The 72,089-nt window shown below is 41.1% G+C and overlaps 1 pseudogene; it reads right to left on the minus strand.

Moving 5' to 3' along the window:
- Positions 1-5,477: 5,477 nt before the first annotated feature.
- Positions 5,478-40,581, minus strand: LOC120930452 (annotated as a pseudogene).
- Between the last annotated feature and the right edge of the window lie 31,508 nt (positions 40,582-72,089).

The raw sequence follows: 72,089 nt of genomic DNA on the forward strand, positions 1-72,089 counted from the left end.
AACCCTGGACAGAGGCGTGGCTGTGGACGTGATATATTTGGATTTTGCAAAAGCGTTCGATACAGTTCCGCACACACGGCTCATGTGTAAGGTAAGGTCTACAGGATTGGATATATCAGTTTGTAAATGGATAGAAAACTGGCTGAAAGACAGAATTCAGAGAGTCGTGGTTAATGATTCTTACTCTGAATGGTCCAATGTTATGAGTGGTGTACCCCAAGGTTCAGTGCTGGGACCCTTACTTTGCAATATATTTATAAATGATATTGGGTCTGAGATCAAAAGTAACATTTCTGTCTTTGCAGATGACACCAAGCTATGCAGTGGAATAACGTCCTTACAGGATGTCTCCAATTTACAAGCCGACCTCAATGCTCTGTCTGATTGGGCGACTAAGTGGCAGATGAGGTTTAATGTAGATAAATGTAAAGTTATGCACTTGGGGGCTAAGAATATGCATGCATCATACATACTAGGGGGAGTACAACTGGGGGGGTCTGTAGTGGAGAAGGATCTGGGGGTTTTAGTTGATCATAAGCTCAATAATGGCATGCAATGCCAAGCTGCGGTTTCCAAAGCGAGCAAAGTCCTTTCTTGTATTAAGAGAGGTATGGACTCCAGAGACAGAGATATAATTTTGCCCCTGTACAAATCATTAGTAAGACCTCATCTGGAATATGCAGTTCAGTTTTGGGCACCAGTTCTCAAAAAGGATATAGGAGAACTGGAGAAAGTGCAGAGAAGAGCAACCAAACTGATAAGAGGCATGGAGGAGCTCAGCTATGAGGAAAGATTAGAGGAACTAAATGTATTCACTCTTGAGAAGAGGAGAATAAGGGGGGATATGATCAACATGTACAAATATATAAGAGGTCCATACAGTGAACTTGGTGTTGAGTTATGCACTTTACGGTCATCACTGAGGACAAGGGGGCACTCTTTACGTCTAGAGGAAAAGAGATTTCACCTCCAAATACGGAAAGGTTTTTTCACAGTAAGAGCTGTGAAAATGTGGAACAGACTCCCTCCAGAGGTGGTTCTGGCCAGCTCAGTAGATTGCTTTAAGAAAGGTCTGGATTCTTTCCTAAATGTACATAATATAACTGAGTACTAAGATTTGTAGGTATAGTTGATCCAGGGTAAATCCGATTGCCTCTCGGGGGATCAGGAAGGAATTTTTTCCCCTGCTGTAGCAAATTGCATCATGCTCCGCTGGGGTTTTTTGCCTTCCTCTGGATCAACTGTGGGTATGGAGTTGGGTGTGTAGGATTTTACTGTGTTTTTTTATTTTGTTTTTTGTGGTTGAACTGGATGGACTTGTGTCTTTTTTCAACCTGACTAACTATGTAACTATGTAACTATGTAACTATAAATCAGGTACTACCACAGACTGCGGTTTCTGGATGACCAGCTTGAAGCTAGGGAATCACTTTCCTGCAGCCTTCCCTCCACTCCAGCTGAGGCTTCCAAGGACCAACCTGAGCCTTCCATCCTGGAAGAAGTGGATGAGCCCAGCTTGAGCCAAGTATAGTATTTTTTAACCATATTTATTGTCCTATAATTATTGATGTTAACTAGATGTTATTATTGATAACAAATTAATGATTTAACAAAATGTGTCTGACATATCAATAGACAGTTGTGGCCAAAAATGATTGGGACAAGAATGAAAAAATGCTTGGGTCAGAATGATAGTCTTTTCTATTTATTAACATTCAATTTGCAACAGTCATGAGCTGAAAATTGTGTGTGATTGATGAACCAAAAACTAAAACTATGTCCCTTTTTAATACACAGGAAGACCTCAGCCAGGATGAGGGTCTGGAAAGTGGCAGGCAGGAGGAGGAGGCAGGGTAAGTGTCAGCCAGGAGGTAACCAGGCCCAGTGGCAGCCAGGAGGTGGCCGGGCCCAGTGGCCTCACCCAATCCCAGGTGCCTCCCCTCCGCCTTCCAACAAAAAGGCCCTGGAAGGGGAGGAACGTGGATGAGGCAGCACTGGGCCTCATTAAGGAGGCTAGTGAGGCCCTCAGAACCTCCCGATGCTGAAGAGGCCTATGGCTGCTATCTAGCTACTAGATTGCAAAAATTGGAGGAGGGACAATGCCTCCTCTGTGAGGGAATTTTTGCTCAGGCCCTTCAGAGGGGGTTGAGGGGCCAGCTGACTGAGCTCGCTCATCCTCCTCCTCCTCTTTCTGCCACAAGTTCACCACCAGAGCCACAGCCTCCAAGGAAGAATGCAGTGAAGCGTGGAGGGAACACTGCAGGGAAGGGTGCAGGGAAGACTGCAAGGAAGACAAGAAAGTGATGGCCTTGGTTCAGTCTGGTCTGACAGAAGACTACAGCTGTTGTAGTACCACAGACTGGGGAAAAATATGTCATCTGCTGCTGTTCCTGATCTCTGGGAGTTCTGGACAAGATTGTGCTCCCTATTTTATGGACTTCTCAAGCTACCAATTTTCTTTTCCACAGAGTTATGTCTGCCCTGGGGTCCAAAGGCTTTGCAAATTCCAGAAGTTTCTCCAGCATTGCCTTCCTTTTTATTTTGATATGACGGATAATATTTTTTTTTTTCTGAAAATACTTGCCTATCTGTTTTTCTTAAAAAAGGACAGTTTGTTTGACATTGTATTTTTTAAATATACCTGCCTACTTACAAATTAACAAGGGACACCAACCAACCAAAAATAATGTTGTTGTGGTAACTTGACATAAATAAAATAAAAAATATGGAGATCACTAGAAAAAAAAAAGAGATCTTGATTAAAACAAACCAAAAAAAATAGATGACTATAACAAATAATTCTAAACAATATTATGGAGATCTGGCTTAAAAAAATTAAATACAAAAATGTCATGAGATCACAAGAAAAAATAAAGAAATACGTTTGTCTGAACTCTGTGTGAATATCAGCAGTAAAACAACTTCATTATTCTAGCATTATAAAGAACAAAAGAATGTGCTGCATTAAAAGATCCCAGAATTTGCAGTGTGACAAATGTGCTATGTCTATTTCAAACGATAGTTTTACCAGACCGACCGCTCTCGTCTCGTACTTGATTCTGAGCATGTGTGGTTTTTAGTGTGTTGGAATTCCATACAGATGATCAGATTTTCGGATAGGAATTTTTTTCCGTCGGAAATATAGAGAAACTGCTCTCTATCTAAAGCCCTGTACACACGATTGTTTTTTCTGATGAAAACAGACCATTTTCATCAGACAAACCAATCGTGTGTGGGCCCCATCGTTTTTTTTCCCACCGGTGTAAAAAAATAGAACCTTTTTAAAATGTTTCCTATGGTTAAAAAAACAATAGAAAAAACGATCTTCGTAAATTTTCATGTAAATATAAAGTATATAAAACTTTAAAGGCACTGACATCAAGCCTGCTAACTCCACCTATGTTCTGTGTTTACCCAATGAGCTAAACACTGATTTCATTTGGGATAATGGAAACAAAATCACAGGAATTCATAGGAATTCAATATCATTTTACAATCCCCTGCCATATTTTGATGAATTTGGAATTCAGGGATATTCCCTGGAAAGATTAGAAAACATGCCAGGTGTCAGCTGACATATTCCTACAGTATATGAAGGCATACTGAACGGTTTTAAGTGAAGAGTAGAGATGGTCTGCCGGTTCGCCTTGCGGTCGTTTCGCGGCAAACTTTGCTCGTTCGCGGTCCGCCAAACTGGCGGACATCTGGCGATGTTCGCGGCAGTCCGCAATGTTACATGGGTAAGAACTTTGACCTATGACACATCCATCAGGTGGTGCAGGACATCCAATTGAGACATTTCAGCACATGGACATACCCCCTACCTTATAAATAGACCTGATCTGGCGGCCATCTTACATTCTGCTTTTTGTCAGTGTAGGGAGAGGGTGCTGTTTGGAGCAGAGATAGGCTGTATTCAATCAAATAGCTATCTAAAAGGTCCACAAAAGTCCTTTTAAGCACTGGTATAGGTGTGCTACTTGCTGTGCAGTATATAGGTGTCTAATACATTCATATACTTTTTGTCAGTGTAGGGAAAGGTTGGCGTTTCCAGCAGGGACAGACTTTAGCGACACATATCGCTACCTAACAGGTCCACAAAGTCCTTTCAAGCACTGGTGTAGGTGTGCTACTTGCACTGCAGTACATAGGTGTGTAATACATTCATATACTTTTTGTCAGTGTAGGGCGAGGTTGGCGTTTCCAGCAGGGACAGACTTTAGTGACACAAATTGCTACCTAACAGGTCCACAAAAGTCCTTTCAAGCACTTGTATAGGTGTGCTACTTGCTCTGCAGTATATAGGTGTAATATACACTTTTAATATACTTTCGAATATAGAAAGCATATTATAGTGGATTTGTGTTGTGCAGCATTGTGACTGGCGGTGTATTTGGTTACTGCTGAATTTTTGCCTCTTTCACTGCATTACCTCTGCTACACACATTAAAAAAAAAAAATCCTTTGGGGGCGTGGCCGGGATGGTGGACTGAGCAGACGTGTTCCCTGTGCTCTCCTGTAGTGCGATCCGATAATTATCCTTTATCTCTTGATCGGACCTGTTTCGGGGTCCTTAACTTTCCTGAATGCCCTCTAGAACCAGGGGGAGTCAATCGAGGGGCAAGAGATTGAAATTCCCGCAGCACATCCCGGAGGACGAGGTTTGATCTGCTGACCCCCTGCCTTACACTGCGCACCTTTGCAATATGGCGTCGCAGACTGAACACGTGGAGGAGATGGCTGGAGCTCCCCCGGGAATACCTGAAGTCATGTCGGCTATCTCTTCATGCCAAGCGGCCCTAACCACTAAGATCGAGGAGGTCCAGCTGGATGTCAGCCTTATCCGCCAGGACTTTGATAAAATCTGATCGAGGGTCACGGAGGCTGAGCGGCGGCTGGGCGATGCAGAGGATATGATCGTGGATCACGACTCCTCTATCCGGGCCCTGCAGTCCAAGGTCCGGGCCCTGGAATACCGTGCGGAGGACATCAACATCCGACGCATCTTCCTCAACCTGGCTACCTCCCATGATAACGGGGGTACTAGAGTCATTACCTCGCTTGACGCCGAGAAGGCTTTCGATTCTGTGGAATGGGAATATCTTTGGGAGGTGTTGCGCCGGTTTGGGGTGGGACCTAAGTTTCTCGGTTGGCTGGGTATGCTGTATAGGGCCCCTAAGGCCAGGATCAGGGTGAACAATTTTCTCTCTGATTTTTTTCTGCTCCAGAGGGGGACCAGACAGGGTTGCCCCCTATCGCCAAGTCTGTTTGCCCTGGCCTTGGAGCCCCTTGCGGTCTTGGTCAGGGACTCGAGCCGTGTCGTTGGGCTTCGGGCCGCCCCCCTGGAGGAAAAAATGTCGTTATACGCGGACAACACTCTACTGTACCTTCATGATGCTGGGGACTCATTGGCGGCTGCCCTTGAATTATTTGATGTCTTCGGTAAGTTCTCTGGGATATGCATAAACTGGGCTAAGTCATCCCTGTTTCCCTTGGACGCTGGAGCTGGGGAGTCTGCTCCCCAGACCCAGCTGCAGTGGGTTGAGAAGTTCACCTACTTGGGGGTCAGGATCTCCAGAGACCTTCACTCCTTTCATCGCCTTAACTTGAAACCGGTCTTCGAGCGCCTTAAAGATCATTGTGCCCGTTGGTCCACTCTTCCGCTTAATCTGCTGGGACGCATTAACGTGTTAAAAATGATATATTTGCCAAAATTCACGTACATATTAGAAATTGCCCAGTTTGGATCTCCCCCTCATTTTTTAGGGAATTGGATAGCTGCATTGGCTCTTTTCTGTGGAAAGGGTCGACCCCTCGATTGGCTAAATCGACTCTCCAGTTGCCTCTGGGCTCTGGGGGACTGGCTCTTCCTAATTTCCTTGTGTACTATTGGGCGGCTATTCTGGTTACTGTGCGCTGGTGGTTCCAGCAGTCTAGGGCCAATGCAGCTGTTTGCCTTGAGGCGGCTATAGTGGGATCCCTCACTGAACTCAGTAATCTGGCGTACAGAGGGGCATCAGCGTACCCCTCGTTGCCAGCCCCCTCCAAAACTACACTACGGGTGTGGGGGACGGCCAGGCGCCGGTTCATGTCTCCGGACCGTTGGTCTCCCCACACTCCGTTGTGGGGTAACCCTTCCCTGGGGCAGTTTAGAACTATCCCCGATCCACATCTTTGGGCTAGGTATGGAGTTAAGCTGCTGAGGGACATTGTCTCCGGGGGAGCTCTGCTCCCCTTTAGGGAGATGGCGAGCAGGTATGGCCTGCCGGGCTGGATGCTCTTCCGCTACTTCCAACTGGGGCATGCTTTCAGGGCCCAGTTTGGGGCTCCTATTGTCTTGGGTTTGGATGTGGTGGAGGATCTCTTGGCCCAGAGTACCCTGGCTAAGCCCCTTTTGGAGCTGTACGCAACTCTCTTGCGTAAGGACTCCCGAAGATGGAGTCGTTGTGGAGAAAGTGGGAGGGGGATATCCCGTCCCTGTATAGGGAATCCTGGGATGACTGCTTTGAAGATAGCTATAGATTAGTGATATCATCCAGAGACAGGCTGATACAGACGAAGTTCCTCCATAGGGTATACTATACGCCTCAGAGGCTGCATGGAATATTTCCCCAAAGATCTCCTAACTGCCCGCGATGCCAATCTCCTGAAGCCGACTACATCCATATGTATCAGGACCTGTACTCACCGAGACCGAGATGCTGAGGGCGGCTCACCTTTGCGACCCTGTGCAGACCACTCCCTGGAGTTGGGACAGAGGAGGGACGGCACAAGGAGGCACCGGTGCCGGGAGCTGGTAGGCAGACCTGGTGCAGCTGACAGAAGCAGGGCAGGTGCAGAAGACTGGAGACAAGCGTTGGTCAGGCAGGAACAGGTAGGTAAGTCTGGAAGGGTCCACAGGAAACAGAGGCAAATCCGAGTCACAGGCCGAGGGTCAAGAGCAGGAGAGTTCAGAGGGAGTCCGTGAGAGCAAGCCAAGGTCAAGGGGCAGGAGACAACAGCAATCCGGGTCACGTTAGCCAAAGGGTCAGAGGTTCCAGGTGAGAGGAGAGTTGTCAGGAATTCCGGGTCAAAACAGGCAGGTACGGCAACAGGTAAACACATAGGAGCTGAAGACAAGCCAGCAACCTGTTCAGGGGATGAGGCCAGTTTAAATAGGAGAGTCAGTCCTCTGATTGGCCACAGAGCTGTCACGTGCACGCTCGTGCGCGCGTCCACGCACACGGCGCGCCGCTGTACCGCGCATGCGCGTGCGCATGCGCGCGCACATATTGCGCCCGGACGTGCGCCAGTGCCCAGTTGCCCCGCGCATGCGCGGGAGCTCAATGGAGCCGGGAATGGATCCCTGACAATATGTTCTGGGCCTGCCCCAAGCTCTCGGACTTCTGATCCGCCGTCTTTGACTTTATTAAGGTTCGTATGCAGCTGGATGTTCCAGTGGAGCCGGCCTTGGGCCTCTTGGGGATACAGGATGATGACCAGAGGCCCCGATTTACTAAGACCCTGTTATCAATGTTGCTCTTTTATGCAAAAAAGGTAATTCTGTTTAAATGGAACACTAGGGCGCCCCCCACTGTGGGAGCGTGGATGGACTTAATTAATGCTGCCTTGCCTCTCTACAAAATTACATACATTAATAGAGGTTGCCCGTTAAAATACGAGCGGGTTTGGGGCCCTTGGATTAACCCCTTGTAGATTGTAATCAGGTGTCGCTGCTCCACTGTGTGTTGGTGGCCGTGGGCTTCCTCCCTCCAGTCCTCCCCTTCCCCTTGTCTCCCTCCCCCAAGCATGGCTCACTCATTTGAATTACTTCTGTTTTGATGTTGATGCCTACCTTGTTTTATATACCCTGCAAACTATTATCACAGGGCTTGCCCCCTATCGCATGTTCTGTATGGACGATGTACCCTGCCTTTTTGCTTGATGTTTGTGATGTGCCTTGTACCTTCATTGACTCAATAAAGACCAACCTTGTTTGTTAAAAAAAATCCTAAAAAAAAGTTTTATAACTGGTGCGATAAACCAGTGACCCCCCAAAACAACAGATGTTGTTATATACCTTCTGCAACATATACTGCGCTTCTATAGAGACTTTTGTTGTCACAGGGTCATTTAAAAAATGACAGGCAGAGGAAGAGGCAGGCCCTTCCGCAGGGGTGGTAGGGGTAGGGCAGGAGCACCAGCTCGGAGCCAAAGTGGGAAGTGGCACAATGTTCGCTCAATTACGCAGCCATTCTTGGCATTGGATCAGGAAGAGGAGGTAGCAACAGCCGGCACTCAGCAGTCTGACGACAGTACTCAGATCAGCCCAAAGAGGTTGGTGCCCGCTGTTGTTTCCTACTCCGAGATCTCTATTGTTAGTGATGGGGAAGGTGACGTCGATGATGACGTGTCTACAGACATCACGTGGGTGCCCACAAGAGAGAAAGAGGAGGGGAGTTCAGAGGGAGAGATGGACCAGCAGAGGAGAAGCAGGCTGAACTTACATTGCACAGGAGGGACAAACCAGACTCCTAATGTATCAGGAGCGAGCCATCAACCATGTACCAGATGAGGTCACATCTGGCGCTCCCAGGATGCTGGCCCATGGCTCCGCAGTTTGGGCTTTTTTTAACGTGTCCGCTGCAGACAATAGTGTTGCCATTTGCAGCCTTTGCATAAGTCGCGGTAAGCCCAACACTCATCTAGGGACGACCGCCTTAAGAAGGCACCTGGCCTCCCATCACCGAGCCCAGTGGGAGCAATGCCATCAGAAGCCACAAAGCCACACTCCAGGCTCTTACCGTCCAGCCTCTTCTCCTTCTCCTTCCCCTTCTATGCTCACAATTGTCCTCCACTCCACCTTCCATCATGCCTTCCTCACGTTTTTCCCTGCAAAAAGGCAGGCTTCCGTGGCCCAAATGTTCGATCATAAAAAAACAATGACGCCGGATAACCCTCTTGCCCAACGGTTGACCGCTGGCTTGTCTGAACTGATAGCCCGCCAACTACTGCCATATAAACTTGTGGAGGCCTTTCAAATTTTTTGGGCAATTGGAACACCACAATGGAAGATCCCAGGAAGGATTTTTTTTTCACAGAAGGGCATCCCAGAGCTATATGGCCATGTTCAGCGGCAAGTGAATGTATCTCTGGCACACAGTATCGGTGCCAAGATACATCTGACCTAAGACACTTGGTCTAGCAAACACGGGCAGAGAAGGTATATAACTTTCACTGCCCACTGGGTGAACCTTCTGATGGCCGTCAAGCATGTAACCCATGGCACCCATGTAGATTTGGTTTTACCGCCACGGATTACATGCAGGCCTGCCTCTTCTTCTCCTCCTCCTCCTCCTACTCCATCCTCCCTCTTCTCCTCGGCTGACTCCTCATTTTCCGATGCTACCGTCTCTTCCGCTGCGCCGCCCAAGATCCCCAGAACCTATTCGACAAGGTGAGTAGTTCACTGGTGGTTAAATGGAACACATACAATCACCAGCAGCTCCTCTGTAGGTTTGAAAATACCTCATGAGCATATAAAACAATAAGAAAGGGCGCCAGGTAAGTATGAGGTAAAAGAAACAAACAATTTATTCCAAGTCCACTTATTTTAAAACTTGTATATGCTTTAAAGGGGTTGTAAAGGTTTATTTTTTATTTTCTTACTTTAAGTTAGGGGATTGTGGGTTCGCTTACCCTCTCCTTCAATTTCCCTTCTCTATTTTTTTTTTTTTCAACTCCACCAAAAAAAAGGACACAAGACTTGCTCACGTTTTGCTTGCTTATATCGTCTCTGCTATGGTTTCACATCATTTGTGGTTATCCTTTAATTCCCTTTAGCTTTCTTTTTTTTTCCTCTTCTTCTCCTTCCTTCCATTCATAGATTTTCTAGTATATAAAAATCGAAAATATGTCCACTTACAAACATTTAAAGAAGAAAATAACAAATAAGCTACTCCCTATTTCATCCCTCAACCCTCCCCCCTCCCACCCCTCCCACCCCTCCCACCCCCTACTACCTCCCCGTTACTACACTTACCACCATATTTTATTATTCCTTCCTATGTTGGCCCCTATCAAATCTTGACCCTTAAGTTTTCCGCATACCTCCACGATTTCTTGAATTCCTTCCAATGTTCCCATTTCTCTTTTTGAGCTATTTTACTCTATTCCTTAGACCTTCCATGTTATACATCTCTTCTACCGAATCGATCCACTCCAATATAGATGGACTTTCTACCTCCTGACAATTTTTTGGAATCAGCCTTTTGGCTGCATTTAGCAGATGTGGTACCAGAGATTCTTTATAGGAATTTCCCTTCCAAATGTTTTTTTTCTTTGTTTTCTTTGTCTGAATTTCTCACTTCCTGTTCTTTGACTTTCCACCGCTCAGATGATGGTGGAAAGCTTACTGAGGAGAAACAGGAAGTGAGAAATTCAAACAAAGAAAAAAAACATTTAGAAGGGAAATCGAAGGAAAAGGTAAGTGAACCAACAATGCACTAGCTTAAAGGAACCTATTTAGAAAATAAAAGATGAACCTTTACAACCCCTTTAAGGTCTAGACAGCTTGCAGCCTTCAAGTCTACTATACATTCCGAATCATATAAAAGTACTTGATGAGAATGTGAGGCCATATGTCCAAAAGTTGAAGCTGAGCTTTTCAACACAATAATGATCTGAAGCACACTAGCAAATCCGCCAAAGAATGGCTCAAAAAAGTATAAATAAGGACTTATGGACTGCCATAATCAAAGTTTCAATATGACCTATTTCATTTTTCCCAGGATATTTTAAACAGAAAGGTCATGAAAATTAACACGCAAACATCTTGCAACCAAAGGAATTTTGCGTGGTGAAGTGACCAAAAATGTTGATCAATATCCGTAACTGGTGGACAGTTATAAAAAATTCCTACAAGAAGTAACTTCTACTAAAGGGGCAATGCAACTTATGATTCCAAGCGTGTATTTACTTTTTCCACAGTGCACCATTACATTCATTGATTTTTTTAGTGCATAAATGATTGAAAAGTAATTTGTTTGTGTGCTCCGATTTATGTATGCCATTTTTTTATGAATAGGCACTATTTAAAAAAAGATCTAATGTTTGTTTGTTTAAATATATTGAAAACGTTTACAATTTCCATGGGGTATAGTTAATATTGCACATGACTGTATGTAACCATGTAATCATATATGTCCTTACTGTGGCCTCTGTGGAATGGACTTGGAAAACAATAAATTAAACATATGCATACCAATTTTGCAGTATTCTACACATGACAAACTGTCATTATGAATACTCTTTCATGCTTCATTGGTGTGTTTTTCACACAGTGTTAAAACAATTAACTAACATTAAACAGCCATGAAGATGATTTGAACTAGATTGACGCATTACACAGTGAGCTGTCATGAGGGTTAATAGCAAATGTTAATCAATGTACATGGAATATCAGCCTCCAATACAGCCATTTCTCTTTCTAGGCACCCATATTACATCTGTTGAAGGCTTTTGACTGACATATCTAAAAAGCACTTTAGCCTTTTGTAGACAGATTGTCTGTAAATTCTAAAATTGTACATAATAAGGTAATAATAATATTTATAGGACACAAAAAAAATCTTCACAGGATGCAGGGCAATTTTAGTCATAGATCCATTGAAATTAGTAGGAAATGAAGCATAGCTGGTCTTTATAATTAGAATTTCCACAAAACGACCTAATATATCCTCACATGGGTATAAAATAGACTCTGTCATGCTGTCACTTTAATTAGATATTGAATAAATGATACAGTTTAATCAATGTTACTGTGATTGTTCCAAAAGCACGTAAATATTAACCCTTTCCTATCAGTGAAAAATATATACATTTACCCCCATATGCTCCATTCCAAAGTGGCATTAAAAAAGTACTCTGCTCCCGGGGATAGGAGGGGTGAGAGTGGGAGATGAAGAACACAAGGTGGCGGCGTATGCAGACGACATACTCCTATATCTGGCCAAACCTAGAGTCTCTCTCCCTAACGTTATAAAGGAAATAAAAAGATACGGTGAACTTTCAAACTTTAAAATAAACCCGATAAAAACAGTAATTTTGAATCTGGGGATAGAAAAAAAAGAAGCAGAAGAACTACAGAAAGAGTTTCCATTTACATGGGAAAAAGAAGCTATAACGTACTTGGGTATAAAAATTACACCTACAGTTGAAAAACTCTACTCGGCCAATTTTGTCCCCCTAATCAACGACATTAACCAAGACTTGAAAAATCTGGCAAAAAAACATATTTCCTGGATAGGTAAGATTAACGCGTTTAAAATGATGATATTACCGAAGATAACATACAAACTTCAAATGCTCCCAATAAAAATACCGCAAAGCTTCTTTAAAGTAATTAAAACAGTAATTTTGAAATATATATGGGCAGGTAAAAAGGCTAGATTAAGCTACTCATTGCTGAGCATGAAAAAAAAAGGAGGGGGGTTGGGGCTCCCCGATATAAAAAGATATTATTTTGCTGTAAACTTAGCCAGGCTGGTAGAATGGACAAACGCACACACAAAAAAAAATGGGTACGTATGGAAGAAATATTAAGTAGGACACAATTAAATAGAAATGTATGGATACCACCGAAAATGAGGGAATTGAGCACGAACACACATAACATAACTAGGAACGTATTTAGAATATGGGACACAATATTTAGACGGGAAAAATGGGAGTATAACTCCCCATTAATCCCACTAGCAGGCACAAATTTTTTTCCACCAGGCAATGGAACACGTTTTGGAAAGCACCTAGGGGAGAAAAAATTAAAAGATATTGTAACACAGGGAAAAATTAAATTAAGACAAGAGATAAAAATAGGGGAAGGGGAACAAAGCATAAGTGAATGGGAGTATCTGCAGTTAAAACACTTTGTGAGTACACTACCACAACCAATTAGGGAAGATAAGACACTATACCCAATAGAAAAAATATGCAGCACGGATGAGCCCCTGACACACGGTATATCAAAGGCATATGGGATATTAACAGAACTTGAGACTCAGGAAGCACTGCCCTTTTTAGAAAAATGGGAAAACGATATCGGTAAAAAAATTGATAAAACACAAATGATAGGTGCAGTATATAATCATGCCGCGGACATTACCACCATAGAAGCAAATTACAAATTAATGGTGCGATGGCACCTGACCCCATCAAGAATGAGTAAGATTCACCCAAGAAATTCAGAGCTATGCTGGAGAAACTGTAAACAAAAAGGAACAACTCTACATATATGGTGGGACTGCCCGAGAGTGCAGGAATATTGGAAAGACATTTTGAAATATATTTCAGAAATAACAGGGGAGACGATTCTATGCAGCCCGCTGCCCTGTTTGTTTCACGGAACTGAAAAAACAAAAAAACAATATGGAATAACTCTGATACCAGTTTTGTTAAATGCAGCTAAGGCTCTGATCCCAAAAAATTGGCTACACCCAAAGAGGCCATCAATTAAAGAGTGGATAGAAAGGGTGGAATACATAGAAGAGATGGAGTATCTTGACAGCAGAGAGACAGGAGAAGAGGACAAATACAGTTTGGGAAAAATGGAAAGTGTTCAAATCCTCAGAAAAGTTTGTCCAGGGAAAGACAGAAGCAGATAGTTGAGAAACCATAAAGAAGATTGAATGACACACAGATCCGGGAGGGGGGGGGGGGGGGGGGGGGGGGGGAGGGGAAAAAAAAAAAAAGGGGGGGAATTAAATTAGGGTATACTAGTAAGGAATATAGTCAGATTTGTTAAGCGGGAAAAGATCAATTAATAACTTAAAAATGTCAAATCTGTAATGCTTAAAAAAAAAAAAAAGAACTTAAACACACGAAAAGGAAAAAACCCACGAATGATGTGAAGCCGCAAGAGAGACGCTAAGGGCGGGCGAACCGTGAGCTAGCCTCTCGGCCATATGTGAGCAGAGTCTGACGTGAAAAAAATAAAAAAGTACTCTGCAAATATAGATTAAGTATAACATTTACCTAACACAGTATAACCCCAAAAAAGATTAATGTTCCCCAGTGTATTGGTTGGCTTACTTTTCCTTATTAAAGGAATGTGAGAGATAAGAGAAAGGGGAGCAAATGGCAGATTTAATTTCCCTATTAACTAAAATAACAACATAGAGATACACAGATAAGAGGGACTTAGCAGTTTTGCTTATTAGAATTTTAATGACATTTATTACTTCTATAAAAGGGTTATCTTTTAGATAAAGAATGATATTCGTTAATATTGGTAGCAACATATTATTTGGTCTCATTGTAAATTTTACATTTTGTTGTTCTTTAACAAAAAACAGACATAAGTAAGAATTATCATTAGGTCCTCCTTATTAAAGCCAAATAAATGAAGTTAAAATAATATTTAAAGTAAAAAAAAAATGATATGCACAGCTACACCAACTGCCCTCTAATATGCCATGTGTAGCAGTGGTCTGTTTATACAAAGATGACAGGTTTTAAAATTAGGCAGGTTGCATTCTGTTACAGAGATTCAGTAACAGTCTGCAAATCTCATTTGATTGACTGTTCAAAAAAAACAAGATTTGGTAAAATGTATAAATGCTTGTTTTATTATTATTGTATTCTGAAAAATATTCTTAAAGATTGCCAAATGCATACCAGGCTGTATTTGACTGCATGATTACATATCTGAGACATTTCTGTTAGGTATCATATATGTATTTACAAATCACAATAAGCATAAATGATGAGAAAATTGTAAACTGTCACTTAGGATACCTTTTAATGTTTTGCAAACTTTTATTGAACATTATTATAATTATAGCTATATACTTTATGTTACTGTACTCAGCCCCATGAATATAGCCATATTCTTTCACCCATAGGTATAGTGTAAACCCCTTCAATACCAGGCACATTCACCCCCTTCCTGCCTAGGCCAGTTTTCAGTTTTCAGCTTTCAGCGTTGTCACACTTTGAATGAAAATTTCACGGTCATGCAACACTGTTTTTTGCACAAATTAAGCTTTATTTAGGTGTTTTTTTGTTTGTTTTTTATCTTGCTTATTCATTAAAAAAGACAAAAAAATTGAAAAAAAAAACTGTTTATGTCATAACATTTTGCAAATAAATAATACTATTTAGGCCAAAATGTATACTGCTACTCTTCTTTATTGAAAATAACCCAGATCAGTGTATATTATTTAGTCTGTAGGAAAGTTATAGAGTACATAAACTATGGTGTATATATATATATATATATATATATATATATATATATATATATATATATATATATTGAAAGACAAGGAGAGTGTCGCCTCTTTTAGAATAAGGGTACAAGAAGTAAAAAGGTGCCTACATCCCATTTAATATGAGAAATAATGAGACCAAAATAATTTGACAACATTTGGCTGCTTGGGGCCAGTGAACGTCAATATTTAGGTCAAGGGAAAAGGGAAGGTATTTTGGAAGGGACTTTTCGCGGCACTGGTACAGTAGGAGACGGTCTGATAAAAGATACCAATATTTATTTAACAAAAAAAACAGGTACAATACAAAGACAATTTAAGAACAAACCCCACATTTCACATCAGAAAGCAAAAAACAAACTGTGTCTTAATGTAAGGAATAGATGACCTCGACCGGATTCGCGGTGATTTACCGCTTCTTCAGGAGGGGATTTTTTCTAAAAAGTATGCATAAACATATAAATAAACAAGCAAAATATACAATATGTGTATACATTGTGTAAAAATCAATACAACATGTTATGTAATGGAGCAGAGCACTCACCCAGGTTGGTCGTATGATCAAGCATGGAGCCTGGTTCAAGCCTTCTTTGGCGCGTGGAGGGGGATTTTTTATTTAGACGGGCTCTATTAGGGTGAGGAGTAGAATCAATCAAATATACAGGGAATGATCAATTAATTATTAAGGTATAGGTCACCAGTGGGTGAGGGGAAGTGTGTGTGAGTGACGGGAAATAGAGAAGGGGGAAGGGGGAAAAAAGGGGAGGGGGAAGGGGGGGGCGGGGGGAGGGGGGCGGGTTTAAGATTAAAAGGGAAATAGGGGGGGAAGGGAAATAAATTAAATGGCGAGAAAAAAAGGGGGGGAGGGGGGAGGAGGGAAAGGGGAATAGATTTGGAATAACCTTAAAAGGAAGTAAGGGGGGGTTTTTTGTGTATGAGGTGTATAGGGTGAGGGAGGGAAAGAGGAGGGGAGGGAAGGAAAGGACAGGTGAGGGAAAAAGGTTTTTTTTTTGTGTGGAAGGGAGAGGGATATTGGGTAAGGGAGGGAAGGGAGGGACAGGGAAAAGGGGGGGGGGCAGTGAAAAACGTAAAATTGGTAGCCCAAATAGGGAAACACCTGCATGAACAGAAGGTGCAGTGTCATATAAAGGGAAACAAGGAAATAGGGAGGTAGTGAATTAGAAAAAACAATCACCAGGGTGACCAACCAACAATAAAGACACCCCAAGGAGTCCTTACCATAACTGCAGTAAAGGTACGCAGATTACTGGGGCACAAAGAAACAAGTGTTCTCAGCCTTGTGTATACTGTATCATATTGCCAGGGTAAGGGCAATCGCTAGGCACTTGGTCCAACTGAGGAATCCAAAGGAGGAGGTTTTTAGCCATAGGTATAATAACAGGGTCAGGAGAAGAGGAGCCTTGTGGTTAGGCGTCAATCTCACTCACCTTGGCTGGAGAATATCCACGTGTGTCCCCAGGGAGAGCATCCGTGCTAACTCACAAAAGCGGCTGTGTCAGCCACTTTTGTAAGCATCCCTGGACGGCACGTGACGTCATCGAATTGCGACACCGCCGCCGTCCAACGTCCCACCAATCCCTGCACGTGAGTGCGTGGGTGTGCAGCTGCTGACCCAATGGCACAACGCCAGGTCATAGGCTGCAAGCAGAGAGCTCCGATTGGTGCTCTCTGCCGGGGACGACACTCCACGCGCCAGTTGAAGGGGGAGGAGCCAGGTCCAGGGCTCGATCAGCCAATCAGGGCGTCTGTGCTCCAAAAAACGCGCTGCATTATAAACAAAAAATACACAGACATTTGCATTGCATATACAGCGATAAGCATAATCAGTACTGAATACATATTAATGGAGGGGAATTGCCCCATCACAATGCTTGGCTATTAAATAAGAGTTCAAAGTTTTTTTGTTGCCAAAACGGAGCACTAAGATTACATAAAGCAAATATCCTCTAATGTCCATATGTGTGTATATGTTGAGGCCGGGGAGGCCTCCAAATTAAATTGCCACAACCTATTTGGAGATAAATGGCAATTAGGACATAGGGAAAGAAAAGGAAAAGAAGGGGGGGGGGGAAGGGAAGGAAATGGGGGAATAGGGGGGGGGGCTAGAAGGCTGGAAGAGGATCTCATATTGGATTGTCAATGTTAACGTAAAAAAGATTTATATGAATTCATTTCATTTAATCCTGGGAATGTCGTGGCATCGAGATGCTCAATCCACAGACATTCTTTCTGTAAGATGGTCCTATTCCAGTCTCCCCCCCGTGGATGTTGTGGAATTATTTCCAAAATGAAAAACCTTACGACAGAGAGATCATATCTATGATATAGTCCAATGTGACGCCCTACTGTAGTTAATTTCCCTACATCTGAGTCATAGAGGTGATCACCCATACGTTGCCAAAATTCTCTGAATGTCTTGCCTATATAAAAGGCTCCACAGATACAAATCATAAGATAAACAATACCCTTTGTGCCACAATTGGCAGAAAAGGGGGGGTAAAAATGTTCGCCATTGGGTAATAAAAAATGTTCGCCCTCCATTACCCAAGGGCATCTTGGGCAGTTGCCACACTTGTAGGTGCCCCTGGGTGATGTATGTGTTATATGTTCTGTGGTGTAATGACTCTGGGTCAATTGGTCCCGTAATGAGTGGGCACGGTGGAACACCATCTTGGGTTGTTGTTTAACGTATTTTTTTAGGGTATTGTTTTCAGCGAGAATGTGCCAATTAGCTTGCAAGATATTGCGCAATTCGTTATGGTGTGCAGAGTACGTTGTAATAAATCGTACTGACTCATGCATACTTTTTTTTATATTTTTAGAGGGATCATACAGCAAGGAGTGCCTAGGTCGAAGGCACGCCCTGTTGTAGGCCCTCTTTAAATTGGTGTGGGTATAACCACGGGCAAGGAGGCGATCTCGTAGTTCGTCTGCCTGTCTCTTGAAATCTGTTGGTATCGTACAATTTCTCCGCAACCGTAAGTATTGGGCGAATGGAATGCTTCGGATAAGAGGTTTAGGATGGGCACTGGAGGCATATAAGAGGGTGTTTCCCGCTGTCGGCTTTCTATAAAGATCAGTATATAGTGTGCCGTCGGCCTGCTTGATGACCGTCAGGTCCAGAAAAGGGACCTGGCTCTCATCAAACACCACCGTAAACTTTAAATTAAATTCATTGATGTTAAGCATCTGTACAAATTCAAGTAAAGATTCACTTGAACCTATCCAAATAATGAACAGGTCGTCTATGAATCGATACCATACTAGTATCTTGTCCATAAATCTACTGTATAGTTCACTTGCATTCAAAAAACGTTCCCATGCACCTAGATATAGGTTTGCATAGGCTGGGGCACAGGAGGTGCCCATAGCCACGCCCTGGGTTTGTAAAAACAGTTCGTCATTAAAGATAAAGTGATTTTTGGTCAAAATGAACAATAACAACTGTAAAACAAAATTCACCAAGGGCCAGGAGGTGTTCTCCTGTTCATAGAGGAAAGAGCCAGCCATCCTGACACCCTGCTCGGCGTGGATATTGCTAGATTATCTGTGGGTAGATTGGTGTCAACTAGGTCACCTGACTCATCAATTTCTTCAATGGCCTCCCAGAATAGTGGCACACGATTCCCGAGTACTCCAGGGACCATTTCCACCCGTAAGAGGTTGAGATATGGTGGGGTTACCCTTCCCCAGCCACCTTTAACCAAAAAAGGTAAAAAAGCCCTTAAAAGTACTCAAAAACGTGTACCCACAGCAGGTGACCTAGTTGACACCAATCTACCCACAGATAATCTAGCAATATCCACGTCATTACATGGCGCTATCCCCAAGGTATTGAACACTGCCCTGATGACCAACAGATATACAAAAATCAGTGATGAGACTATTTTTTTAGATTTAAAGAAACAACAACAAGAAAATCTGGATACCTTCGTCCTCAAACCCACCCAAACCTTGCCACCTCCACTGCAACCCACTCCTCTCAAAATAACCAATTGAACATCATTAATCTCACTCCCCATGCACTTTCTGAGGATCAGTCCTCAGTCTTACAATTAGGGTTGGGTTTTTGTCCACTCGACCCCCTTAAAGTAACACACACAATCAAAGACCTTTATCTCTTTGCTCGGAATTTGACATATAAATTCATTTTTGATAATGATCGAACTCGTGTAAGGTTGGAGCATGAGCTCGCGGAGCGCACCAAGCAATTCACAGTGGCTGAGTTTCGTGCGCTCCGCGATCTCATGCTCCTCTACGACAAGAGTAATCCGTAAGAAATGGAGCCTTCTCTTGCTCCAGATTCCAGTCCATCCCATGAGCCTCCATCTCTATGTCCTCCCCCTCCCCTTTCCCCCAAATTGTTCCGCCTTCCGTCCAGGAAGTTTCCGGATCTAATGACCTGTCCTTCAATTTGGTCCTTCGTACAGGCCACAATACGCGACCTGAAACGACAGGAATGGCAGAAGACCACTCCAAATCTAACTGAGAATCAAACTAAAGCCCTAAAAACCTTACAAAAGAACCCCGAAATTGTGATTAAACAATCAGATAAGGGGGGAACATTGTTTTGATGACACATTCGTTCTATCAGGAGATGTGCCTATCCATACTAAACAACCACCACTGGTATTGTCGTATTTCCCCTACCCTTATTGACTCTTTCTCTCTTGAACTAAAGACAATTTGTATTGAGGCTTATCACAAAGGCCTAATAGAGAAGGATACCCTTGAGAATCTTGTCCCTAGATTCCCCCGCCTCCCTACTTTCTATGCCCTTCCAAAAACCCACAAAAATTTACAGAAGCCCCCTGGACGACCGATTGTCTCAGGCATCGGCTCGCTCACAGATCACGCTAGTAAGTTTGTCGATGCCTTTCTTATGCCACATGTGACTAGCCTTCCGTCCTTTATCAGAGACACTTCGGATTTGTTGAGACACATTGAGGGGATCCAAGTCTCTCCTGACGCCCTGCTCGTGGCATTGGATGTAGAGGCCTTGTACTCAAGCATCCCCTTAGAGCAGGGTGTCAGGATGGCTGGCTCTTTCCTCTATGAACAGGAGAACACCTCCTGGCCCTTGGTGAATTTTGTTTTACAGTTGTTATTGTTCATTTTGACCAAAAATCACTTTATCTTTAATGACGAACTGTTTTTACAAACCCAGGGCGTGGCTATGGGCACCTCCTGTGCCCCAGCCTACGCAAACCTATATCTAGGTGCATGGGAACGTTTTTTGAATGCAAGTGAACTATACAGTAGATTTATGGACTAGTGAACTATACAGTAGATTTAAGATACTAGTATGGTATCGATTCATAGACAACCTGTTCATTATTTGGACAGGTTCAAGTGAATCTTTACTTGAATTTGTACAGATGCTTAACATCAATGAATTTAATTTAAAGTTTACGGTGGTGTTTGATGAGAGCCAGGTCCCTTTTCTGGACCTGACGGTCATCAAGCAGGCTGACGGCACACTATATACTGATCTTTATAGAAAGCCGACAGCGGGAAACACCCTCTTATATGCCTCCAGTGTCCATCCTAAACCTCTTATCCGAAGCATTCCATTCGCCCAATACTTACGGTTGCGGAGAAATTGTACGATACCAACAGATTTCAAGAGACAGGCAGACGAACTACGAGATCGCCCCCTTGCCCGTGGTTATACCCACACCAATTTAAAGAGGGCCTACAACAGGGTGTGCATTCGACCTAGGCACTCCTTGCTGTATGATCCCTCTAAAAATATAAAAAAACGTACGCATGAGTCAGTACGATTTATTACAACGTACTCTGCACACCATAACGAATTGCACAATATCTTGCAAGCTAATTGGCACATTCTCGCTGAAAACAATACCCTAAAAAAATACGTTAAACAACAACCCGAGATGGTGTTCCGCCGTGCCCACTCATTACGGGACCGATTGTCCCAGAGTAATTACACCACAGAACATATAACACATACATCACCCAGGGGCACCTACAAGTGTGGCAACTGCCCAAGATACCCTTGGGTAATGGAGGGCGAACATTTTTTATTACCCAATGGCGAAGATTTTTACCCCCCCTTTTCTGCCAATTGTGGCACAAAGGGTATTGTTTATCTTATGATTTGTATCTGTGGAGCCTTTTATATAGGCAAGACATTCAGAGAATTTCGGCAACGTATGGGTGATCACCTCTATGACTCAGATGTAGGGAAATTAACTACAGTAGGGCGTCACATTGGACTATATCATAGATATGATCTCTCTGTCGTAAGGTTTTTCATTTTGGAAATAATTCCACAACATCCACGGGGGGGAGACTGGAATAGGACCATCTTACAGAAAGAATGTCTGTGGATTGAGCATCTCAATGCCACGACATTCCCAGGATTAAATGAAATGAATTCATATAAATCTTTTTTACGTTAACATTGACAATCCAATATGAGATCCTCTTCCAGCCTTCTAGCCCCCCCCCTATTCCCCCATTTCCTTCCCTTTCCCCCCCCCTTCTTTTCCTTTCCTTTCCCTATGTCCTAATTGCCATTTATCTCCAAATAGGTTGTGGCAATTTAATTTGGAGGCCTCCCCGGCCTCAACATATACACACATATGGACATTAGAGGATATTTGCTTTATGTAATCTTAGTGCCCCGTTTTGGCAACAAAAAAACGTTGAACTCTTATTTAATAGCCAAGCATTGTGATGGGGCAATTCCCCTCCATTAATATGTATTCAGTACTGATTATGCTTATCGCTGTATATGCAATGCAAATGTCTGTGTATTTTTTGTTTATAATGCAGCGCGTTTTTTGGAGCACAGACACCCTGATTGGCTGATCGAGCCCTGGACCTGGCTCCTCCCCCTTCAACTGGAGCGTGGAGTGTCGTCCCCGGCAGAGAGCACCAATCGGAGCTCTCTGCTTGCAGCCTATGACCTGGCGTTGTGCCATTGGGTCAGCAGCTGCACACCCACGCACTCACGTGCAGGGATTGGTGGGACGTTGGACGTTGCAATTCGATGACGTCACGCGCCGTCCAGGGATGCTTACAAAAGCGGCTGACACAGCCGCTTTTGTGAGTTAGCACGGATGCTCTCCCTGGGGACACACGTGGATATTCTCCAGCCAAGGTTAGTGAGATTGACGCCTAACCACAAGGCTCCTCTTCTCCTGACCCTGTTATTATACCTATGGCTAAAAACCTCCTCCTTTGGATTCCTCAGTTGGACCAAGTGCCTAGCGATTGCCCTTACCCTGGCAATATGATACAGTATACACAAGGCTGAGAACACTTGTTTCTTTGTGCCCCAGTAATCTGCGTACCTTTACTGCAGTTATGGTAAGGACTCCTTGGGGTGTCTTTATTGTTGGTTGGTCACCCTGGTGATTGGTTTTTCTAATTCACTACCTCCCTATTTCCTTGTTTCCCTTTATAAGACACTGCACCTTCTGTTAATGCTGGTGTTTCCCTATTTGGGCTACCAATTTTACGTTTTTCACTGTCCCCCCCCCTTTTCCCTGTCCCTCCCTTCCCTCCCTTACCCAATATCCCTCTCCCTTCCACACAAAAAAAAAAACCTTTTTCCCTCACCTGTCCTTTCCTTCCCTCCCCTCCTCTTTCCCTCCCTCACCCTATACACCTCATACACAAACCCCCCCCCCCCTTACTTCCTTTTAAGGTTATTCCAAATCTATTCCCCTTTCCCTCCTCCCCCCTCCCCCCCCTTTTTTCTCGCCATTTAATTTATTTCCCTTCCCCCCCTCTTTCCCTTTTAATCTTAAAATACCCCCCCCATTCCCCCTCCCCTTTTTTCCCCCTTCCCCCTTCTCTATTTCCCATCACTCACACACACTTCCCCTCACCCACTGGTGACCTATACCTTAATAATTAATTGATCATTCCCTGTATATTTGATTGATTCTACTCCTCACCCTAATAGAGCCCGTCTAAATAAAAAATCCCCCTCCACGCGCCAAAGAAGGCTTGAACCAGGCTCCATGCTTGATCATACGACCAACCTGGGTGAGTGCTCTGCTCCATTACATAACGCGTTGTATTGATTTTTACACAATGTATACACATATTGTATATTTTGCTTGTTTATTTATATGTTTATGCATACTTTTTAGAAAAAATCCCCTCCTGAAGAAGCGGTAAATCACAGCGAAACCGGTCAAGGTCATCGATTCCTTACATTAAGACACAGTTTGTTTTTTGCTTTCTGATGTGAAATGTGGGGTTTGTTCTTAAATTGTCTTTGTACTGTACCTGTTTTTTTTGTTAAATAAATATTGGTATCTTTTATCAGACCGTCTCCTACCAGTGCCGCGAAAAGTTCCTTCCAAAATCCCTTCCCTTTTCCCTTGACCTAAATATTGACGTTCACTGGCCCCAAGCAGCCAAATGTTGTCAAATTATTTTGGTCTCATTATTTCTCATATATATATATATATATATATATATATATATATATATATATATATATATATATATATATGAAAATTGATCAGTCTTGGTGTATTAATGGCCTTTCTGATTTCTTGAGACCCACAAATGCCAGAACAGCATAAATATCCCCCAAATTACCACTTTTTGGAAATTACACAGTCCAATGTATTTAAAAAGAGGCATGGTGATTTTTTTTGAAAAGAAAGAAGAAAACAAAAGGCGCCTCCAGGTTAAAACGTTAGTGAAGCTTTTAATACACAAATGACAGTGTAAACTTACATTGTAAAATCTTAAAATCCGGTAGAGATTGGCTTTTTTGGATTTGGAATTATACCATCTAGATAATGCCATTCACGCTAGAAACTATTTCAAACCCACTGCAGGCAACTCGCTTTTGCATTTCAAAAGTTGCCACTATTTGAAATGGAAGAACAATATACCGAGAGGTCAATTTTGCCGGTTACGGCGAAACTGCACCACTACCATCGATTACGCTGAACAAAGTGAGACACTGACTAAGAAATTACGGGAAAAGGGGTATCCCGAATCGTTAATAAAAGAAGCATATACTAAATATGCACAAGACCATCCCAATGAAAGAAAAAAGCCTCTGAATTCTGATCATTCGGCCCGTTTCATCACCAGGTTCCACCGAGAACATAAAAAGATGGAACTAATCCTAAAAAAACACTGGCCCATCCTCTTGGAGGATATACATCTCAAAACCATACTACCAAAATTGCCCAAAGTAACATATAGGAGAGCGCCTAACATAAAAAATAAAATAGCTCCAAGCAAATTAAAATCTATTACCCCTAACCAATTACATCAGTCCTACTTGATACCTTTGATAGGCATGTTTCAATGCAAAAAAGCCCTATGCAAAATGTGTAGTTTTGTAAAACATGGCCAAAAAAACTTCACTGATAAAGGAAAAATGTACACTTTCACTGAATTTTATAATTGCTCTTCTGACCACGTCGTCTACTGCCTTCGTTGCCCTTGCCATTTGCTCTATGTGGGCCGCACGATACGCCCACTCAGGCAAAGGTTCGGTCAACACCGCAGAAAGATAGAAGGCGGGACAGATAAACATAGTGTCCCCCAACATTTTGCCAAATTCCATAATAGTTGTACTGATAAACTAGAAGTATGGATCTTGGAACAGATCCCTAAAAACCTTACTGAAGCTGAAAGGTTCTTTAAACTATGCGAACGCGAGACATACTGGATATACATCTTAGAAACCCTCTCGCCAGGTGGTATAAATGAAATGTTGGAAATTTCCACTCTCCTTTAAAAAGTCCATCCATATAATCTTTCCAATCGTAGACATTAATAGATACGGAATCAATCACAATATTAATACTTTCTTTTAAAAAAATGACACTAAAATGCTTCATCTAAATAATAGATTGACGTTCAGATTTAGATACAAACTTTTACCATCCTTGGTATACATACATATTTTTATATATTTTTCTTTTATTAAATTAAAGCTATATATTTTTATTTTCTTTTAACATATTGATTATTTACACATATGCATACCTCTTTAAAGAGAAATATTTTATCTATCTACTTATCATTGGTTTTCCTGTATTCCCCAAGGTATTCCAGAGATATATCTAGTTGTCACTGGAAACAAGCCCATATACCAACCCCCAACGTTTATCTTTTTATGTGGTTTTTCTAAAAATAAGGATCAGTTCCTATTTTTATCCACAAGATGGCGCATGTCTAAATACTTACAAATAGACTTTCTCCACGTCCTTCCCCATGCTTGAGAAAGAAGCGCGTTTAGTCATCCGACGGCGCCAGCTTCGAAACGTTGTCGCACTTGGTGACGTCACCGCGGCCTACGCTGCGCTCCGGGCCTCGTTTCCACTACCCCTCCGGAACCAGCTGTCTCACAGCAAAAGAACGGACAGGTATAGGAGTGTCCTCGGAGAAAATAACCAGCACCAACAACTAGCCCGGATAGACGTCCCTCTCACCCTCCTCCCTCAGCATCTGATCCAGCTATTTCCCTACCGGATTTTAAGATTTTACAATGTAAGTTTACACTGTCATTTGTGTATTAAAAGCTTCACTAACGTTTTAACCTGGAGGCGCCTTTTGTTTTCTTCTTTCTTTACACATGTTTGGAGTCCCTGCTCTGGTCTCCCCTGCTTTGAAAGGCTTGCCCTGGGACAGCGTTTTTGGGACAATCAGCTCTACACAGAACAGTGTCTCTTCCTTCATGATCCACTGCATCACTAACTAATCCCAGGTTCTATCATATATTTTTATTTTTTTATTTTTTATTTTTCATCTTCATTTTTTAATTTTTGTTCCAATATATATATATTTTTTAAAATTGTTTATTCTTGTAATAAGGACTCATCTCCTATCCAGCGGACTTTATTCTACCCCTGTGTCATTTATTTTGCAGCGCCACAATTTTCTTTGTTGTATCTGTGATTTTTTTTGAGGTTGTCATTTTTTGGAAAATAATAAAAAAAAAAGTTTATTTTTTACATTCTGTCACCATTGCAGTAAAGCATCGTTATATAACTGGTGTGGTGGTGATCATGGATACGGACTAGTGACAGTATGCAAAAAAAGTTATATATTTTTTTCAATTGTGATAATATTTTTTTTGTATATACTATATACTATATACATTACAGTGCTAAATATTCAACAAATAAATAAGTCCATACACAAAAACCATCATAGGGAAAATCCCAGTGAAAAAATGTCCATAAAGTGCTCTTTGAGTAGATTCATAAAACATCAGTGCTTCATACGGTGCTCTCTCCCACACAGAAAAATAATTATATGCCTCTTACCAGAAAGGCTAGATCTCAAATGATAAGGATCTAACTCTTTTTAACCAGTTAATGACTGGCTCACGAACATATACGTTGGCAGAATGGCACGGCTGGGCAAAGTGACGTATATTTACGTTCTGCCTAGTGACACTGATAGTCTGCTCCCGATGATCAGTGATGGGTCACTCGTAGGCCACACCCCCTAACAGTTAGAATCACTCCATAGGACACACTTAACCCCTTCCTAGCCCCCTAGGGGTTAACCCCTTCACTGCCAGTCACGTTTATACAGTAATCAGTGCATTTTTATAGCACTGATCTCTGTATAAATGTGAATGGTCCCAAAATAGCGTCAAAAGTGTTCAATATGTCCGCCATAATGTCGCAGTCACAATAAAAATCGCTGATCGCTGCCATTACTAGTAAAAATTGAATATTAATAAAAATGTCATAAAACTATCCCCTATTTTGTATATGCTATTATAACTTTTGCGCAAACCCATCAATACACGCTTATTGCAATTTTTTTTTGACCAAAAATATGCAGAAGAATACGTATCGGCCTAAACTGAGGAAAACATTTTTTTATATATTTTTGGGTATATTTATTACAGCAAAAAGTCAAAAATATCGATTTTTTTTCAAAATTGTCACTCTATTTTTGTTTTTAGCACAAAAACTAAAAACCGCAGAGGTAATCAAATACCGCCAAAATAAAGGTCTATTTGTGGGAAAAAAAGGACGTAAATTTTGTCAGTTAAAGCAGCACAGTGCCGAATAGCAAAAAGTGTCCCGGTCATTTGGAAGCCAAATGGGACGGGGCTGAAGTGATTAATATAAGCCAGGTGAGATTTTCCACTCTCCAGGCTCCGATGAGAAAGGTCCTTATTGGTAAGGTGTTCGCTTTGCCCGGATACAATATGTTTCTCATATATTTCCAGCTCCACTGATCATCCTGCTATAGATGCTTTGAAGCATAGGGGATTTCAAGAAGGGAGAAACTTCATGTGTAGTATGTGGTATGTGTGGTATGATTCAGGAGGGGGACCCCCCATTTCCTGACCTGCCAGGCTGCATGCTCGCCACAGCTGTGATCAAGTTTAAATATTTTTCCTTTAGAAATTTCATTATTTCTGCAGCATGTTCTATACACTGTACAGATGTTCCACTTTACAGGCAGACTAAGGGGACCCCCCAGGCATGATATTTAAAGGGATTTTTCATTTTTATTGTTTCACTTTAAGCATTATTAAAATCACTGCTCCTTTAAAAATTATCATTTTAAAAACTTTTTTTTTTGCATTGATACGTGTCCCCCAGGGCAGTACCCAGAATTTGCATGTTTACTAGAACTTTTTCTCTATTTGAGATGTTCTGGTGCGAACTGAACAGGGGGTGTTTGGCCCATACCTAGTGACTACTGTGCTGCTCACTGTTCTAATTTCTGTAGAGAACTAAGGACCTGTACAGCATTTTTTGTCAGATTTGTACAAACTCATGTTTAGTTCCTGAAGTAAATATCTACTGTAGATATTGTTTCAAACATGTTATTGAAAGAAATATAGTTCAAGTCCTCAGACAAATATTTGTAGTATAAACAAAAAAAAAAAAGTACAAATATGAGAAACAAGGCTTCTCAATACCTTATACAGAAAATTGATATTTCCATAAACTTATACAATTCCATGTCTAATTCAAGAAAAATATTGTTAGAATAAAGAAAACATGTAAGGTAAACTAGGAAAAATTTTAATATCTAGGTGATATAAAATAATAACAAGTTTATGTCTGGAGGAGACTAGGTTTTCCATAAGATTAGTGGAAAAAAAACATAGTTAAATATGGGATAGTGGGGATAAACATATTTCAAATCCAGGACCAAGATCCAACCATGTGACTTGGTATATCCTGGGGAAAGCAACTAATAAACGAGCCATCCCAAAAGTCTCCTAAGTTAAAATGTATCTTAGGTAGTAATTAATTAACTATTTGTTTAAGTTTTAGTGTGTGAAGAACCCATAAGTCGTTAAGGGGGGTGGGAGTTGGGGGATAGGGAGGGCTTGTAAAAAAAAAGTGGCGGATGGCAGATGTAGCCAGAATGGGTCAACAGTCAGTAAGTCGAGGGTATCATATAAAAGATAGTATATGAGATGGGTATATAGTCTCAGGTCAATATTAGGGATAAATCAAGACCAGGTGGTTACTCTGGTGCCAGATTCACGTAGCCCGGGCGCAGCGTAACGTAACCGATTTATGTTACACCGCCGCAAATTTTCTGTCTAAGTGCCCGATCCACAAAGCACTTACTTGGAAATTTGCGGCGGTGTATCGTAAATCCGTCCGGCGCAAGGCGGGCCAATTCAAATGGGGCGGGTACCATTTAAATTAGGCGCACTCCCGCGCCGGACGTACTGCAAATGCTCCCGATGCAAATTTCCCAACGTGCTTTGCACGAAATTACGACGCGCCAACGTTTTGTGAATCGCGACGTGAAAAAAAGACTTGCGCCGGGAAAAAGAAAAAATTTTAACAAAATTCAAAAGCGACGCGGGAAAGACGTGTATACTTTTACATGGTGGAGTAATTTTCCACTTTGTAAAAGGTGCCCTATCTTTGCGACGGCAAACTACCACTCGTGGCGACGTAACGACGGGAAAAAGCTCCGTGGATCACAGTAACTCCTAATTTGCATACCCGACGCTGGTTTACGACGCAAACTCCCCCCAGCGGCAGCCGCGGTACTGCATCCTAAGATCCGACAGTGTAAAACTATTACACCTGTTGGATCTTAGGGATATATATGCGTAACTGATTCTATGAATCAGTCGCATAGATAGAAACAGGGATACAACGGCGTATCAGGAGAAACGCTGTCGTATCCCTTTTGTGAATCTGGCCCTCTGTGTTTAACTGATACCAACAAGTTCTGACTATGGGACAGATCCACCAGATATGTAGATGTGCACCCAGGTCAGTACAGCCTCGAAAGCAATTTTAGGGGTATTGGGGGAGGAATTTTGATATCCTAGCCGGTACTAGGTACTATCTGGTGAGTACCTTGTAATTGGTCTCTAATGCAGTTATGTTTGGAGTGGCTGCTTTAGTAGCCTGCCAGATTTGAGGCCAATTTAGCGTGTCTGGTTGGAGGTTTAGATCAGTTTCCCATTTTGTAACGTAAGATAAGGTGGAAGAATTTGTGTACAAAAGCAGCAGTGCATACAAATTGGAAATTAGTCCACACCTATGTGGATCAGTGTGGCAAGCTTGTTCAAAGGTCACAACGTTTGGGGTAGGAGGATCTGAGGAGACATTCTGGGATCATTTTTTTTTAAGCCATCTAAAAGTGTCATTAAGTGGCAATGCATGAGTTTCCTGAAGTGTAGCAAAATAAGTATTAGTTGTGGATTTGTAAAAATTATGGGCTCGTATGAGTTCTAACTTTGACCAGATTTTGAAAGATGATGGAAATGTCCAAGCAGGATACAAAGGGTTATTGAGAAAGGAGAGAAGGGTATTATGTTTTGATTTAAGACCAAAACAAGATCTTAATCTATCCCAGATTGATAGGGTATTGTTTTATGATAGGGTTCGTTGTGTTGTGTTGGCGAAAGCCATAAGAGATTTGCTATGGAGAAAGGGTCACAATCGACTGATTCTATCGTAACACAAAGGGGAATTTATTTAGTGGCGTGGTATTTAGGGAGTTGAGCTAGTTGGACTGCATAATAGTATTTGGAGAAATTAGGAACCCCTAACCCACTATTGATACGGGGTGTGTATAATGTTGGTCTGGAATACAGGGTTTAGGTTTACCCATAATAAGTTGGAGATCTTTTCTTTGTAGGATTCATAAGTAATATGCTGGACCCTGTATTGGGAGTACTCTGAAGAGAAATAAAATCTTAGGGAGTATAGAGTATCTTGAATCCTGAGATTCTACCTAACCATGCTAATGGTAAAGAAGACCAGTTCTTCATAAAAGAGGTAAGTCGAGTCAGCATTGGTGGGTAATTTGCAGTATATAGGTTAGCTGGATTAGCAGTAAATGTGATACCTAAGTATGTTATTTGTGTTGAAGACCAGGTAAATGGAAGGGATTCCTGCAGTTGAGTTTGTAAGTCCGGTGGAATTGAAATATTTAAAGCTTTAGATTTTTTGGGGATTTATTTTGATCCCTAAAATTGATCCAAATTTGGTAAGAATGTCAATGAGATTCAGAGCTGATCAGAGGGGTGAGGTGAGAAATATTAGGACATCATCAGCAAACATACACAATTTATGTTGGTGACCTCCTAGTTCTAGGCCTTTAATATTTGAATTAGAGCATATTAATTGGGCTAGGGGTCCAATTGCCAGTGCAAAAAGCAGAGGGGAAAGGGGACAACCTAATTCCTCTTTCAATGACAAAGAGGTCTGAACGGAAACAGAGTAGGAAACAAATGCTTTTGGGTTTCGATATAAGGAGGATACCCAACTTAGAAAATGCATTACAAAACCACACCGACATAAAACAGATGTAATATAGGGCCATGAAAGCGAATTGAATGCCTTCTGTATGTCTATGGAGAGGAAGCAGGCAGGGATGTAGCGGGAACATGCCATATGTGCTAAGAGTTGTCACCCGCTTGTCTAGATAGAATAAACCCAGTCTGATCTTTATGTATCAGGGTTCCTATAATTGGGTTAAGTCAGTTAGAAAGAATTTTAGCCAGTAACTTAGGGCCAGATTCACAGAGCAGATACGACAGCGTATCTCCTGATACGCCGTCGTATCAGTTGTTCTATCTATGCGACTGATTCATAGAATCAGTTACGCATAGATAGCCATAAGATCCGACATGTGTAATTGTTTTACACTGTCGGATCTTAAGATGCAATACCGCGGCCGCCGCTGGGGGGAGTTCGCGTCGTAAACCAGCGTCGGGTATGCAAATTAGGAGTTACGGCAAATCCCAACGGTTTTTCACGTTCGCTACGTCGCCACTAGTCTAGTTTCCCGTCGCAAAGTTAGTTGTTTTTTTTGGTGCCTTAACTTTACACAGCAATCGTATTGCTGTATAAAGTATGGCCGTCGTTCCCGCGTCGAAATGTAAAAAATAACGTTGTTTGCGTAAGCCGTCTGTGAATACGGAATTACGCTACGCGCGTCGCCGTTCGAAAAAATGACGTCACTTCGCGCAAAGCACAGCGGGAGTTCGGAAACGGAGCATGCGCGGTAGGTCCGGCGCGGGAGCGCTCCTAATTTAAATGGCACACGCCCATTTGAATTGGCCTGCCTTGCGCCGGAGGCCGCCGGCGTAGGTTTTCATTGCAAGTGCTTGGTGAATCAGGCACTTGAGATGAAAAATTGCGGCGGTGTATATACGTTATGCCGCCGCTCATCTACGTGAATCTGGCCCTTAATGTCTAAATTAAGTATAGATATTGGCCTATATTTGGACCAAGATGTATGATCAGCAGTTGGCTTAGGTATCATAACTATGGATGCCAGGAGGGATTCAGAATGAAAGAAATGGCCTAAAAGAAGAAGGCTTCAGCCGGGAGGGGGACAGTATAGTAGCAAAATGCTTATAATAGGTTGCTGAGAAGCCATCTGGGCCTGGGCGTTTGTGTGGTTTCAATGTATTAATTGCTGCACAGACTTCTAAATCAGTGATTGGTTTATCAATATTTTCTTTTTGAGTAACAGATAAAGCGGGAAGTTGAATGGAGGATAGAAGGGTATCAAAATGTGTTTGATCAAATTTAAGAGTATCCTGATACAGGTTAGAGAGTCTTCTACAAAACTCATGAAGAATTTTCTTAGGGTTGCTAGTGTGGATGTTTCTGGTTATCTGAAGTCGGCTTGGTTTAGGAGTATAGTCAGCTTTACGCAAGGCTAAAGCCAAAAAAAGTGTTTGGCTTATTAGCTTTCCAATAGAAGGTGTGTGTAGTTTTTCTAAGAATTTTCTCAGCCGAATCAGTCAGAAATAGATCAAGTTGTAATCAAGCTTTTTTGTAGGTATGTTTATAAGACGGAGAGGGCATATTTAGAAAATTCTCCAAAGCTTTAAAAAATGAAATGTGTCTTCTAGTTATTTTTGAAGTCGCCTTTGTTGTTTACGTTGGTATGATGTTTTACTAATGCAAACCCCTCTGATAGTTGGTTTAAGAGTCTCCCATAAAGTCAAGGGATAAATATGTTCCCTTGATGTATTACTTATACCATTGATCAAGGGATCAATTAGATGTATTGTTTAATATGTAGTCTTGGATAAAATTTTCTATGTCCTGTTTAGAATTAGAATTAGTTAGTAGACTGTCATTCATGCAATAAGATCTGTAATATGGTCATGGAACCAATGAGGAGAAAGATGTCACGACCGCATTATGGTCAGACCAGAACCACGGTATGATTATAGAATCTTGTATGAGGGGTAAGGTGCCGATATTGACAAGGAGGTGGTCTATACGAGAGAATTGTTTGTGGGGATGACAATAGTGTATCTATTGTTTCTTTTTAGGGTTTTGTTCACACCATGTATCAAGTAAGAAGTAATATGTATATACAAAAGTTGTGCTACTAAGTGAAAAGGTTAATGTATATGAAAGCAGCTAGCATTGACAATATAAACATATGTGAATAAAAATGGAAAATACAAATTAATTAGCTTTTTTTACTAAAGACAAATCCACTTTGCACTACAAGTGCACTGCAAGTTTCCCATTCCTTGAAGATATTCTGCCATAGATTAGTGTAGCCAACATGTCTATGTGTGGGTGGATTTAGAAGGTGAATATTTTGACACAGATATTGATTCTTCCATTTCTGCTATCTTGTTTATTCGTTTGACCTGGCTCTCAAACAACCCCTGGCTCTCAAACAATCCCTATGATGCTAAGTGCCAACATCAGACCCCCTTACCCCTTTTGGCAGACTATGCTCTACAACAAACCCCTTGTAACATGTCATTTCTAATATCCATAATACATTATGGGCAGACAAACAAGCTGACACAGGGAAATATTGTAAAACATGGATTTAAGACTTAGAACTAGACCTGACTGAGGAAAACTGGGAGCTCATTCACTGTCATGTACATAAAGACTCCATCAACATATCTACGAAAGAAAACAACTATAAAATCTTATCTTGCTAGTACATAACACCATCCCTCCTCTACAAATTTGATCCGAATATCTCTCATCGCTGCTGGAGATGCCACCAAGCAAAATTAATTCTCCTACATATCTGGTGGGATTGTCCAGCCAGCCAATAATTCTGGATGGAAATACACAAACAACCCAGGTGACCACTCACCCCTTAGACTTAACCCAAGCACAATATCTTCTTCACTTCTCACCATCCTCCTCCACCTTACTTTAAATATTTGGCGATGATGATGGTAAATGCAGCCAAAATGTGCATACCAGCACTTTGGGGATCTCCTAAAACCCCCTCCATTCCTGATTGGTACAAATGAATAAACAAGGATTTTTAATAAGAGAGTTAGAAGCAACGATGTGAAGCAACCATTAGCAACTAGGAAGATATTTCAGTTCATCAATATAAAGCTGTTGGCACAACAAAATACAATCCTGATCGGTTGTTAAAGGCTGTGGTACTTTACAAACTGCTTTTTTCTGGACTAAATTATATAATTTTAATTGTGTAGCTGATTGCCTAACTAATTAGTTATACGATTGAACTTGCAGGGGGCAACATATGCTTTATGTCTACATTTTAGCTTCCTTTGTAGTAATCAAACTTTCTATGAATATTTTTTAGCTAGTAGAAACAATGGATTCTGTAAACAAGAAGGATTGCGATTATGATAATAAACTCAGTAATTACATTATGAGGCAGCCCTGAAGTACTGAACACTGTTAGTGTTCCTAACCTAGAGCAGAGTGAAGTTAATTGAGCAATCTATTGAATTATGTTTAGTCATTTTGTATTGTAGCATATTTAAATACATTAATATATATAGAATAGATAGATAGATAGATAGATAGATAGATAGATAGATAGATAGATAGATAGATAGATAGATAGATAGATAGATAGATAGATAGATAGATAGATAGATAGATAGATAGATAGAGGAATTGTGGTATTTTAGCTTCCTTCTGTATTTCTTAGTATGATATTGATTTATATAACTAATAAAGACACGAAACAAAATGCATTCTGTTATTATTTTTTAAATATACAGTATACATTTATCTGTCATAAACAAGTGTTGATATTGGGCAACATATTTAAGTGATTGTAAGAGGTGTCTTGGGGACGCTATTAAAACGATGAAAGGATAACTACTGTTTCCATGTAACATTTTCTTTCAAGTCGCTGCAGGGATTTCTGTGTGGAGTACATGCTTTTGCTGTCATTTGGAAAGTATTTTTTGTCCTATTTATAGCAAAAGAGGGAATAGCAACAGTTTTATAATGTAAGATAATTTTAGCCCATTGTAGTAAAAGTTATTTGTAGATGTCAGTACAAAGTGTAAATAACCCAGTTCACGGCAAATGTGGGAATATTTCTTTATGTTTATCTTTATTTAGCTGATACAGCTTTTTTTTTTTTTGGAAGGCTGAAGCATTTTCTTGCTGATGACACCAAACATTCTGCAATGTAGCATATAGAACAAGAAACATAGCCTGTATGAATAGTAAACTGCAGCACGTGTTTTGGATTAATCAGATGTTAAATGACACAGCAGGTAAATGTAGTTTGAAGATGACTTCTAAACACATGTATAGGCTTCATCTAACCATGAACTGACATCAGATGCTTTTGACTGTTTTGATACAGCTGGCTAGGTACAGTAACCTAAATATCCATTACATCAGGCAGGCATCTGTCCTAACTGAAGAATTATTATACCATATTGTCATCTCTTTCTGAAGCCTCGTACGCAGGGGCCAGAATCTTGTCAGGAAAAAAACGAGATTCTTGGCAAGAACCTCTTGCCCCCCAAGTGTACACACACTCCTTTCAAAAGAACCGCGGTTCTTTTGAAAGGCAAGAACGCAGTGACGTCATCGCGTATGATGAGCATGTGCTTGTCACATTCGATGCCGTCGCTGCCGTCTTGCTTCACCCTACCTATGCCGTGGAAGCTACCGCGCATGCGTCAAAGTCATTTCGAGCATGTGTGGTTTCCACGGCGACAGGTAAGTATACAGACGCTCAGGTTTCTCGTCGGGAAACAGGCCGACAAGAATCTCAATGAGAAAATAGAGAGCAGGATCTCTATTTTTCTCGTCGAGATTCCGGGCAGATTTCCAGATGAGAAACATGAAAGCCTTGTACACACGCTCGGTTTACTCAGAAAGCTCTGCCAGCAGTTTTCTTGCTGGTTCTTGCCGAGAAAACTGAGCGTGTGTACGAGGCTTAAGAGCAAAACCAGGTTGTGTATTGCAATTATTACATGGAGTAAGGCCCTATTTACAAAATAACTCCCCCCAAGTAAAGATTACTTACTATGTTGAGGGGTGGGGTAATTTTTAAAGGGTCACTAAAGGAATTTTTTTTTAGCTAAATAGCTTCCTTTACCTTACTGCAGTCCTGGTTTCATGTCCTCTTTGTTCGTTTTTGCTCTGATGTTGCTGTAATCCTGCTCTGTTCTGGACACTTCCTGGTTGTCTGTTTCCTGATCACCACAGTACTAGGAGATTCTAGTTTCGTTTTCCGAACCAATACTGCTCTATGGGTCTGTCCAGCAAAGAGGCATCAAATAACATGCAAAAACTAAGCTAGATGCAAAAACGAAACTGAAACTAGGAGGTACATTATATGATTGATTTGTATCTATTTTTAATCGTTTTTAAAAGGAATCAGTTATCTATTATGTCTCTATACCCTGTAAACAGTCATTTCAGCTAAAAAAATGTTTTCCTTTAGTGACCCTTTAACTTCTACATGGTCTAAATCACTGTCATGAACCATGGTGTAAATACTTTTGCATCACACTCAACTTCCTGGCATAAAATGTTCATCTTTCCCATCAAGTTACCATTGCAGCAAACCTAACCACTAGAATCTTGAGCATATATTAAAAGGGCACTGCAATAGCACTTGCTTGTTCTGGGATTGTCTCAGGGGCTATGGCTGGTCTTAGCTGTTTTCTGAGCTTAAAGGATAAGTTCACCTTTTTGGGCAGAATTTAACTTTTCATAATAAATAGAAGCGTTTTCCAATGCCATTTCTGGCCCGGCTATCCCAATATGTATTTCTCTGACTTACCTCATCCACAGGAGGTTTAAGATCTTGTCATTTATTTGCATTTTTAAAATGATTTTCAGATTCCATCACTCCCTGTAGAATCAGCGGTAGGCAACCTCGGCCCTCCAGCTGTGGTAAAACTACAAATCCCATCATGCCTCTGACTCTAGGAGCCATGCCCGTGATTGTTAGGGTCTTGCAATGTCTCATGGGACTGTAGTTTCAAAACAGCTGGAGGGCCGAGGATGCCTACCCCTGCTGTAGATCATCTCTCAGCTTTCACTTCCTGTCAGGTCATCTCCCTGAAGCCTTCACTTCCTTGTTTCATCACAGAACAGTGTGTGATAGGATGTGTTCACCACTCTGGACCACACCTCACTCCCTTGCAACCATCTTTCACCCACTTACTATACAATCTGACTGTACAAACTACTTTAAACCTCCCATCAGCTATGTAGTACAAGGGCCTGTCTGGCTGTATACAAATTGAATGGATTGTTCAAGTGTGTTATCCTATTCCACCGTTCTGGTAAATCTAAAGGAAACGACGGCCATACTTAACATTGGTACGCCGCATATACGCCTCATATAGCAGGGGTAACTTTACACCGGGAAAAGCCTAACGTAAACGGCGTAACTGTACTGCGTTGGCCGGGCGTACGTTTGTGAATTTGCGTATCTAGCTGATTTACATATTCTAGGCGTAAATCAGCGTATACGCCCCTAGCGGCCAGCGTAAATATGCAGTTAAGATCCGACGGCATAAGAGACTTACGCCGGTCGGATCTAATAGAAATCTATGCGTAACTGATTCTATGAATCAGGCGCATAGATACGACCGGCCAGACTCAGAGATACGACGGCGTATCTGGAGATACGCCGTCGTATCTCCTCTGAGAATCTGGCCCAAAATGTCTATTGTTTGACTTTGTTCAAAATCAAATCAATATTGCTGTATCTGACAATTTAATTGAGACTTGTTATCTCTCTATACAATTTAGAGGCTCCTGATGAAGCGATTACATATCACAAAACATGTAGAGCTCGAGTTTTTCATTGTGGATCCTGTGGACTCCCTATCGAGGAGATTTTTGTACTCATTATAGGCATCTACTATATAGACATCTCTGTAGAAAGTTACCTATAACATTATTGAGTCACTCCCGTCAGAGGGTTATCGCATGATCCCAATTTTGTATTGTATTTATTCATATATATATTTTTTATGTTTATTTAGATGTATTTTTCTATGAAATATTACATTTTGTATTTTTTTAATTATGTGCCTACAAAGTCAATTTTTCCTCAATTGTTCTTTATTGACATTATGGTGGACACATCAGACACTTTTGACACATTTTTGGGACCATTGTCATTTTTACAGAGACCAGAGCTATAAAAATGCACTGATTACTGTGAAAATGACAATGGCAGTGAAGGGGTTAACCTCTAGGGGGCGTTGTAGGGGTTAAGTGTGCCCTAGTGTGGGATTCTTACTGTAGGGGGGCGTGGCTGGGCGTGTGATGTCACTGATCATTGTTCCCTATGACAGGGAACAGACGATCACTGACAAGCTACTAGAAAGAATGGGGAAAGGTTTGTTTACACTTACCTCTCCCCGTTCTTCAGCTCTGTGACCCGATCGTGGGGCACCGGCGGCAATCGGGTCCGCGGGTCCCATGGGCGCGGTCATGGAGCTTCGGCCTGAATCGCGAGCACGCCGCCGGTGGCGTGCTTGCGACCCACGGCTGGGTTCTTAAAGGGGACGTACCTGTTCACCCTTGTGCCATTCTGTCGACGTATATCGTCGCACGGCGGTCCTTAAGTGGTTAAAGTTGTGTTGTGAAATTGGTGCCATAGCCTTAAAGGCTCCAAGGACAACTGCAGTGACACTGCCAAGGAAGAGCCTGACAATATTCAAGATGGTGCAGGTCCACAGCAGAGGGTATAAATGAACCACATCCTGGCAACTGTTTATGCCAACAAATTCATAGTAGCTGCCAGACTGTTCTGAATTTTCACAGTCATATAGATCACAACAGTAGCATGTATGAGTCCTAATTCTTAGTTGACATTGACTGCTTGAAGGAAAGCATGTTACTTCTGTCTGCTGTGTGTCATAAGCAAGTCCTGATCCACTTGCATAGAAAATACATCTCCCATTATATAAAGGTCTTGGTTCAATATGTCGTGCCACAAACACGCCATCAACTATAGCACAGCAGAACAATGCTACCACACCAAAACTGATAAATACAATGGCAGCTACTAGCATTTGTTTTTGATTTTCTAAGATGATTTTCAATAATACCTAAAAAAGATCCAAAGCTGAAAAAGGATCCCTGGATAGTCGCCTCCAACTGTTATGTTCTCTGTCCTAGTGGTTGCAGCAAGACCAATTATCAGTATACAAATTGATGCCATAGGAAGAGCCATGGTAAACCACAGGGATGTCTTCTTTCTTTTGGCAAAGTGGTCTCGCTGATGTTGGTCCTCTTTTACTGGGCAGCCAGAGGAAATTGTCCTGGTTATGCAGGCAGTGCCATGGAAACCCAAAACTAGTTGTACATTTTTTACTGCATTTGTCACCTGCTTTTGAGGGCAAAATGTGTATTTGCTTCTGTGTTTGGTGTGCCCTTAACAACAAATGACACTGAAAGTTCAACTAGGGAATTTTAGGTGTATAAGGATGGCAACATACTATACAATCTGATCTCTGTACAATCTCCTTTACATATAAAAGAATATATAATAGGAGGACACACCATCTATCCAATCACTCTGTATCCAATCAGGCAGGCCCTTGCACTACATCAGGGAGTTAAGCATGCAGCCTGAGCCTGTCTGAAGAGACGCTGGGGAAACCAGGCAAATGCATGTGTGGAGTAATGCTGGGGGTACTGTGAAAACTTATTGATGGGTAAAGGTGTGCTAATGAGGTCAGCTGGTAAACTCCTTCCTGTGTCTTACTGGTTTGTCTGTCTCTGTTTGTATACCAGGGGGTCTCTGAAGTGTTGAGAAATATAGCAAGGGCTAAAGTAAGGCCTTGTTGGAGAAAAAAAGTTAACTTAGCCTTTAATTCCACCAACACAACACTCTATAAGAGGGATTTGAAGCATTTACGTAGACCTTCACCCTAAATTGATATTTAGTTTGCCCTGCTTCCTCCTCCCTCCCTTTCTCACATATGGGTATTAGACATGTGCACACTGAAATATTTTGTTTCGTAATTTTGTTTTCGTCCGAAAAATACATTTATTTAGTTACTCCCGAAATTTGTTTTTATTTATTTTGTTTTTCGTAAAAAAAATGCATCGTCCCAAAATCCAAATTAAGGTCGAATCTGTCGTTGAAGGCTTATGGTGTCTGTCGAATGTTCTAAAAAAAAAAAAAAAAAAGAAGATTCGATAGAATCTTAAAAAAAAAAAAAAAATTGAGAGGGGCATGCGTGGCATACATGTCCTGCTGAGGCTCCCCTTTTCTCAGGACTTCACGGCCAGCATACACACCTGAATGGAAGGGTAATTATTTCAAAAGCTTACCCTGGTCTTCCTCAGTACCCTGGGAACATTTTAAGATGGTTTATGGAGCTGTCCCGGGAAAAAATAAGATGAAACCCATCAGGGATAATTCATCTAGAGGCCCCAGTAAAATGCCTAAATCTCCTCACACAGTTTTACCTCACGCTGCCAAGCAGCAGTTGCAGTTAACTCATGAACTATATGATACAGACTGTGAGGACAGCACCATCTGCCAGCCACAACAGACAGGCTCTTTACACCCAAATGTTCTAACTCAAATAGAAAAAATGCTACAGAAAGCATTAAAGCAGACCTCCGACCATATTACCGAGAAATTAACAAAATAAATATGTGACTTAGGTCAGCGCACAGCTGAATTAGAAAACAGAGTGGATGACATAGAAACTAATGTAATGATTCATGAAACTGAATTGGACACACTTAAAGATGAAAATTTCTCGCTGCAAACTCGTTTAGAAGATTTTGAAAATCACGCACGTCGCTCAAACCTTCGCATACTAGGTATACCGGAGTCTATTATTGATCTACAATCAACAATTACTGCCCTATTTCAAGAGTTATCACCGTCAATTCCAATTGAGAGACTGGAAATGGACAGAATACATAGAGCATTAGCACCGCGCAAATCTGAAGGTCCCCCCCGCGACATAATTGCGAAATTCCATTTCTTCCACACCAAAGAACAGCTTATGGTCGCTGCAAGGAACAAAGAATCCCTTATCTTCCAAGGCCACCCGTATCAGATCTTTGCTGACCTTTCCCCAATAACAGTCGCAAAACGGCGCTCAATGAAACCCTTATTACAAAACCTACAACAACATCAGATCCCATACCAATGGGGATTCCCTTTTTCACTTCGCTTCACATATCAAGGTACCAAGCACTCATGCAGAACCCCTGATGAACTACAGAACACCCTACAAAAACTTCATCTCTGCGAAAGACCTTCAGCCAGCCCTCGCCGACGTACAGCATCCAGTTCTCCACCAAATTTCTCCAAAGTCCAAAATGACAGAACCAGACAAAGCTCATCGAAGAGGGGTCGATTCAACTCTCCAAACCAAGATACTCCAGACTCAATGGACTGAATACATTTTGCATATCAAATTGAATTTCACTAAATATTTGTGATCTTTCATCCACTTTTTGGATGCTAAACACTTAATGTCATTTAACCATCCTGAATTTGCTTCCCCTAAGCAGGCTATTGTCCTTTTTTTTATTATTATTATTATTATTATATATTTTTTTTAATTCCAATTTTTATCCCCTTTTTGGTCTAGGATAATTGAAGTTTTAAATTGTCCAAATGTTTTTTTTTTCCTATTCCCATTGCACCCTTCCCTCCTCATCCCATCCTTACTCGCCTCACCCCCTTCTAATTCCCTCATATTACCCCCTCCTCCCCGCCCCTTTCCCCTAATCCTTTTTTACCCACAACAAGGGTTCTATATTATTTTTGTACAAAACTGTTTACTGAATAGAAGTAAATATTACTAATATATTATTAATAATTGGTATTTTATTTCTTCTCATCCTAATTATTAATGACATTACTGCCTCTCCTACAACTGGCAACCCAGAGGTAATTTGTATAATTCAACACAATTTATAATCTAACACTCTCCCCGTGAAAACATAAAACACAATTGTTAGATTAAAATTTTACATCTACTAATGTTGAAAATATTATAATATTTCTTAGATTTGATTTATTTTTGCTTACTTCCAGTATGGGTGTCATAATATATGTTTTCTTCTCTAGATATATTTTTGGTCGTGAGGGACTCGAGAAACTGTCACTGCTCCCTCCATTTTTCTGTCCTTGGACTCTCCCACACACCTTTTTGTGTGAGGAGCCTCCCTGGTCAGACTCTGTGCCTCCGAGCTTGCACTTTTGCATGCCCGGAACGCCAACGTTTTACCTTCTTGCATTCTAAACGTTTTTGTTAATTATTTGTTTAATAATGACTCTCATTTTCTCTTTATTTCTCAACATTCTGTCTCCACTCTCCCTTTTCTCTTTGCTCCTCCCCGGGGTAAGTATGGATTTTCAATTGTTTTTAAATATGTCTTATAATATTCTCTATAAAATATCATTATGGCTCCTTTAAATATCCTTACCTTAAATGTCCAAGGTCTAAATGTTCCACAAAAACGAACCAAAGTTTTTAGATCATTATCTTCTTCAAAGGTGCATATAATTTGCCTACAAGAAACCCATTTCACTGAAACCTCGACACCTTAATATTTTGGTACAGTTTATCCCCAAGTTTTTACTGCTTCCGCTAAAACTAAACAAAGGGGAGTGCTAATTGCATTCCATAGAGCTACACCCTTCTCTCTTCTGACAGAAACCAAAGACCCAGAAGGTCGCTATCTCATTCTTACAGGGCATCTATGTGATACACCAATCACAGTAGTATCCCATTATGCTCCTAATAAAAATCCAACAGCATTCCTCTCCCATTTGTTCCAGGTAATAGAGACTCATAAAATGGGCACGCTTTTGATCTGTGGAGATTCAAACCAAGTTCTATACCCTTATTTAGATAAGTCCCCAATTCCTATCACTTCCAATTCTCAATCTCGTAGGTTCCAAAGACTTCTACAACAACATTCCTTGCTAGATTCCTGGCGAGAAATCAATCCCACGAAACGTCAATATTCCTTCTATTCCCATCCACATAAGTCTTTTTCCTGTATCGACCATATACTAATCTCTATTAGTATGTCCCCGGAATTGCTCACATCTTCTGTAATACCCTTTACATGGACTGATCATTGTGCAATACGTTCTACTCTCACTTCCCTCATACTTAAAAATCAAGACCCCACATGGCACATAAATGATTCAACCCTATCCCATCCATCACACTCTACAGACTTAGAATTAGCCATAAAAGACTATCTGAAAAATAATAAAACCCCTGATATTTCTCCATTAACCTTATGGGAGGCACACAAACCCGTCCTTCAAGGAATCTGCTTACGCCAAGCATCATATCTTAAAAAAGAAAAAAACAAGCTACAACTAATATTAGAAACAAAATTCAACACTTGCCACGCAAATTTTCAAGCGAATCCTACCCCTGTGACAAAAAATCAAGTAGATGAAGCTAGCTTAAATCTTGATCTTTTCCTATCTGAATCCACAGATAAAACCATACGCAAATCCAAGCATACATTTTATATCAAAGCTAACAAGCCTGGCACGCTTCTCGCTCGAGCACTTAAAAAATTAAACAACCCACACAAGCCGATTCGATTAAAATTACCTCATAATACTTACACCAGTAATCCAGAAAAGATCCTACAAACCTTCCACAAACACCTTACATCTCTTTACAACAATCAGGGATCTTTTGACCAATCTTCTGCAGAATTATTTTTCTCACAAATCAAACTTCCAATGATTCCTTTAACTCAACATGAACATCTTGAAAGTCCCATTACATCTGCTGAGGTTGAATTAGCCATTAAATCCCTTAAACCAAATAAACGCCCGGGTCCTGATGGCTTCTCTGCCCTATATTACAAAAAATGTACTTATCTTCTTGCACCATTGCTGACAGATGCTTTCAATTCACTTCTGAATAACCAATCCTTTCGTCCTGAAACCTTAACAGCAATAATCACAATGATCCCCAAACCTCATTCAGATGACTCATCTTGTGCTAATTACAGGCCCATATCCCTACTTAATCTTGATATCAAACTCGTTTGAACAATATTATTGGTTCATTAATAAATAAAGACCAAGTTGGTTTTATTCCTTTTCGGCCAACGTTATTAATCCAAACAGCTAAAACACGACAAATACCTATGTGTCTTCTGTCGTTAGATATTAAAAAAGCATTTGACACAGTATCATGGCCCTATCTACATTTTGCCTTACAAAAATGGGGGTTCGGTCCTCACTTTCTTAACTGGGTTTCATCACTATATAATAATCCCAAAGCCTATATTAAATATGCTGGATATAAATCTGGTTGCTTTAACATAAATAGAGGAACACGTCAGGGTTGTCCACTCTCCCCACTTTGATTTGCCCTACTTATTGAACCCCTAGCTCAGGCTATACGATCTGACCCTTCAATCAAAGAGATAGACTTAGCAGGTCATCAGCACAAATTATGTTTGTTTGCTGACGATATACTAATATTTATGTCTTCCCCTCATATTTCTGCTCCCAACCTTATAAGTAAGCTTGATCATTTTGCACAGCTATCTGGACTTATTATCAACTCTCAAAAATCTACAGCCTTAAATATCTCCTTACCTTCCCATACTTTACAACAAGCACAAACTTCCCTCCCATTCTCTTGGTCTACATCGCACCTGACCTACCTAGGAATTACTCTTACTCCCAATTTAACTGAATTCTTCTTGGCTAACTTTCCGCCATTACTAAAGCAAATTACCAATCTCCTTAAACAATGGTCCTCTTTACCAATCTCATGGATTGGTAAAATAAACATAATAAAGATGACCATTTTACCCAAGATATTATATCTATTTCAGGTTTTGCCCATTTCAGTTCCAACATACTTTCTTAGAAATCTTCAACGCAAAACACTAGCGTTCATTTGGGGCTCTTTAAAACATTGTGTATCTAAATAGACACTTTACCTTTCCAAACTTAAAGGTGGACTAGGATTCCCCAATTTCGCCTCTTATTACCATGCAGCTCAAATAGCATGCATCCCCAAATATCACGCAAAATACAAAACCCCACTCTGGGTTGCAATTGAAGCAATTGACTGTGATCCATTTTCTATAACAAATTTAATTTGGTCCAAACCCTCAGATCGTAAAAAATATTAAAAATAAGATTACCAAACACACAGTTACCATCTGGGATAAATTTAAACTTATCAAAGGACTACAATCTCCTCATGTTCCCCTTCTATCATTTATTAGAAACCCACTATTCTACCCAGCCTGCACATTCCCTAATTCATTTAAAAAATGGATTTCCTCTGACATAACTCAACTCTGTGATATGTCAACATCTACCTCACTTAAAACATTTCCTGAACTATGTGATAGACATCAACTCCCCCAATCAGAACTTTTTCGATATCTGCAGATCAAAAACTTTTTCATGCCATATATACAAAATATGAGTAAACTCGATGAACGTATATGTAAACGCGAACCTCACTCTAAGGGTCTCATATCAATAATATATAAACACCTTATTACTTTGCCTACTGCAGATCCACCATCATACGTGGAAAAATGGGAGAGAGACCTTGGACTTCAGTTGGAATCATCTGATTGGGATAAAATTTGGACCACTACAAAATCATCTTCACAAAATATAATAGCTCTAGAGACAAATTATAAAGTACTTTTGCGCTGGTACTTGGTTCCTGTCAGAATTGCAAAATATATTCCGCAATACTCCCCACTCTGCTTCCGTGACTGTGGTGAACTAGGATCACATATACACATATTTTGGGAATGTCCGGTTACACAATGTTTTTGGAAAGAGGTTTTTCTAATCCTCTCCACCTTATTCAAAAAAACAATCAAACCTGACCCTTCAATTGCACTACTAAATCTAAAACCAACTTCTATTTCCCACACTCAATCCAAACTCATTCTACAAATCACTACGGCAGCAAAGCAGACAATCGCCAAAGCGTGGAAAACCCCAACATTAATGATCTCAGAAACCAAAACCAGAATAAACCAAGCCACAACCCACTCAAAAACGGAAGCCATTACCAATGATAATATTGCAAAATTTGAAAAAATCTGGAATCCTTGGGTGACTCATTTTTTCCCTCCCAACTTTGACATCACATTATTAAGACCTTGGTAACATAACTACTAATAGCTATTTAATATGCTAATAACATAAGACAAACATAATAAGATACCCCGGGGACCCTTTTGACCTTTTCTATCTTATCTACTTACTATCTTTATTTTTTTTTCTCTTCTTCTTTCCCTTCCCTCTATTCTATCATGCCTCTTTAGTTTTTTTTGTTGTTTTTTCTTTCTTAGCATATATTGTTATTATATGCAAAAATGGTAGCAGCATTACTTTTTTTTTTATGTTTTTATTTATCAGTATATTTCAGCTTTAGAGCTCCATTGAAACAGTACAAACCTAATGTCTATACAATAAATCCCTGTTTATCTTCATTATATATTACCCCAACATTATATAAGGTCTAGAAATTATGACCCTTAATTTTTTTCTTTATGTATTCTCATATTACCTTACACTGTTAATATATTACTATATCTGGTTTTTAATTACTAAATTCAACGCTAAGCATATATTTTAGCAAGTCTCCAGATAATGGCCAACATATGTTAAACTCAAATTACTGTTTTTTTTTCTTTTGTTGTTGCCTTCTAAAAAACACTGGAGCTTGATGTAAATAAAAAAAATAAAAAAATTTAATCTATGTCGAATCTTCATGTCTCTCAATGTCGAATCTTTTCTCTCTATGACAAATCTTTTCTCTCTATGTCGACTCTTCTTCATATCTCTATAATGTCGAATCTTTTCTCTTTATGTAGAATAATATTGGACTAATAGAGTTAAGGTTAGGCACATTCGGCCGCAACAAAAACGAAAATAAAGCATTTGTTTATGTCGGATCTTTCGGTTTTCGTTTTCTGTGCTTTCGTTATCGTTTGTTAAAATGATTACGAAAATACATGAAATTCAGACGAAAATGCATTCGGGCGAAAACGAATGCACATGTCTAATGGGTATTAATGTTATATATATATTTATTTTTGAAAACCACTTGAAAACTGGGCACTTACACCCCTTTCCAGTCCAGGCTTTTTTTGAGTATTTAGCCCTGTTATACTTTGAATGACAATTACTCAGTCAATCACCATTGCACCCAAAGATTTTTTTTTAGAAAAATAGGGTTTTCTTTTGGTGGTATTTATTGGGTTCTTTACTTTTTACTACTGTATATAAAATAAAAAAATAATTAAAAGTTCTCACTTTCTTTTATAAAACTTTACAAATAAATAATCTTTCTTCATTAAATCAGCCCAAAACGTGTCCTGTAACAGTTCTTTGGTGTATCCTATTTAGTCTGTGTGAAATTTAGAAATTTAAAAACTAAGGTATAATTTTATGAATTTGAAAATAAATAAATCCTGATATACTGACTGCCTATCTCATTTCTCTGAAGCCCTAAAATGTCAAGACAGTACAAATATTGCAAAGATGGCTCCTTTTTGGAAAGTAGACAATACCAGGTATTTAGGGCCAGATTCACAAAAGAGATACGACAGCGTATCTCCTGATACGCCGTCGTATCTCTGTTTTACGGCCGTCCTAACTATGCGACTGATTCATAGAATCAGTTCCGCATAGCTAGCCCTAAGATCCGACAGGTGTAATTGAATTACACTGTCGGATCTTAAGGATGCAATTCTAGGCGGGCCGCTAGGTGGCAAGGCCATTGCGGTCGGTGTAGAATATGCAAATGACTAGTTATGGCGATTCCCGAACGTCCGCACTGCCCGTCGATCTAACTTTACGTCGTTTCCGTCGAGTTACACCACGTAAAATTAGGGCTGAGCCCTAGTTGTTCTAAGCCATGTTAAGTATGGCCGTCGTTCCCGCGTCGAAATTTAAAAAAACACGTAGTTTGCGTAAGTCGTCCGTGAATGGCGCTGGACGCCATTTACATTAACGTCTAAACAAATGACCTCCGTGCGACGTCATTTAGCGCAGTGCACGTCGGGTAATTTACCCGACGGAGCATGCGCAGTACGTTCGGCGCGGGAACGCGCCTAATTTAAATGGTGCCCGCCCCATTTGAATTGGCCGAGCTTGCGCTGAGCACATTTACGTTACACCGCCGCAAGTTTACAGGTAAGAGTTTTGAGAATCAGGCACTTACGCTGTAAACCTGCGGCGGTGTAACGTAAATGGGATATGTTACGCTACCGTGGAGTAAAGTAATTCTATGTGAATCTGGCCCTAAGTTAGAGATATATAGCTGGATTCACGTAGGGCGGCATATGTTTGAGCCGGCGTAGCGTATCGTATTTACGCTACGCCGCCGTAAGTCAGAGAGGCAAGTGCTGTATTCACAAAGCACTTGCCTCCTAAGTTACGGCGGCGTAGCGTAAATGGGCTGGCGTAAGCACGCCTAATTCAAATTGTGAAGAGGTGGGCGTGTTTTATGTAAATAAACCATGACACGACGTGATTGACGTTTTTAACGAACGGGGCATGCGCCGTCCATGGACATATCCCAGTGTGCATTGCTCCAAAGTACGCCGCAAGGACTTATTGGTTTCGACGTGAACGTAAATTACGTCCAGCCCCATTCACGGATGACTTACGCAAATGACGTAAAATTTTAAAAATTCGACACGGGAACGACGTCCATACTTAACATTGGCTAGGCCAGCTTTTTGGTGGAATAACTTGATGCCTAAAAACGCCTTACGTAAACGGTGTATCTTTACTGCGACGGGCAAGCGTACGTTCGTGAATAGGCGTATCTAGCTGATTAACGCATTCTAGGCGTAAATCAGCGTTCACACCCCAAGCGGCCGGCGGAACTAGACAGCTAAGATAGGACGGCGCAGGCAGTCGTATCTTAGCTACATTTAAGTGTATCTCAATTTGAGAATACACTTAAATGTACGACGGTGCAGATTCAGAGTTACGACGGCGTATCTACTGATACGCCGGCTTAACTCTTTCTGAATCTAGCTAATAATATGTTTTTTGAGGTTGTAATTTTTGTTACAATATTTGGAAAATTAAAGAAGGAAAGAATTTTTTTTTTCACAAACATGTTATTCAGTTTGGGAGATAGGCCAGCTTGGGAATTCTGTGAGCTCTATCCATGAGGAGATCTCGTGGATTGAAGTCAATGATACGTTTTAGAAATTGTTTGAATTTGTTTTAAACTTCTGGAATTCTCCATCAAAATAATATTGTTACGGTGGGGAAGATCTTCTAAATCTACTATATTATCATGTGCCTTGGTCATTACCTCAACCTAAGATTCTAAGTTCTCGGTGTGCTCCTCCATACATTCCAGTCTATTTGATAGGTTGGAGAGAGAGTTAGTTGGGAGATGGAGGACCTAAGCTCATTGTGCAAGCCAGCCTGGAAGGAAAGGAGTATAATATGTAGCATGCTTTCAGTTACAGGGGAATCAAATGCCTGCAAGGCAGAAAGAGGTTCTGAAAAATCTGCTGGGAGATCAGCTTGTGCTGTGGCTGAATCAGACCAGTGGTGTTTCTTGGCTGAGGGCGTCTTGTGAATTCATGATGGTTGGCCTCCTGTCACACCTCTCCAGCTAACTCCCCAAGTTAGCTGGAGAGGTGTGACAGGAGGCCAACCATCATGAATTTCAGGGAGCCTGATGGAAAAGGAAAGTCTTTAAATTACCCCCCACCACCTTGAGAATGTGTTTCTGGACCCTTAGGAGCAGGTTTGGCTGGGTGAAAATGATGAAATACTTAACTGAAGTAGCATGTACATGAGCAGCTGATACCCAGAAACACTCGTTGAATCCATACCCCTTGCAGTGGACCAAGTATTTTTAAAGAATGTCTGATTCATCAAGGGTCAATAATCTTCCCCACTTCTTCATGACTGAGAACCAATACTGGAGGAGTAAAAAGTTTAGTATGCTGATGAAGAATCTTTAAGCGAGGATATAGAAAATCTGAAAACTGGGAGGTAGATGGAGATGAAAGGATACTAGATCCTCAATGAATCTGGGTGCCAGCTTATAAGAAAGAATGATAATTAAAGCTGGGAGGAAGAGTCTGTTGGCAATTGGCAACAGGCTTCTGTGTAGTGGTGAAATTTGTGTACCTTGGCTCAAATATTAGTAAAATTCAATATGGTGGATTTATCCTGTGGCATACTGGATAACATGTTGGAGAAGGAACATGCTCTGTCTAGGGTATTGACTATAGACATAGACAAAGACAGAGCAACCAGATGATGAATGACTCTGATTATTATATGCAAACTCAGCCCAAGGAAGAAAGTTGGTCCATTCCATTTGTTTATTAGAGACAAACATCTGAAAATGTTGCCAAAGACTGGTTGATGCATTTGATCTCGCCATTCATCTGTTGATTATATGCGTATGAAAAGAGAGATTTAATAAAGAGCATTATCAGTGAGCTCTCCAAACCTTAGATACAAATTTAGAAGGCATTGATTAGAGACTATTGGCCGGATTCAGGTACAGTTACGACGGTGTATCAGTAGATACGCCGTCGTAACTCCGAATCCGCGCCGTCGTAACATTAAGCGTAGGCTCAAACTGAGATATGCTTAAATGTTGCTAAGATACGACCTCCAACGCCGTTGTATCTTAGCTGCCTATTTACGATGGCCGCAAGGGGCGTGTACGCTGATTTACGCCTAGAGAATATGTAAATCAGCGAGATACGCCTATTCACGAACGTACGCACAGGCGTCGCAGTAAAGATACGCCGTTTATGTAAGGCGTTTTCAGGCGTAAAGATAAACCACCAAAAAGATGGTGCAGCCAATGTTAAGTATGGACGTTGGGACCGCGTCGAATTTTTCAAGTTTTACATCGTTTGCGTAAGTCGTCCATGAATGGGGCTGGGCGTAAGTTACGTTCACGTCGAAACCAATAATTTGGAGCATGCGCACTGGGATATGTCCACGGACGGCACATGCTCCGTTAGTAAAAAACGTCATTTACGTGGGGTCACAATGAATTTACATACAACACGCCCACATCTTCCACATTTGAATTAGGCGGGCTTACGCCGGCCCAGTTGCACTACGCCGCCGTAAGTTAGAGCGCAACTTCTTTGTGAATACAGGACCTGCCGCTCTAACTTACGGCGGCGTAGTGTATCTGAGATATGCTACGCCCGCCTATAGATAGGCACATTTCTCTGAATCCAGCTATATGTTAACAGGAAAGGCAAGGATCCTAAACATTTCAATGATGAAGTGTGAAATGAGCTGACTGGCAGGGGGAGCTTGTGAAGAGAGACAGTATTCCATCTTAATGATAAAAATAGTGGCATCTTGAGTGAGTTCTCCATAATGCAATCCATGGCAAGATGAGTCCAGAGCCATTCACAAGAAGAAATGGGTAATGGCAATAAGTAGCCAGGATGCCTGGTCCTGGGAGATTTGGAGCATGCACAGACTTCATTTGAATTCATGAAAAGAATGCATCCTTACAGGCAATCATAGGTCTCAGGAAACTAGGGAGTGGGTTTTCTTGATATCAGAATACACTGAATTATTACTACTATCTATAAACCTTAGGTACTAAGGTGGGTGTCATGAACAGGTGACCAGCAGGGAGGCTTTTAGGAGCAAATGTGTTTTGGCTGCAGATCGATTAGTAGTTTAAAAGTCAAAATTTGTGGAAAAGAGAGGCCAGTGTGCTTCTCTGGAGTTTAGTATTTTGAAAGTCCTGATATATTCTAGATCTTTATAGTCATTGTTTACAGCAAATGGGTGTCTCACCCCCTTCAATCAGTGATACCATTGTCAGGTCACCTGTGGCCAGGTGACAAGTGCACCCCGTTGGGGTCAGGGATGCACCACAGGGTAGTGAACCCTATAGCAAACTGCTGCTATCAGAGAGGAAGCGTGAACCCAAGATTCCCCAGGGCACGAAGTCTGATGCCGCGTACACACACTCATTTTTCGGCATGAAAAAAAACGTAGTTTTTCCAACTTCATCATTAAAAACGACGTTGCCCACACACCATAGTTTTAAAAAAATTATGAACAAAGCGTGGTGATGTATAACATGTACGACGGAACTCTAAAGGGGAAGTTCTATTCACCTTTGGGCTGCTTTAGCTGATTCTGTGTTAGTAAAAGACGATTTGCGCTTTTCTGTCTGTTACAGCGTGATGAATGTGCTTACTCCATTATGAATGGTAGTTTTACCAGAACGAGCGCTCTCATCTCATAACTTGCTTCTGAGCATGCGCGGGTTTAAAACGTCGTTTTAGCCCACACACAATCATTTTTTACAACCCGAAAAACAACGTTAAAAAATGCAGCATGTTCAATTTTTTTTTTGCCGTTTTTCAGAAGCCGAAAAATGATGTGTAGCCTACACACGATCATTTTAAATTACGTTTTTAAAAACATAGGCCCAGATTCTCAAAGGAGATACGACGGCGTATCTCCAGATACGCCGTCGTATCTCTGAGTCTGAGCCGTCGTATCTATGCGCCTGATTCATAGAATCAGTTACGCATAGATTTGTATTAGATCCGACCGGTGTAAGTCTCTTACGCCATTGGATCTTAACTGTATACTTACGCTGGCCACTAGTGGCGTGTACGCTGATTTACGCCTAGAAATATGTAAATCAGCTAAAAACGCGAATTCCCGAACATACGACCCGCCGACGCAGTACAGATACGCCGTTTACGTTAGGCTTTTCCCGGCATAAAGTTACCCCTGCTATATGATGGCGTACATGCGGCGTACCAATGTTAAGTATGGACGTCGTTCCCGCGTCGAATTTTGAAAATTTTACGTCGTTTGCGTAAGTCGTCCGTGAATGGGGTTGGACGTCATTTACGTTCACGTCTAAACCAATACGTCCTTGCGGCGTACTTTGGAGCAATGCACACTGGGATATGTCCACGGACAGCGCATGCGCCGTTCGTAAAAAGCGTCATTTACGTGGGGTCACATAACATTTACATAACACACGCTCACATCTTCCAAATTTGAATTAGGCGGGCTTACGCCGGCCTATTTACGATACGCCGCCGCAACTTACGGAGCAAGTGCTTTGAGAATACTGAACTTGCCCGTCTAAGTTGCGGAGGCGTAACTTAAATAGGATACGTTATGCCCGCACAAAGATATGCCGATCTACGAGAATCTGGGCCATAGTTTTTTAAGGTTGAAGTATAGTTTTCAGGTGGAGGTTGGGGATTGAACAAAGGTGGACAAAGTAGGAGATAACTGGACAGGTTGGGAAGTTCCATTCCTGGAAATAAACATGGGAGCAAGTGACAGGAAAGCAGGTCTTAGAAGGAGTGAAGTGGACTATTTGGAAGATATTTTGAGATGTGGTTGGTGTTATAGCTATGAATGTAGTCAGTATTTTGAATTTTAGACATTGGGCTAGCGGAAGTTAAAGGCAGGATTTGTAAAGGGGATGGCAGTTTCAAATTGGTGAATAAGGTGAAAGAAGCTACCAGTAGCATTCATAATAGACTGAAGGTGGGATAGCCTGCATTGAGGCAGGCCAGTGTAATCCAGTCAGTCGGCCCTCGGTTATAAAAGAACTATCAAACAGCTTGCACGTCATTAGGCGGTGCCTGCAAGATCGTGCGTGGTTCCTCACTGGAGAGCATCGCTGGAAAATAGATCTCCGCGGGACATCGAGAATGGATTACAATGCTGGACAAACTGGATTACATCGCATGAAATGTTTTTTTTTTTTTTAATAATGAACTTGTCCCAAGCCGTCTTCTGTCATTTTTAACATTTTCACACTTCCACAACCACTGGGCAAGGGTTGTGGGGATGAGGCCCTTGTCCCCATCAACATGGGGACATCCTCCCAATGTTGAGGGCATGTGGCTTGGTGCGGTTCAGGAGGGGGGCACTCTCTCATCCCCCCCTCTTTCCAAAGGGCGACCCACGAGATGCAGCGTCATGAGCCAAAGGGCGCGTAAAGACAAATATAAAACAAAGCGCGCACGACACCTAGTGGTGAAAGTGATTTAAGCAGGAGTCCAGAGGAATGAATGAGCGACAGAGCTCGGCGCTGGCTCACGCGACGGGGCTCGAAGGGGGTCAATCTGGCCGATACAGAGCTAATTGTTTGAACAATCTCGCGGTCACCTACATATATGTTTAAGTTGATTTAATTGTATTTTCTTACTCTTTTTTTAATTACTAATTAAGTAATGTCAACCAAACTCTTAACTCTCACCTTCACATAACACTAATATGGAGTGCTTTGTAAAAACCTGAACAGCCCATGAGCCTACAGGGACAAACAGCAACTATCCTATTGTTTTAAAATGTTGTTTAGGACTTAAGTGATTAAGATATTACTCTCTTGGTGTGAAAGCTTAAATTCCTGTACTTTCAGTGTCAGTAAACAGTAGGGATAAGCCAAACACCCCCCCAGGTTGGGTTCGCAGCAGAACATGCGAAAAGGCAAAACATGTGTTTGAACTCGTGAACACCATTAAAGTCTATGGGACACAAACGTGAAAAATCAAACGTGCTAATTTTAAAGGTTAATATGCAAGTTATTGTCATAAACCGTCAGAAACCCCTATTGTGTCAGAGGGGGCGGCATCACACACACGTCACGGATGGCCCCGCCCTCGGCTATTTAAGAGCTGTCATGACGGGTCTCACGTCATTCAGCGGGTGTCTCCCATGGAGGCGGAATCGATCGTCGGGTCGTGGAAGGATTACATTGCTGTATTTTTTTCCTTTTTTATTAAAGGACTTGTCCCAAGCAGTGTGTGTGTTTTTTACAATTTTTTACACTTTTTTGGGTGAAATGGTAGGGGTACAATGTACCCCGTTACCAATTAACGTAGGTGGGCCGGGATCTGGGGGTCCCCTTTGTTAAAGGGGGCTTCCAGATTCTGATAAGCCCCCCGCCCTCAGACCCCAACAACCACCAGACAAGGGTTGTGGGGATGAGACCCTTGTCCCCATCAAAATGGGGACATCCTCCCCATGTTGAGGGCATGTGGCCTGGTACTGTTCGGGGGGGGGGCGCTCTCTCGTCCCCTCCACTTTTCCTGCAGCCTGCCAGATTGCGTGCTGGGATAAGGGTCTGGTATGGATTTTTGTGGGGAACCCCACATCATTTTTATTTTTTTTGGCACAGGGTTCCGCTTGATATCCATAACAGACCTGAAGGGCCTGGTATGGAATTCAGGGGAACCCCATGCATTTTTTTTATTTTGGATCTGGGTTCCCTTTAATATTCATACCAGACCCAAAGGGCCTGCTAATGGACTGGGAGGGGGGACCCATGTAGTTTTTTCAATTAATTTTATCTGTATTGCCGGGACCTGACAATTCATTATTATATAAATATTACATATTTAAAGAGCACGGTTGTTTCAAAGTGTCCGAAATGAGGAAATCAAATGAAAACAATTCTAAGCCTACAGGCTGGATCACCCATATGAATGGTACACCTTGTTTGTGACTTATTCTCCTGAATAGTATTAAAGTGATTGGTCTACCAGAAATGGTATGATACCAATTCTTTGTGCAGCACTTGTAACTAAGAATTTACATTACTGAAAGAGGCCCTGTCATGTCTTAACTGTGCATGGTCTAGGTGTGTTAATATTTATGCTTTTTTTACACCCTTGTTAGTCTCCCATAACTTATAGATTTTATTTTTATAGGTTGTATTTATAATTGCTATGTTTGTTTTCACTAAATTATATATATATATATATATATATATATATATATATATATATATATATATATATATATATATATATATATATATATATATATATATATATATATATATATATATACTGTATATATATATATATATTGTATGTTATTCTGCTTAGCAAATAAAAATAAACATGGTAAAAAAACACATCTCTGAATTTCTAAATCTATTCTTAGGTCGTATAAAAAGTTTCTATGTAGCTAGTTTGAGAAATAATGAAACATAAGCTTGCAGTCAATGCTTGACATCTTGCTAAACAATTAACACTAAACAATGTTATAGTACAATTTGTACTAAGTTTAACAGATTTTTATTTATTTTTTGTATACATACAAAATGTCTCTATTAAGCATGCCATACCTGCAAATTATTTGACAGTCTGATAAAATATATCTAAACTAAAAAAAATGCAGCCTACCAGTTATTAAATGCTATGGACTTAAGGCAAGGTAAATTCCTTATATGATGATACATTTTGTTCTCCGTACCCTGTTAAGAAGAACAATAATTACATGTGTAGAACCTTGGTAATGTTACATTTTTCATAAGTCCGTTTTTCTGTAAGTTTTTCTGTGTCTCTTGATCAACTGTGTATGTGCAGCTGGCAGTATTTTTTTGTATCCACTAAAAGCTTTACCACCATTTTTTTTCTGTATTTTAGTTTTTTTTATATATATGCTATTGGCTTTAAATATTTTGACTGTAAAAGTCAAATTACAAAAAATATTGTAAAGGTCATCACTTCTTAACATAACATTAGATTCTGGAAGTTGATACTTTTCAGAAAAAAAAACCATAGTAATCAATGTTTGAAGTATACATGTAGGCAGACAGCTAATTATACAGTTTATGTACATATGTGTGATATTTGAAAAAAAAAAAAAAAAATATATATATATATATATATATATATATACACAGTATATACACATACAGGGCAGCCATCAGGAATTATGGGGCCCCTTACACAGCTTCAGGCATGGGCCCCCTGGAGCAGAGAACCGGGGTCCTGTCGCCTGAAGTTGAGAAGCGGGGGGGCTGCTGAGAATTGAGAAGTGGGTGGGGGCCTTTACGAAACAAAAAAAAGTAGAAATAAAGAACAATATATGGGGACCTCTGGGCCCTTTAATAATAATAAAATAAAAAAAATAAACCTCTGGGCCCTTTAATAAAAAAAATATATAAAATAAAATAAAATAAACATTTATAAAAAAAAGGGGGGTTGCCATCCAGGGCCCTGGGGACCTATGGGCCCTTTAATTAAAAAAAAAAAAAAAAGTACATATAAACAAAAATAAAAAAATAAACATTTATAAAAAAATAAAAAAAGTTTTTTTTTTCCACATGGGGCCCCTCTGAGCCCTTTAATATTATATATATATATATATATATATATATATATATATATATATATATATATATATATATATATATATAAAAAAAAATTGGCCCTTTAATAAAAAAATATATATATATATATAATTTTTTTTTTTATAAAAAATAAATAAAAAAAGGGGGGTTGCCATCCGGGCCCCTGGGGACCTCCGGACCCCTAAAAAAAGTACTGCCTTTACCACCCTGATGGTGGCCCTGAACACATACACACTGTATATACACACATATATACAGTATATACACGTACACACACAAATACATAACGGCTCTGCGGCCTCGTACACAAGACCGAGGAACTCGTCGTAAATGAAACATTGTTTTCCTCGATGAGTTCCTTGTCAGGCTTGTCGAGAATCTTGACAAGCTTTCTTTGCGTACACACTGTCAAGACAAAATCTTGTCGTTCTCAAACGCGGTGACGTTCAACACGTACGACGGCACTATAAAGGGGAAGTTCGATTCCATTGGCGCCACCCTTGGGGCTGCTTTTGCTAATCTCATTTTGCCGCATGTTAGTTAAAGTTTGGTGAGTGACGATTCACGCTTTTCAGTCTTCGTGCTTTCAGATCGTTTTCTGCGGTTCAGTTTGTGCTTGTGGGTTTGTATCTTGTCTTTCAGGGCGTGTGGCTAGGTCGTATTTGTTTTACAGTGCGTTCCTGTCCGCTCGTTTCTGGTTTTCAGGTCGTTCTTCATAGGACTTGCTGTTCTTCAGTGCGTTCTGTTTAGTGCGTTTGTTCTGATTAGTCGTTCGTATCTAGCCATGTTGCAGGCACCTGCTCATCGTCGAGTTCATGTTATGCAGTCAGTGTGTGTTAGTCTTATTGTTTTAGACCTAGACGAGGCCATGAACAGGGTGAGGAGGCGTTCATGGACCAAGAATTGGTTGCGCCGTAGGAACCAATTTTCTCATATGCCTCTGCTGCTGGAGATCCAGGAGAATAATCCTGATGATTCCTCAGGATGTCTGACCCCGTTTTCCAGCACCTCTTGGCTTTGGTGTTGCCATATATCACCAGGCAGGACACCGTTATGCGGGAAGCCATCAGGGCCGAGCAGAGGCTAGTTGTCACGTTACGCTATCTGGCAACTGGGAGAAGCCTGCAGGACTTCACGACGGGCATCTCCCCCCAGGCTCTGGGCCTCATAATCCCGGATACCTGTTCTGCTATCATACAGGTTCTGCAGGACGACTATATGAGGGTAACTTTTCTCCTTTAATATCACATTTAATGTATTTAATTTATGCTAATGTATTGTATTTATTTCCTCCTTCCCTAATTACCATGATTGTAATATGCTGTGAATGTCCCCTTTGCCCCCATGCATGCTGTAAGCTTTTAATGCCCCTTTTTTGGCCTACGTGCATATTTCCCTTCACTTACCTCCCCAGCATGCTATCCTGGGCCCAAACACACCTAGCCTAGTCACTTCCCAATGTATTTTGTAATATCCATTGTAATGCTTCCCCCCCTCCCCTAAAATGTGTTTCACAGTATAGCTTAACCTTTTGAGGTCCCAAACTCATCTAGCCCCCCCCCCTAAAATGTGTTTTTTAGTATAGCTTCACCTTTTATTTTTATTGTTTTGAGGTCCTAAACTCATTGAGCCCCCCCCTAAAATGTTTACAATGGTCCATCAGAGGGGGTGAGGAATGTGATAATTGGGCCTTATATTTTTGGGGTTAAATGCTCCTTAAAATAAATGTTAGAATGATGTTGGCCAATAATGTTTTTGTATAACATGCTTGCAATGTTATGTGCAAAAGTAAAAAAAAAAAAAAATATTGTTTGATTTCACAGGTTCCGTCCATGCCACAGGAATGGCAGACTGTGGCATCAGAGTTTGCTACACGGTGGGACTTCCCCAACTGCGGTGGAGCCATTGACAGGAAGCACGTCCACATCGTGCCACCACCCAATTCTGGTTCCCATTACTACAATTACAAGGGGTTTAATAGTATTTTTTATCTCTCTCCCCTCATCTACCATATTTCTATAACATGCACGCTGCTACACTGGGACAGCTGTAGCTTTACCCGGCTTTACCCTGCTTATTCAGGAAGATCTTTTCTAGATGGAAAGCATTACAAGAATACTATAATTGCAGGCTGCTGGTACTGTTTATGACTTCCTTTTGCTTCTGCTCTTTTTGGGTGAGGGGAGATAATTAAAACCTGCTATACTATTGTTTGAGGATATTACGAACAATGTTACTAACAATTTGATTAACAACCATCAACCATTAACCTTCTCGGCCACACTGACCCCGCTTAAAAACTGTCAGTTTAAGTGTTATTGCTTGCTCTAAACTAGCATACACTGATATAGACCAGTGCAGCGGATAAGTGGTAGATTTAGGCGGATACCAGGTGGTCAATTGATACAACAGCTATACAGCTAAAGAGGGTCTGGCTGGTTACAGCTCTAATTAACAGTGAGTGGTGGAGGGAATAAAATTGTTGGGTTGAATGTCTGGTACCCATCTTGCGCTCATGAAAGTATTTTCCTGCGACAGTTCGGAGACGCTGCCACGGATATTATCAGTGGTATTTTCCACAGTCTTGACTATACTGTAATACACCACCCGGCCCCTGGAGGAGTGCTGGAAATTTAAGATATGGTTCCATACAGGTGTTTTTAAACGTCCATGACAGTTCCTGAGGTGAAAGTAGAGCATATAGAACGTATCCAGGAGTGATTTAGCTCAACATTAATATTACCCGCTAAGTAAGCATACCCTAGGCTGTACTTGGGGTTCCCCAGGAAGGAGCACATATAGGGAGCCGCTCTCCATGAACTCAAAGATGAAGGGTAGATCAGGGAGAGGAGCGATCGCAAACATTCCTAGAATAAGCGCAAGTCCCGGATCCATAAGAAAATATATAATACAGGAAGGAGGAAAAGCCAGCCCTATTAATAAAGCGAGTACTAAAACAAACTCTGACTCTACCAGCCTGCTGAGAGAAGAACTAGAGGAAGAAGGAGAAATGGAAACTAGACAAAAAAAGCAACAACTAACGAAAGGGGACTTAGCAGAGATGCTAGCAAGCATGGAACTAAGACTAGAGTCCTCTATAAAAGGAGAAATAAATACCCTGAGGGAAGACATGAAACACATGCTGCAAAGAGTGGAGGAAGTAGAAGAAAGAATGGATTGTCATAGTTTAGAATTAAAAGGTTTAAAGAAACAAGTGGAAGAAATATCTAGAGAACAGAGATACATGAGGTACAAAATGGAGGACCAGGAGAATAGGAATAGAAGAAAGAACATAAGGATTAGAGGCCTACCGGAACAATCAGGGGAAGACAACCTACAAGAACAAATGGACGAGATCTTCGGTCATATGTTGGGTACAAAAGATGTCACAAACAAAATCAAGTTTGAAAGGATACACCGGATTAGAAAACCACCAGAAGTAGGGGCAGAGGTTCCAAGAGACGTTATAGCTAGATTTCATAACTATCAAGACAAGGAATTAATAAATAGATATATGAAAGCTAACCAACCGACCAAATATAGAGAGACTAGTTTACAGGTCTTTCCAGATCTATCAGGGGAAACGTTATCTCGGAGAAGAACTTTAAAACCACTACTGGATGTACTTAAATCACAAAATATCCAGTACACATGGGGCTTCCCGGCTTGTTTGACAGGCCGCAAAGATGGCCGCGCAGCAACACTAAGATTCCCAGAGGAGACCCCAAATTTCTGTAGAAGACTGGACATAGACCTAATCGAGATCCCAGGATGGTGGGAGAGATTAGAGCAAATAGATAGTCCAGAAGAAGCTCAGGCTTGGCAACCGGTTTGGAAAAGACCACCGGGAAGAAAGAAATAGTAGAGAGATCGAAAGAGGGGGAGGTATATAAGAGAAGTGGGAGTTTGGTAAAAGAGGGAAATGAACTAGAGGGAGGAAAGGGACAAAGAAATTATAGAAAGAAAAAAAAAAAATGAAGGGATGAAAGAATATTGCACCCGGTTAGTGATTAGAAATGTAGGGGGACGGACATGAGGGGAGATTTGGGGGGGGATAGAGCTGGATGGGGTGAATTCGGGTGGACAGATCACTCGATCTCTGTATCCTATCAGAGCTCAACCTCAAGGAGGATGAGCTGGGGGCCGGGAAAAGGAAAGGAGGGCCACAGCCAAGGGCCTCAGAGAGGCCAGTATTTCCTCCAAGGGATAGGGGAGAGGGAAGGGAGGGGGGGTAGGGGGGGTGGGAAGGAGATAGAGGGGGGTAGAGAAGATAGGGAGGGGGAGGGAATAGTAGAAAGGAAGGGGGGACTCCAGAAGGCCGCTAATATATTTAGAAGGATACGCAAAAAAAAATGCCTATGATAAACATAATATCTTATAATGTTAGGGGCCTAAATGCACCCATAAAACGCGCAAATGTAATGAAGGAGCTTAGCTTATTAAAGAGTGATGTGATGATGCTAAAGGAGACTCATCTCACTGTAGAGACAAACCGCAAAAATATGACGCAATTTCACCCGTTATGGTATTTTGGGGATTCTCCAATAAGTCGAGCGAAAGGGGTCGCTATAGGCTTTGCCAAAGAGATCAAGTTCATAGTAGAGGATAAAAAGGTAGATCCAGAGGGAAGATATTTGTTCCTTAGAGGAAAATTTAATGGAACGGAAATCTCATTTGCAAATATATACTGCCCAAATAAGAACCCCATCCGCTATGTAATAAAAATGATAACAGATTTTATGGAGTTCAAACGGGGAATAGCTATAATAGGAGGGGACTTTAATTTCCATATGGATCCAGATACGGATAGTACGTCTCGTGCACAGGGGACGGGAATGGCCTGGAGAAACAAATTGAAAAAAAAACTCCATCAGTCTCAATTAGTAGATGTATGGAGGATACAACATAACAAACAGCGGGATTATACATTCCGCTCCCCTGTACACGAGACCTACTCAAGGATCGATTTTTTTTTGGTGGAGCATAGGTATTTAGAAAAAATAAATAACTCTAGCATAGGAATAGTAACCTTCTCTGACCACGCGCCAGTCTCACTGCAACTAAAAATAGGGGAGAGACAGGAAAATAATAGGAAGTGGAGGCTCAATGAAGAACTCCTGCTTGATAAAGAAATAGAAATTAGATTAAAAACAGAACTGGAGGAGTTTTTCGAAATAAACTCAACAGGAGATGTCTCGGAAGCCATAGTCTGGGAGACCCACAAGGCGTTTATGCGCGGAGTATTAATCAAGATGGGGGCGGAAAAAAAAAGGAAGGATAAGGATATCAGAACAACACTCATAAAAGAAATTCATAAGCTAGAACAACAACATAAACATGATAGAACTAAAGAAATTTTATTAAATTTAAATATCAAAAGAGAGGAGTTAAGAGAGCAAATAGAACAAGAAACAAGAAGTACGTTTAATCAAGTGAAGAAAGAGAGGTATCTCTGGGACAACAAACCAGGGAAACACTTAGCAAATTTATAAAAAAAAAAAAAAAGCTTAAATTATATTGAGAAAATACAAACAAGTCGAGGGGAAGTAGTTCATAAAACTAGTGAAATACTAGAGAGTTTTAAAGAATATTATGAAAAACTATATTCAATCAAGAATCAGGAGACAATGGAAGAACTAGGATTAAGGGAAAAAAATATAAACACATTTTTAAATGAAATAGAATGGGAGGTAATATCCGAGGAGAATTTTAATAAGCTCGAAGCCCCGATCTCAGAAAATGAAATCAGAGAAACAATCAAAAATGCCCCAAACGGTAAAAGTCCAGGACCGGACGGCCTAACTGCTCTTTATTATAAAAAGTTTATAGATATTCTGGCCCCTAAAATGTGTTCGTATATGAATGGCCTAGGCGAGAAGTGGAACATGGGTAAAGAAGCCATTGAGGCTACCATTACTTTAATTTTGAAAGAGGGGAAGGATAGTACACTTTGCTCGAATTATAGACCGATCTCTCTTTTGAACTGCGATACCAAGATTTTTTCTAAAATAATAGCAGAGCGGATGAAGGGAATAATGAAGGATCTGATCCACCCCGACCAGGTTGGTTTTGTACCAGGACGGGAGGGGAGAGATAATGGGATCAGAACACTGCTAGCCATTCAGAAAATCAGTGATAGTGGAGCTCCAGGTCTACTCTTATCAGTAGATGCTGAAAAAGCGTTTGATCGAGTAGACTGGAGCTTCATATATAAGACTTTAGAAAGAATTGGATTAGGCCAAAAGATGATGACCTGGATTAAGGTATTATATAATAAACCCAGGGCAAGAGTAAAAATTAATGGGACCCTTTCAGGGGACTTTGAACTACACAATGGTACAAGACAGGGTTGCCCCCTTTCCCCATTATTATTTATCCTAGCATTAGAACCATTGTTAAGGAAAATAAGGAAGAATCCTGATATTAAGGGCATAGAATTCGGACGAGAGGAACATAAACTTGCGGCATATGCGGATGATATCTTGTTCTACTTAACATCCCCGAGAACAACGCTACCAAATTTAATAAAATTATTGAAACAATATGGAGAGCTCTCCAACTACAAAATGAACCCATCCAAGTCCGAAACTTTATGTATTAACATAGTTAAGAAAGATCAAATAACTTACCAAAAAGAGTTCCCTTTTGTGTGGGGGAAAAAAGAAATAAAATATTTAGGGGTAAAAATAGCAATCTCTAAAGAGAGGATATATAAAGTAAATTTTGTTTCTATGTTGGAAGATATCAAAACAGAACTTAGCAGACTCACTACAGGACAGATATCCTGGGGTGGGAGAATGAATATTTTTAAGATGGTGATCCTGCCCAAAATCATGTATAAGATACAGATGCTACCGATCGCTCTACCCCAGAAGTACTTTAAGACTTTACAAACGATCTTATTAAATTTTGTTTGGCAGGGTAAAAAAGCTCGTATTAGTTGGGCAACGCTGAAAAAAAATAAGACACAAGGGGGATGGGGAGCACCAGATATAAGAGGTTACTATGAAGCAGTAATTCTCACAAGAGTGATAGATTGGATTAGGGACACTAAGCAAAAAAGGTGGGTAAGCATGGAATTTCAGATGAGCAATGCCCTTTTAGGGAGCATCATCTGGATCCCAGATAAATATAGGGAGTTAGGTAGACAATCACATAGCATCACTCGTCATGCTATAAAAATATGGGATAAAGTTCATAAGAGGGAAAAATGGGATTTTAATTCACCACTAATGCCATTAAAAGATTCGCACTATTTTACACCGGGGTTAGAAAAGATATCTGGTAAATGGATAAAAAAAAAGAATGCCCAGCTGAAAGATGTCATGACGAGAGATAAATTAAATACCTGAAGAATTGAAGGAAAAAGGAGAGATAATAGAGATAAACGAATGGCGGTATGCCCAGTTAAAACATTTTTTTGAGGCTCTCCCACAGCCGCATAGATCAGCAGAAAACTTACGCCCACTCGAGAGAATTAGCCAAGGACAAACAGGGAAAGGAGTTATCTCCAAGATCTATAAGAATTTCATAGAAGCTGATTGTTTGGACACGCCACCATGTATTAAAAAGTGGGAGGAGGAATTGGGATATTCGTTAAATATTCAAGAATTAAAACAAATTTGGAGAAGAGTGCACACTACATCAGTAAATAGTAAAACAATTGAGTTAAACTATAAATGCCTAATCCGATGGTACATTACACCAGACAAGGCCCACAAATATAAGAAAGAAGCCTCAGAGATGTGCTGGCGCGGATGTGGGCAGATTGGAAATATGGCCCATATATGGTGGCAGTGTCCAAAGATCAAAGTGTATTGGAGAAGAATTAGACAATTAATTACGGAAATTACGAATATAGAGATCCCAGATGACCCCTGGGGATGTCTGCATCAGAGGATAAGTTTACCCACGAAACAATACCAGAAAAGTCTCTTACCCCATATGTTAACGGCAGCTAAAAGTATGATAGCCAGTCATTGGCAAGAAAGGGAAAGTCCTCCCATTAAAGAATGGTGCAATAAAATGAATTATATTCAAAACTTAGAATTTCTAAGGCTAAGTGATTCAGATAGTTTAGAGGAATTTGAAAAGATATGGTCTAAGTGGATGGAGTTCAAAAATTCCATGACATTCGCGGAGCTTATGGGTGCATAGGGCATAATACCCGATAAAATATCTTCGGAATTAAAAAAAAAAAAAAAAAAAAAAGTCAGAAAGGCAACTGGAGTCCCAGGGGATGGGGTGGGGGGGAGGTGGAAAATGGAGGGATAAGAGTGATAAGAATTAAAGGTAAAATGTTTAAAATTATGATAAAATACACACGATAGAAGTAAAAAAAAAAAAAATATAAACTTCTAAAATAAAATTCCACATATGATGCGAAACCAGGAAGGAGATATGTCGGGCAAATGAAAGGCGGGTTAAACTCGCGACCTTCCTCCGTAAATGGTTATGTCTGAGGTGAAAAAAAAAATAAAAAAAAAATAAAAATAATAGTATTGTGCTGATGGCGGTGGTGTCAGCACAATATGAATTCCTCTATGTGGGATGTCGGATGGGGGAGCCTTCAGGCAGACTGAGTTTGTGCTTAGTCTCCAGAGCGATGATCTTGCATTGCCACCGGATGCAGAGAATGTTGAAGGACTCCCCTTTGTATTTCTGGCTGATGAAGCCTTTGGACTGGAAAGCATTTCATGAGGCCATTCCCCCAGCGGATCCTCACCCCAGAAAGGAGGGTGTTCAACTACCGGCTGGCCAGAGCCCAGAGAGTTGTGGAGAACGCCATTCGGGATAATGGCCAACCGGTTCCGCCTGTTTTTAACCTCTATGCATATGGCGGAATATAAATGGAACTATATTATTTGTTGTTGCTGCATATTACACAATTTCTTAAAGGAGTTGTAAAGGATTTTTTTTTTTGCTAAAATGACTGTTTACAGGGTATAGAGACATAATAGTTAACTGATTCCTTTTAAAAATGATTAAAAATAGATAAAAATCAATCATATAATGTACCTACAGTTTCAGTTTCGTTTTTGCATGCTGTTTCCTGCTATTGTGATGTACAGAGCACAGAGCCAATACAGGGCAGTGATGGTTTGTAAAACAAAACTGATTGGTGTTGAGGGGTTTTAGACACACAGTAATCACACCTCCTTGATTAGTGACCACAGAGAGAAAGCTCCCATGACTTTTTTCATCAGGAAACAGACAACCAGGAAGTGTTCAGGACAGAGAAGGACAGAGAAGGATTACAGCAACATCAGAGCAAAAAAGAACAATGAGGACATGAAATCAGGACTGCAGTAAGGTAAAGGAAGCTATTTAGCTAAAAAAAAATCCTTTAGTGACCCTTTAAGGAGACAGTCTCCTACCTATATGGCTACAGTTGGGCCCGAGGCCGCACTTACCTCAGGTGCAATTGCCTTGCCAGGCCTAGAACATGGCCGTCCTGGCTTGCCCCCCCCAAAGTGCCTATGCAGTCCAGGATAAGTACGTGGAATATTTCACGGGTAGGGGGGCCATTCCTATGCCAGGCAATCTGTAACTTTATTATTTTGAGCCAAATCATATCAAAAATTTAATTTTAACAGATTTTTTTGTCTTGCTTGTGTTTATTTTAGCTGTCTCCTAGTTTTTCTAGTGTTCTACATGTAGTGTCAAGTGTATTTTCATTATGAACTAACAACCATTTCACAGGTAACACCAAAACTAAACACATCAAAAGTTCTAGGGTATTTAAGAAAAACAAGCCACACTTTCTTGTTGGTTTTACCAAATTTTTACTTGGTGCATATTCACACACATGGTCTTTCTCAAATATTTGTGGTGTATAATTTTTTTTTTATTATTTGCCATAAACTGGCATTTTTTTTCTTTAGAGAAATACAAAAATAATATTACATAGCACAAAATATAACAATGTAAACCTCTAGGCAATAACTCAGACATTGTAATTTGTTAGTACATTGTCTACCTGCCCATAGAAAGATGGGGTGTTGTCACCCCTGGACAAGTCAAAATTTGAAGATGCACACAGTCTTTTTAGTTTTAAAAATGGGTATTTCCCTCCTGATCCCTATTGTCAACATGTGCTATCTGCCATCATGGGTGATCAATGGACGTGTTTTGTGGGTGCAACCCCTTCTTTCTTTCACCTACTTGAGTTGTGAGGAAGGGCTTGCACCCACAAAACACGGACATAGATATCCCGAGATGGCAGATAGCACATGTTGACCCACTGTGAATAATCAAATTTTGGCTTGTTAGAAAAAGTTCAACATTTTTTTGAGAAAACTGGGAACACACTAAATGGGGTTTACTTAGTTTCCCCCCAAGTCATCAATTATGTCCTTAAAGGTTTTCTCAATAAAGGCCATTTTTTGTTTGATGATATACATCTCCCTACTGCACGCCTTGATTTGGAGGAGGATGTTTTGAGTCTTGGAATGTGAGGATCGAGGCCTTTCTTCTGCCACATAATCATCCCCTAAAACAAAAACAAATAAAAAGGTATTAGGAAATCTGCAGGCCTACATCTCATATTACCTGAAACTGTGGTGACAGATACTGACCTGTTGTAGTAATTTCAACCACTTCTCCTTCCTTCACATCATAAAATCTGGGTGGGCGGTGAGGTGTTGGTTCCTGGCGAGGAGGGTGGTGAGGTGTTGGTTCCTGGCGAAGAGGGCGGTGAGGTGTGGGTTTTCTTGGCTCGGAGGAGTGGTGTCCTCCCAGTCTTCTGTCTCCTATGAGAATGAAACAAAAAGTACACTTAGCACACACATATTTGAGAGCAAAATTGGGAATATTAAACATTGCCAAAAAACATGTCTTCTACTTGTAACTGCCCAAACAGACACTTGTACCCCAATTCTAAGCAAACACTATTCTTGAATACTTACCTTTTTGGGACAAGTTTCACACATGTAGACAGGAGCACCTGTGTAGGTCACCCAAAAAAGGTTGTTCTGGTGGCACACACTAGTGCTCTTGAGTGCAGCTGTGTAAACAGCTGCTGAGTGCCTTCTCCTTTAGACTGAGGTAATTTTGATTTGAATTATAGTTACAAACACATCAGCTAGACACCTATGTAAACATATTTCTTGAATATAATCAAGACTATAAAAATTTAGTTAACCCTGTATCTTCAGAAAACATTGTATATAGTGGCCGGACGGATGTGTCTGAAATGACTGTTATTTTCTAAGGTCCTATATGCAAAAGCAACAACATGGAGCAACAATAAAAATAGGGACACAGGAGAAGTACTTACTTTTTTCAAGCATTCTCTTAATGCTCCTTAACTGTTCCGGCTCCCTCAGTTTGAGGTCTGACCACCTCTTTTTGAGCTGCTCCTTCGATCGTTTCACCCCAAAATGACGATTCAGACTTCTTTGCACTTTTTCCATAATTTTGCCCTTCCTTAAATTAGGGTGGGTATAGGGCCAATGCTTGCCATCGTAATCAGACTTTAGTAAGATGTCCACCATTTCCGCCATTTCCGCATGAAATGCCTTGTTTCTGCTCTGCGATTCTGACGTTTCCTCATCAGGCTCTGGGCTTGTTGTGTCGTCATTAGACAAATTCATAATTACAGACACCTGCTCATCTGACTCCACCATGTCGTCGTTTTTGAATGATCTAGGCCTAATAGGAGACACCTGCTCATCTGATACCGCCACGTCGATTTTTTCTGATGAACTAGGCCTCATTTCAGACACCTGCTCATCTAATTATGCAATGTTGTTGTTTTCTGATGAACTTGGCCTAATATCAGACACCTGCTCACCTAATTCCGCAATGTCGTTGATTTCTGATGAACTTGGCCGATTATCAGACACCTGCTCATCTAATTCCGCCATGTCGTTTGCGCATCGAAAGAGAAAGGGCGGGGGAAACATCGAGTAAGAACGTAATGGCGGGCGACGTGTGCGGAGTGTCATGCATGCATAGTGTATATAAAGCCTAACACACATGTGTCATATGTAGGTTTGGTGTGCGGAGGAAGATGTTAGAGCCACGAACGTGTGAACGAAGGTATGATTTAAACTTGGCACATCAGTGGCCTATACTGCAAAGAGATTTAAGGGCTATATGGGGATAAAGATTACTAGAGTTTATAGATTGTGATTGCCATTAATATATTTGTCTTTTGTTTTGTCTGGCAGAAAATATGAATCCATTTCAGGAGAGGGAGTTCCTCGGAGAATTTATTGACAGGTTAAGGGAGCTGCCCGTTCTTTGGGCGACAAAAGACCCCATCCACAGGAATAAAGAGCTAAGGACAGCAACACTAAATAGCCAGCTCCCATTTGTGCACACAAAGATGCCCCATGTAACAACTGAAGCCCTGTACACACGATCAGTCCATCCGATGAGAACGGACTGAAGGACCGTTTCATCGGTTAACCGATAAAGCTGACTGATGGTCTGATGTGCCTACACACCATCAGTTAAAAAAACTATCGAGTCCAACGCGGTGACGTAAAACACAACAACGTGCTAAGAAAAGTGAAGTTCAATGCTTCCAAGCATGCGTCGACTTGATTCTGAGCATGCGCATGTTTTTAACCAATGCTTTTGTATACTAACCATCGGTTTTGACCTATCGGTTAGGCGTCCATCGGTTAAATTTTAAAGCAAGTTCTATTTTTTTGGACCGAAGGATAACTGACCGATGGGGCCCACACGCAGTCGGTTTGGACCGATGAAACGGTCCTTCAGTCCGTTTTCATCGCTTTAGACTGATCGTGTGTACAAGGCCTAAGACTAAAATTGGGACCTTGAGAGGCACATACAGGACTGCGCGTAACAGGGTCCTGGCTTCTCAAAGGTCTGGAGCAGCATCAGGGAAGGTATATGTACTGTCGTTGTGGTACTACAGCAGAATGTCCTTTCTTGATGACCACCTTGAATCAAGGGAATCACTTTCCAGCCTTTCCCCCAGACAACCCTCCAGAAAAAGCTCCAGAAAAACCTCCAGCCAACCCTCCAGCCTTCCCTCCAGCTTTGCCTCCAGCCTTCCCTCCAGCCAAGCCTCCAGCCTTCCATGCAGCCAAGCTGATCCTTCTCAGGAGCAAGGTGAGCCTTCTCAGGAGCAAGAGGAGCCTTCCATCCTGGAGCAAGGCCCGGATTTGGCTGTCTGGAGCCAGGTATAGTATTTTAAATTAATTTATTGTGCAAAAAAAAAATGCTGTCAAATAGATGTTAATATGTAAAAAAATATATAATGTTTGATCTAAAAGTGTTTTCCATATCAATAGACAGTAGTGGCCCAACAAGTTGGGGAGAAAAGAATGAAAACTGCTGGGGTCAGAATGATTGTCTTTTGTATTTATTCTCAATCAATTTGCAACAGTCATGAGCTGAAAATTGTGTGTGATTGTTAAACACAAAACTCAAACTGTCCCTTTTTTAAACACAGGAGGACATCAGCCTGGGCGAGGGCCTGGAAAGTGTCAGGCAGGAGGAGGCCAGGGTGAGTGGCAGAGAGGAGGTGACAGGAGTGAGTGGCACAGAGGAGGGGGCAGGAGTGAGTGGCACAGAGGAGGTGGCAGGGCCAAGTGGCAGCACAAGGTGCCAGGTGCCTCCCATCCGCCTTCCTACAAGAAGGGCCAGGAGGCATGTGAGGGTGAGCGAGGCAGCACTGGCCCTGATTAGAGAGGCACAGGCCACCCTCCAGCAGCCTACCACCCCTGAAGAGGGCTATGGCACCCTCGCAATGGCCAAAATGAGCCAAATGTCTGAGGACCAACGCCTCATATTTGAGCCACTACTTATAAGTTTGCTGAATAAGGGGGTGAGGGGGGTACTTACTGAGGACACGGTCATTTGTAGCCATGGCCATTCTCCCCCACCTGCTTATTCTTAACCTCCTCGTCCTCCACCTTCTTCTTCTACACCTCCTCCTCCTCCACCTTCATCTCATCCACCTTCTTCTCCTCCACCAACTTCATCTCCTCCACTTTCATCTCCTCCACCTTCTTCTCCTCCACCTTCTTCTCCTCCAACTCCTCCTCCTCCACCTTCATCTCCTCCACCTTCATCTCCTCCACCTTCATCTCCTCCTCCTGGCACGAGTACACCTCCAGAGGCACAGCCTCCAGCAAAGCGGAGAAGGAAGGCTGAAAAGAAGGCTGCAGAGCAGGCTGCAGAGAAGGCAGCAAGGAAGGCTGCAGGGAAGGCTACCAGGAAGTGATGGCCTTGCTTCAAGGTGGTCTGACAGAAGGCAGCCTGCTGTAGTACCACAAACTTGGGACATATATCTGACCTGTTGCTGTTCCTGACCTCAGGGAGTCCAGGACCAGATTGGGCTCCCTCCTGTATGTGCCTCTCAATGTCCCAATTTTAGTGTCCACACAGAGTTGCACAAATGGCAGCAGGTTCTTCAGTGCTGCCTTGTATTTATTGTATTTATATTCTTTACCAGAATAAATGGTCATTTTGTTTTACAGTTCATACTTGCCTATGTGTTTTTAATCAACCCAAAAATGTAGCTTGTGAGTAGGCAGGTTAACTTTTATAAAATACAAAAGGTCTAATTATAAAGGGAAAGATCAGATAAGACCAAACAATAATGTTACAATGGTGGTAACTTGACACAACAAAATAAAAAAAAACATGGAGATGACTAGAAATTAAATAATAATTAAAAATTAAGATCTGTATTTAAAAAAAAATCTGGCTATATAAATTATTCAAAAATATTCATGAGATCAGCATGAACAATTTTACAAAAAGTTAGTCAGAACTTTGTGTGAATATCAGCAGCGAAAGAAGATCATTATTGTTCATTTTTTTTCTAAAGATGATTTAAATGCGCAGCATTTGAATGATGCAATAATTTTTGCAGCGTGACGAATGTGCTATCTCCATTACGAACGCTACTTTTACCGAAGGTGCACTTCCGTCTCATACTTTATTCTGAGCATGCGTGGGTTTCTAAGCATAAACACAAACGTGTTTCTCATCGTAAA

This window comes from Rana temporaria, chromosome 3 (genome assembly GCF_905171775.1).
Source record: "Rana temporaria chromosome 3, aRanTem1.1, whole genome shotgun sequence".
Taxonomy (NCBI): domain Eukaryota; kingdom Metazoa; phylum Chordata; class Amphibia; order Anura; family Ranidae; genus Rana; species Rana temporaria.